General features: G+C 43.3%; 1 protein-coding gene and 1 long non-coding RNA gene across 5 annotated transcripts; both read right to left on the reverse strand.

Annotated features, from left to right (window-relative positions):
- Positions 1-2,316: 2,316 nt before the first annotated feature.
- LOC101903086 (zinc finger protein 549-like) lies at positions 2,317-36,524 on the reverse strand. Of its 4 annotated transcripts, XM_059877494.1 has the most exons (8): positions 36,329-36,473; positions 36,070-36,206; positions 35,205-35,242; positions 32,777-32,903; positions 31,407-31,477; positions 13,682-13,808; positions 11,383-11,477; positions 2,317-2,461 (listed from the first exon to the last, which is right to left on the reverse strand). In XM_059877494.1, the coding sequence occupies exons 3-7, from the start codon at positions 35,235-35,237 to the stop codon at positions 11,395-11,397; spliced, it is 441 nt and encodes a 146-aa protein (XP_059733477.1). In that variant the 5' UTR covers positions 35,238-35,242; positions 36,070-36,206; positions 36,329-36,473; the 3' UTR covers positions 2,317-2,461; positions 11,383-11,394. The 4 variants fall into 4 exon arrangements, with proteins under 4 accessions (XP_059733477.1, XP_024834506.2, XP_059733476.1 ...); XM_024978738.2 differs by lacking the exon at positions 36,070-36,206 and having other exon boundaries at positions 36,427-36,524; XM_059877493.1 differs by lacking the exon at positions 36,070-36,206 and having other exon boundaries at positions 36,329-36,497.
- A 4,168-nt stretch (positions 36,525-40,692) lies between these two features.
- On the reverse strand, positions 40,693-51,230 carry LOC112442200 (uncharacterized). The gene is made up of 3 exons (XR_003030212.2): positions 49,326-51,230; positions 48,601-48,651; positions 40,693-47,271 (listed from the first exon to the last, which is right to left on the reverse strand). It is a non-coding gene; the product is annotated as an uncharacterized lncRNA (long non-coding RNA).
- Positions 51,231-57,029: the final 5,799 nt, after the last annotated feature.

The following is a 57,029-nucleotide window of genomic DNA, read 5'->3' on the forward strand; positions in this document are numbered from 1 at the left end:
TTTGGCAAATGTAACCAGGATCTCATCTGGCCCAGAACTTCTGTATTAGCTTCCTAGTGCTGCTGTAACAGAGTACCATACACTGAACAATAGAAATTTATTATCTCCCAGGTCCGCAGGTGAGAAGTCTGAAATCACAGAGTTGGCAGGACCATGCTCTCTGATGGCTCTAGGGGAGAATCCTTCCTTATTTGTCTAGCTTCTGGCTGTCCCTGGTATTCCTTGGCTTGTAGATGTATTTACAGCTCCAGTCACCTGGCCATCTTCTGTGTGTCTTCACATCATTTTCTCTTTGTGAGCATATGTCTCTGTGTCCATTTTCCCCCTTTTCTGAGGACACCAGTCATATTGGATTAAGATCCAGTCTGACAACCTCCTTTTAGCTTAATTACCTCGATAAAAACAAGTAAGATCACATCCTGAGGTGCTGTATGTTAGTGCTTCAGCATATCTTTTAGAGGAGACATGATTAAACCTACTAGCAAGGGCAGCATTCAGTCCTGCTCTATTGGCTTCCCTCTAGGCTCTGTTCTTGATTTCATAACTGCAACCTCAGTCATAACTACACACAAATGTCTGATGTCCTCGATACTTTTCTCATCTGAGTTGCACAATCTGTCCCTTCATCACCGATGGTCACCAGGTTAAAAGCCCAGTATGTTCACAGAGGGGTGAATAAGCATCAGGCCAGGCCTTACTGTAGTCTTATTTCCATTCCTGCTAAACCCCAGCATCCAAAAATCCACTCTCCCTTGGGGGAAGGATGGTGGGAAGGGATAGTTAGGGAGTTTGGGATGGACATGTACATACTGCTATATTTAAAATGGATAATCAGCAGGGATTGACTATATAATAACACAGGGAACTCTGCTCTATGTTATGTGGCAGGCTGGATGGGAGGGGAGTTTGGGGGAGAATGGATACATGTATACGTATGGCTGAGTCCCTTTGTTTTCCGCCTGAAACTATCACAACATTGCTAATGGGCTATACTCCAATATAAAATAAAAAGTTAAAAAAATGAAATAAAATCTACGTCCCCCTGGAATATTCGGCCACCTGCCAGACCCTGATCTTCCTACAAACACCCCTCAAGGCCACTATATTTCCTCTACTGTCCTTGTGATGCCCACCATCCTCACACATTGGCCCAGGCAAGATAAAACAGACCTCGGGTCCCACTCTCTCCTTTTTTTCCTTGCATTTTTGTTGCCACCATGACCAGAAAATTTCACCTCCTAAATCTAACCCACAGTTCCACACTCATCCATACACCAGATGCGATGTTTCAGATGCTTATAACCTGCAAGCCTCCCCAGCACACCCTAATTGTGTGTCTAGTTCTGCCTATTCATAACCTCCACTCAAGGGGTCTCTGAAACACCAGACTCAACATTGCACTATTTGGCTCCTTTAAAATGTTATTCTTTTTTTTTTAATTGGAGTATAATTACTTTATAATGTTATGTTAGGTTCTGCTGTACAACAACATGAATCAGTCATATATTTACATATATTCCCTCTCTCTTGAGTCTTCCTCTCAACCCCTCTAAAACTTTTTATTCTTGAAAATAGATCATGAAGAAGGGTTTCATAACTATAGACAGGCCTATTGCCTAACAGATGATTCTGACGAGCCAAATGATTGAACACCTGAGAACATCACGTCAAACTGCCCTTAGGCCAAAGCTGAAGGGAACAGACATGATTTCAAGAAGGTGATGGCAGTTGACAAGACATTGTTCACCTCTAACTCTCAGGAATTTCACCCTGTTCCTGCCTCCCCTCTGGGTCTCAGAGAAGCCACACCCAGGTCCAAGTCTATGGGGTCGCACAGAGTCGGACATGACTGAAGCGACTTAGCAGCAGCAGCAGCAGCAGCAGCAGACTGGTGACTCAGTCACCAGGGACTGCCCTCATCAAGACTTAATCACTTCATCACCTGCACCTGCCATCCACAGGTGAGCACCAATTAAGTGTACGTCCAGGGAGAGAAAAAGGGATTGCTGAGCACCTAGTCAGTTTCTAGCACGATCAATCAATTTGGCCACCAGATTATCTGTTATATTATTTCTCCCACGTGCTCAACACTCTCAACCTTTTTATGTGACAATCCCAAAGCCCATTCAATCACTGCCTCCATCAATGATAGAATTTCTGTTCCCAACCTAACCTCAGACCTGGAGGCTTTCCTCCAGGTTCAGGGACACAATGAAAGGGACCTATTCAAATTGCTGACAAAATAACTGCTCATCTAACTTTCTAAACACATTGATAATGTCTTTGGAGTAAGAGTATAGAATAAACTACTTCACATCACAAATGAGAAATTTAATGTAGAATTAACCTTCATAAAACAAAATTATTTTTTGAGGATCTTCTATTTAATGATGATGAAAAGTGATCCCAGGTGAAAGATCTGTTATGATAGAAGAAATGAGGCTTCAAAAGAGAGATGCATCTGTGGATTTAAAAAAAAAGCTCATTATCTGTGTAAAACATGAATAATATTCCATTATGAAGTCAGAATGACAGCATTACCATGTGCAGCCTCAATAACATAAATATATACTCAACTGAAAACTAATATTAATATTTTATTTTTAATAACATGTACATACTGAGATGGGACAAACTGGTTGATGTTCTAAGTCTCTCAATATTGTGGAGGAGGGAGGTAAGGTATTTGAAACTCTTTGTTCTGTTTTGTTAAATAAGTGTTTGTTAGCTTAATACTAGGAATCACAATATACAATTCCAAACTAGAAGAAATAAAACTTGGACTGTAAATAAGTAATCAGTCAAAATTTTAAAAAATGACCACCTAAAGAACAGTGAGGCAAAGAAATTTGCATAATAAAAGAATATAGTTAAAGTAAAATACATTAACATTAAGTGAATATATGAGAGATGTTCAAATTAGCTGTCACTATGCTATCCAGTCCCATCACTTCATGGGAAATAGATGGGGAAACAGTGGAAACAGTGTCAGACTTGATTTTTCTGGGCTCCAAAATCACGGCAGATGGTGACTGCAGCCATGAAATTAAAAGACGCTTACTCCTTGGAAGGAAAGTTATGACCAATCTAGATAGCATATTCAAAAGCAGAGACATTACTTTGCCAACAAAGGTTCGTCTAGTCAAAGCTATGGTTTTTCCTGTGGTCATGTATGGATGTGACAATTGGACTGTGAAGAAGGCTGAGTGCCGAAGAATTGATGCTTTTGAACTGTGGTGTTGGAGAAGACTCTTGAGAGTCCCTTGGACTGCAAGGACATCCAACCAGTCCATTCTGAAGGAGATCAGCCCTGGGATTTCTTTGGAAGGAATGATGCTAAAGCTGAAACTCCAATACTTTGGCCACCTCATGCTAGGAGTTGACTCATTGGAAAAGACTCTGATGCTGGGAGGGATTGGGGGCAAGAGGGGAAGGGGACGACAGAGAATGAGATGGCTGGATGGCATCACTTACTCGATGGACGTGAGTCTGAGTGAACTCTGGGAGTTGGTGATGGACAGGGAGGCCTGGCATGCTTCGACTCATGGGGTCGCAAAGAGTCGGACACAACTGAGCGACTGATCTGATCTGATGTGATGCTTCCCGGGTGGCTTGGATGGTAAAGAATCTGCCTGCAATGCAGGAGACCCAGGTTCAATCCCTGGATTGGGAAGTCCCCTTGGAAAAGGGAATGGCTATCCACTCCAGTAATCTTGCCTGGAGAATTCCATGGACAAAGGAGCCTGTTGGGCTATAGCCCATGGGATTGCAAAGAGTCAGACACAACTGAGCGAATCTCACTCACTCATCTGGGCTTTACAAATTAGCAGTCAGTGATCTTTATTGAGACCAAAATACCTTTTATGAGGAATTCAATTTTCATTCAGATCAGATCAGATCAGTCACTCAGTCGTGTCCGACTCTTTGAGACCCCATGAATCCCAGCACGCCAGGCCTCCCTGTCCATCACCAGCTCCCAGAGTTCACTCAGACTCACATCCATCGAGTAAGTGATGCCATCCAGCCATCTCATCCTCTGTCGTCCCCTTCTCCTCCTGCCCCCAATCCCTCCCAGCATCAGAGTCTTTTCCAATGAATCAACTCTTCGCATGAGGTGGCCAAAGTATTGGAGTTTCAGCTTTAGCATCATTCATTCCAAAGAAATCCCAGGGCTGATCTCCTTCAGAATGCACTGGTTGGATCTCCTTGCAGTCCAAGGGACTCTCAAGAGTCTTCTCCAACACCACAGTTCAAAAGCATCAATTCTTCGGCACTCAGCCTTCTTCACAGTCCAACTCTTAGATCCATACATGACCACAGGAAAAACCATAGCCTTGACTAGACGAACCTTTGTTGGCAAAGTAATGTCTCTGATATGCTATCTAGGTTGGTCATAACTTTCCTAGCACAACTAATTCCATGCCATCCTCAGTCACCACCAGTGGAAAGGAGCCAGACATTGAGCAGGGATGTCCTAGGTTTTGCTGGTGGGGTGCCAAGATCTTATATTGAAGGTCATGAGGGTCACGACCAAGGCCTAAAGCCAGCTGAGATGTCCATGGGAAACTGTAGTACATATGCTTTTATTCAGAAAATCACTAGGTCAGCAGCATTCTCTGGTGGGGGAGATGGGGGTTGGAAAAGGTGTATGATCATAATCACAAAAATATCTGCCCTTTTAAAAACATGTTCATATATCAAACATACATACATGTACAGATGCTGTGTCCTTTAACCTACAAAGCAGTCTGGAGAGGTGAATCTGCCCAGTTTACAGAGAAGGAGATCAAGGCCCAGAGATCCTTGTGTTGCCTTTGGTAATATTTGGTAAGTGGCTGGGAATGTGCCCCATGGAGCTGCAGTTCTGCCCAACACCCACACGATCTCCTTCCCAGTATCATCTAATCTGGGCTGAGCCAGGGTCCCTCTGTGTCAGAGAAATGAGGCCATAGAAAAATGAACTGCCTGAGTAACCCTCATGGAGACAGGGAAGAATCTCACCTTTTCCAAGCCCCAGAAACGGCAGCCTTTGGCTCCAGCAGATTACTGTGTACTGATCAAAAAATATAAACACAAGAACAGGACACGCCCTGCAATCCCATGTATGCAGTGGCTTTTTCAGAGATGAGAAAAATCATCCCCTGGGGCTTACCCCCTTATCCCAATCATCCATACATCCTGTTAGCTCTGCTTCCTAACATGACCCCGGTCATAGTCTACCCTCCAGCTTAACACTAGAGTCCTGGGTCAGTCCACTGTCAACACACTCCTGGATTATATGGCAGCTTCGCCACATCCCCTGTCTCAGTTCTTGACTCTACCGAGTACATTCCTCACACATTAGTAGTTGTTGTTGTTTAGTCACTTAGTCATGTCTGACTCTTATATGAACCCGTGGACTGTAGCCTGCCAGGCTCTTCTATCCATGGGACTTCCACGTCAAGAATACTTGAGTCGATTGCCATTTCCTTCTCCAGGGGATCTTTCCAACCCAGGGATGGAACCTGTGTCTCCTGCATTGGCAGGCGGATTCTTTACTGCTGAGCCACCAGGGAAGCCCCTCACACTAGTTAGAGGGGGATTTAAAGACAAATCAGATTGTGTCTTTGTCCTAGTGAAACCCTCCCACAACCTCCGTAAGCAATTAGGATAAAATCTACACTTTTCACTTTGCCTTCAAAACTCTGTGCATCAATCTCTGCCTCCTACTCTAGCCTCATTGGCCCAGCCCTTGCAGCCTCAAGATCTTGGCCCATGCTATTTTCTTTCACAGGAATACTATTCCCTATCTTTTGGACCCAGCTTCAGTGCCTACTAAGAAGTCTGCATGAAACCATTCTTTAGTGTCTGCTTTCCTTATTGCACTTTACAATTTATTGACCCATGTTTACAGACAAGGATGCTAAGGCCTGGGGAGAAGAGACTTGTCCAAGTCTGGTGATGAGAATAACTTGGAAGTGCTAGCAGAGCAATCTATACACAGTATCCAGGCTCTTAGCCACCAGCAACTAGACTGCTCTTTCCTCTGTACATCTTCCTCCAAGACCCCAGTTTTGAGCCTACTCTTCTTTATGCCCTTGGAGGCCCTGGACAGGTTTCTATTGTAGCAGCAGAGTAGTTTTACAGTACCTGTTTTCATGTGTGTTTCCAATGCTATACAGTGAGTTTTCCTCTTGCTCAAGAGCCCAGTCTTAGTCACCCATGTGTATTTACTCCCATGTGATGTGTCAAGGACACAGTGTGTGGTAATGTGGATGAAAGATGACTCATGACTCTTGCTCATCATACCAGCAAGAACACACCAGAGTCCTTTGAAGACAGATGTGAAGACTGAATGAGAGAACTGAATAATGGAGGAACCAACTCCAGGATATCCTTCCTCTGATGGGCTGTACATCATTCCTGCTGAGGAAAATGAAGTCTCATGCTTTTGTGGGGGCCCTGTTACAGCATTCTTGCCTTGAGAACCCCATGAACAGTATGAAAAGGCAAAAAGATAGGACACTGAAAGATGATCTCCCCAGGTTGGTAGATACCCAATATGCTGCAGGAGATCAGTGGAGAAATAACTCTAGAAAGAATGAAGAGACGGAGGCAAAGCAAAAACAACACCCAGTTGTGGATGTGACTGGTGATGAACATAAAGTCCAATGCTGTAAAGAGCAATATTGCATAGGAACCTGGAATGTTACATCCATGAATCAAGGCAAACTGGAAGTGGTCAAACAGGAGATGGCAAGAGTGAACATAGGCATTTTAAGAATCAGTGAACTGGCCTCCTGGCTGCGCAGTAAAGAGAGCAAATTCCCTGAGACTAATGGCCTATATCTTTGAGCCCTCTGCAAGACCCAGCACAAGACAAGGCAGTCTAAAGCAAATATTTGTTAAATGGAGTACATCATGAGAAACGCTGGGCTGGATGAAGCACAAGCTGGAATCAAGACTGCCAGGAGAAATATCAATAACCTCAGATATGCAGATGACATCACCCTTATGGCAGAAAGTGAAGAGGAACTAAAAAGCCTCTTGATGAAAGTGAAAGAGGAGAGTGAAAAAGTTGGATTAAAGCTCAACAGAGTGAAAAACATTCATGGCATCTGGTCCCATCACTTCATGGGAAATAGATGGGGAAACAGTGGAAACAGTGGCTGACTTTATTTTGGGGAGCTCCAAAATCACTGCAGATGGTGACTGCAGCCATGAAATTAAAAGACGCTTACTCCTTGGAAGGAAAGTTATGACCAACTAGATAGCATATTCAAAAGCAGAGACATTATTTTGCCAACAAAGGTCCGTCTAGTCAAGGCTATGGTTTCTCCAGTGGTCATGTATGGATGCGAGAGTTGGACTGTGAAGAAAGCTGAGCACCGAAGAATTGATGCTTTTGAACTGTGGTGTTGGAGAAGACTCTTGAGAGTCCCTTGGACTACAAGGAGATCCAACCAGTCCATTCTGAAGGAGATCAGCCCTGGGATTTCTTTGGAAGGAATGATGCTGAAGCTGAAACTCTAGTACTTTGGCCACCTCATGAGAAGAGTTGACTCATTGGAAAAGACTGATGCTGGGAGGGATTGGGGGCAGGAGGAAAAGGGGACGACAGAGGATGAGATGGCTGGATGGCATCACCGACTCAATGGACGTGAGTTTGGCTGAACTCCGGGAGATGGTGATGGACAGGGAGGCCTGGCGTGCTGCGATTCATGGGGTCGCAAAGAGTCGGACACGACTGAACTGAACTGAACTGATAATAGTTAATTTAATGACTGCAGTACCCTATTTATAGATGTTCAGGGTATTTTCAGTCCTTTGGTATTACAAATGGTGCCATGATGAATAGACATTTTATATGTATACATATATACATCCATAGAATTAGCTGTAAGAATCACATGTGTAACTTTGCCAAAATTTCCCTCCATAGGTGTACCATTTTGCACTTACCATTCATATATGAGTTTATGTTTCACCACAACCTCACTCAGAAGTGTATATTATTAAAAATTTTCAAGTTTTTGAAAATTTGATAGGTTAGAAATGTTATCTCACTGTGGTTTTGATTTATATTTCTCTTACGGTGAGTGACGTTGAGCATCTTTTCATATGTTTAAGGGTCATTTTTGTCTTTTTCTGTGAGTTGTCTGTTTATATGCTTGGTTTTTTTCTGTTGGGTTATTCACCTTTCCTCAATTTCTACAAGCTTATTAAATTAAAGAGGTTAGACCTTTGTGAATGAAAAAAAAAAGAATCAGTGAACTAAGATGGACTGGAATGCGTGAATTTAACTCAGATAACCATTATATCTACTACTGTGGGCAGGAGTCCCTTAGAAGATATGGAGTAGCCATCACAGTCAACAAAAGAGTCCAAAATGTAGCACTTGGATGCAATCTAAAAACAACAGAATGATCTCTGTTTCTAAGGCAAACAATTTAATATCACCAGTAATGCTGAAGAAGCTGAAGTTGAATGGTTCTATGAAGACCTAAAAGACCTTCTAAAACTAACACCCAAAAAATATGTCCTTTTCCTTATACAGGACTGGAATGCAAAAGTAGGAAGTCAAGAAATACCTGGAGTAACAGGCAAATTTGGCCTTGGAGTACAGAATGAAACAGGGCAAAGGTTAATAGAATTTTGCCAAGGGAATGCACTGGTCATAGCAAACACCCTCTTCCAACAACACAAGAGAAAACTCTACACATGGACATCACCAGATGGTCAACACTGAAATCAGATTGATTATATTCTTTGCAGCCAAAGATAGAGAAGCTCTATACAGTCAGCAAAAGCAAGACTAGGAGCTGACTGTGGCTCAGATCATGAACTCCTTATTGCCAAATGCAGACTTAAATTGAAGAAAGTAGGGAAAACCACTAGATCATTCAGGTATGACCTAAATCAAATCCGTTATGATTATACAGTGGAAGTGACAAGTAGATTCAAGATCTGATAGAGTGCCTGAAGAACTATGGACAGAAGTTCATGACATTGTACAGGTTGCAGGGATCAAGACCATGCCCAAGAAAAAGAAATGTAAAAAGGCAAAATGGTTGTCTGAGGAGGCCTTACAAATAGCTATGAAAAGAAGAGAAGTTAAAGGCAAAGAAGAAAAGGAAAGATATACCCATTTGAATGCAGAGTTCCAAAGAATAGCAAGGAGAGATAAGAAAGCCTTCCTCGGTGATCAGTGCACAGAAATAGAGGAAAACAATAGAATGGGAAAGACTAGAGATCTCTTCAAGAAAATTAGAGATACCAAGGGAACTTTTCATGCAAAGATGGGCAAAATAAAGGACAGAAATGGTATGGACCTAACAGAAGCAGAAGACATTAAGAAGAGGTGGCAAGAATACACAGAAAACTATACAAAAAAGATCTTCATGACCCAGATGGTGTGATCATGATGGTGTGATCACACACCTAGAGCCAGACATCCTGGAATGCGAAGTCAAGTGGGCCTTAGGAAGCATCACTAATAACAAAGCTAGTGGAGGTGATAGAATTCCAGTTGAGCGATTTCAAATCCTGAAAGATGATGCTGTGAAAGTGCTGCACTCAATATGCCAGCACATTTGGAAAACTCAGCAGTGGCCACAGGACTGGAAAAGGTCAGTTTTCATTCCAATCCCAAAGGAAGGCAATGCCAAAGAATGCTCAAACTACTGCACAATTGCACTCATCTCACATGCTAGTAAAGTAAGGCTTAAAATTCTCTAAGCCAGGCTTCAACAGTAAGTGAACCATGAAATTCCAAATGTTCAAGCTGGATTTAGAAAAGACAGATTAACCTGAGATCAAATTGCCAACGTCTGCTGGATCATCAAAAAAGCAAGAGAGTTTCAGAAAAATATCTATTTCTGCTTTATTGACTATGCCAAAGTTTTCGACTGTGTGGATCACCACAAACTGTGGAATATTCTGAAAGAGGTGGAAATACCAGACCACCTGACTTGCCTTCTGAGAAATCTGTATGCAGGTCAAGAAGCAATAGGTAGAACTGTATGTGGAACAACAGACTGTTCCAAATTGGGAAAGGAGAGTGTCAAGGCTGTATACTGTCACCCTGCTTATTTAACTTATATGCAGAGTACATCATGAGAAATTTTGGGCTGGAAGAAGCACAAGCTGGAATCAAGATTGCCGGGAGAAATATCAATAACCTCAGATAGGCAGATGACACCACCCTTATGGCAGAAAGTGAAGAGGAACTAAAAAGCCTCTTGATGAAAGTGAAAGAGGAGAGGGAAAAAGTTGGCTTAAAGCTCAACATTCAGAAAATGAAGATCATGGCATCTGGTCCCATCACTTCATGGGAAATAGATGGGGAAACAGTGGAAACAGTGTTAGACTTTATTTTCCTGGGCTCCAAAATCACTGTGGATGGTGATTGCAGCCATGAAATTAAAAGACTCTTACTCCTTGGAAGGAAAGTTATGGTCAACCTAGATAGCATATTCAAAAGCAGAGACATTACTTTTTCAACAAAGGTCTGTCTAGTCAAGGCTACAGTTTTTCCAGTGGTCGTGTATGGATGTGAAAATTCAACTGTGAAGAAAGCTGAGCGCCAAAGAATTGATGCTTTTGAACTGTGGTGTTGGAGAAGACTCTTGAGAGTCCTTTGGACTGCAAGGAGATCCAACCAGTCCATTCTACAGGAAATCAGTCCTGGGTGTTCATTGGAAGGACTGATGCTAAAGCTGAAACTCCAATACTTTGACCACCTCATGCAAAGAGTTGACTCATTGGAAAAGACCCTGATGCTGGGAGGGATTGGGGGCAGGAGGAGAAGGGGATAACAGAGGATGAGATGGCTGGATGGCATCACCAACTCGATAGACATGAATTTGAGTGAACTCCAGGAGTTGGTGATGGACAGGGAGGCCTGGCATGCTGCGATTCATGGGGTCGCAAAGAGTCAGACATGACTTAGCGACTAAACTGAACTGAACATAGTCAAAGGCTTTGGCATAGTCAATAAAGCAGAAACAGATGTTTTTCTGGAACTGTCTTGCTTTTTCAATAATCCAACGGATGTTGGCAATTTGATCTATGGTTCCTCTGCCTTTTCTAAATCCAGCTTGAACATCTGGACGTTTATGGTTCATGTACTGTTGAAGCCTGGCTTGGAGAATTTTGAGCATTACTTTACTAGCGTGTGAGATGAGTGCAACTGTGTGGTAGTTTGAGCATTCTTTGGCATTGCCTTTCTTTGGGATTGGAATGAAAATACAACCTAGTCCTCCTCAAGTAATAAGAGTGTAATAATAAGTGTGTAACAGGTCACAGGACTCCATGGCCGCCAGGCCCCCAGGCAGGTCACAATAAGAGGCTTCCCAGTGACCCTCTATTGACCCCCTCACCTGCTGACCATTGGTCACTCACCTGAACAGGAACTTAGGAGAAGCCTCTCTTCACCACGCATAGATTTTGCTCATTCTCCAGCAGATGGGTCAGTTCTGGTTTGGGAACAGGATACCCTGATCATGGAAAAACAGGACAGCAGTGTTCGAGTAAATGTACAAAACTGTTAGTCTCTCAGTTGTGTCCAACTCTTTGTGAGCCCGTGGACTGTAGCCTGCCAGGTTCCTCTGTCTATGGAATTCTCCAGGCCAGAATACTGGAATAGGTTGCCATTCCCTTCTCCAGTGGAAAGGTACAAATGGTCCTCTCTATTCAGTATGATATTCAAGGATGAGAGCTTGGAATGAGCTTGCTCCCACACATGTAAAGAAACTGCTGACCTGGAAACCAAGAGTACAAACACCATCCTTGGACCAAAATGCTGCAGAGGGTAGTGATAGCTATCTACCTAACACCCATTCCCCTTGATCTCCATCCCACAGGAGCCAATTCAAGGGGCCCCTTCGCTTTACACACAGCCATAGGACCCCAGGAAGGTGACACCTTTTTCTTGGGAGTTATTTTCTCATTAACCTAAGTCAGTGTTCCAACCTCCCTGGGTATCAGAACCAATTGGGGATGCCTGGTTTTGATCATTAACCAAATGGAACCAAATCTCTGGGGAAGAAGCCTGGATGTGAATGTTTAAAAGCTCTCCAAGTGATTCAGGTACCTAGGGAGAACTGTAAAGCACTGTATAAGTCAACTGATGCCTGACTGTCTGACTGCTTTCAGTTTTATTTGGAAAATGTTGAAAGTTTTGCTATTCGGAAGTTATGATTTGTGATGGTGTAAAGTGAGGCAAAGGGACTCCGTATAAACCAGAAGACATTTGCATCAACAGTCTCAGGGCAGAAATTAATCCTTATACTATGAATCTCACAAAAAGCATGTTGAGTGAAAGACCCTGGACACAAAGCAATGCACACTGTGTGATTCCACTTATGTAATGATCCAGAACAGGTCAGTCCAACATCTTGGTGTGGAGGTCAGCAATGCCAAGTCTGACCCTAAAGAGTAGTGTCTTTGGTGGGAAACCAACTGAGAGACAGTGGGGAAAACCTGCTTTGGGGTGAAAAATACTCCACAACTTGATCTAGGTGGAAGTCATATGAGTGAGTATACAGAAAAATATATTAATACAATTGAGTTAGACACTGGAGATGATACATTTTCTTGAATATAATTATACCTCAAGTAAATAAACATATTCAAGTAATAATTCATGCTAAAAACTGTTACAGTTGTCTTTGGGTAGCAGCTTCCTGGAGGGGAGGAAATTGGGTTCAGAGTGAGCAAAAGGTACTATGAGAATTAAGTTAGTGGGGTAGAGAGCATCTTTTCAGGGACAGGGCCTGAGAAGTGTTGTGAATGCTCCGGGAGAATTAGTTGTGTCCACTATTAACAACTGCTTTTGTTAAAAAATTGACCCATATTTTGTTTATGTCAATTGACTTCTTCAGAAGGGGAATCTTGTATCACGTGTAAATGGCAAAACTAGTCTTTTTCATGAATAGGTAGCATCAAAATATAACAATGAAAACAAAATAATGTTATGAGTTCCATAACTTTTGTGTCCTGCCAGGAATTTTGAGTCGGGGGTTACTCCTTGTGTTAAAAGGAAAATTAGCCACAGTTAGAGGAGGCATCAAAGACTTCGCACTCAGAGATATTGTATAACATCTCTTATATGTGGAATCTAAAAAGAAATGATACAAATGAACTTACTTACAAAACAGAAGGAGACTCACAGTCTTAGAAAATGAACTTATGGTTGCCGTGGGGAAGGGATAGTTAGGGAGTTTGGGAAAGTCATGTACCTACTGCTATATTCAAAATGGATAACCAACAAGGACCTATTGTATAGCACATGGAACTCTACTCAATGTTATGTGCAGGCGTGGCTTGCCTGACTTGTGGACTCTTTGGAAATAGCCCCTTATCTCCAGCCCCTGCTTACTGAGTTATGGGGACACCTAACCCAACAAAGCTTGACCATTCAGTTTTGTTCCATTGAGAATCTGGAATAAGGGCCTCAGAGTGAGGCCGGCCTGGGCTAGGTATTGGAGTGAGGATGGGCTTGGTTTAGTCCTTTGTGGTGCCTGGCTAGACAAAAGGAGACCAGGAAAGAGGAGGTAGAACAGAAATGCAGCAGGAGTTATGGGTAGGAGGGAGGGAGGGTGGACTTCAGAGGCCTTGTCTACCAGTCAGGACTGAAGTGAGAGGGTAAAATGGGGAAAGAGGCTGTGGGTTCCAAACACAGGAGGGAGGTGGGCCTTACCCAGTGAGACCAGGAGTCCACAAGTCTCCAGCATCACCTCCCAAAACAGGGTCCTCTGTGCCAGATCCAATTGCCCCCACTCCTCCCAAGTGAAGGTCATGGCCAAATACTTGAAGAGCATCAGTATCTGGAAAGTCAAACACAGACAGCCACATTGACTTTGAAACTTTGGGATGAGATTAGAACCTATTTCTCGGTCACTGCTAAAGTTGCAGAGAGACTCAAGGCTTTAAACACCAAGCACACTAGTGAGCCAAGCTCTGCGCTGTGTTCAACGTGGAGGCAGAAGCTGCCTTTGGACGTAATGCAGATGCGTCAGAGAGAAAAGCCGTCCATGGGGGGAAGATGTTGGAGAACGACACAAGTTTCAGGCAAGTCCATAGGACTATAGGGGCAGACAGCAAATGCTCTGGCATGTCAGAGCATGGGAAAATAAGATAAAAATTCCAGCAGTAACGGTGGCAGCAGCTGAGCCTCACTGGTCCTCACTGTGTGTCAGCACCATGCTGACGGCTTCACGTGCTGTGTTAAAGTATCTAAGGTCCCAGGTCTGGACCCAGATTCCTAGGTTTTAAGTCCAGCCTCTAGAAACAAAAGTTTGCCGATACATGATCTTGGGGAAAGAACTTCATTTCTTTGAGCCTCAACTTACCCATAAATATAGTAATAGTTCCCACTTCACAAGGCTGTTGTGAGAATTAAAGAAAAAATATTGCAAATGTAAACACTGGAGTGAATGGCTTATGTAAGGACTCAATATGTGTGTTTGTGTGTGTGTTGAAGAGTATGGAAGTTTCTTTCTTCTTTTTTTTGTAATTAGTAATAATTATACTTCTTAGAACCATATCAGACTTACAGAAAAAGTCAGCAGATAATAGAAAATTCCCATATTTACCACCTCCCTCCCCAGTTTCCCCTATTATTGACATCTTACATTAGTTGGAACATTTGTTACAATTAATGAACCAATGTTGATATATTATTACTAACTAAAGTCCATAGTTCATTCTATCTTAGTATTTATCTAATGTCATTTTTCTGTTCTAGAACCCCATCCAAGACACCACACTGCATTAGTATCTCAGGCTCCTCTTGGTTGTGACAATTTCTCAGAAACTATGCTTGTTTTAGATGATCTTGAGAGTTTTGAGGAGTATTGGTCAGGTATGTTTTACGATGCCTCTCTACTGGAACTTAATTGTTTTTCTCATGATTGTGGGATTATTCTCATGGCCTTATGGATGGAGGGCGAAGATCGCAGAAGGATGCAAACTATCAACATGATTTATGACTGCCTGTTGAACTTGACTGATTACTTGGCTGAAGCAGTGTTTGTCAGGGTTCTCCACTGTAGTTACTGTTTTCCCTACTGTCCATACTGTACTCTCTAGGGAAGTTATATTCCCTCTCCTTTAGTGTGGAATATCTACCAAGATTTTTGAAATTCTTCAGCACTCAAGATTTGTCTTTTATTCCCCATTTATTAACTTATTCAATAATCTATTTATATAAATATATTAATATACCTTTGTACTTTGAGGTATAATTGTATGTATATTGTTGTTCATTGTTGTTTAGTTGCTAAATCATGTCCAACTCTTAGGAACCCCATGGATTGCAGCATGACAGGCTTCTCTGTCCTTCACTATCTCCTGGAGTTTGCTCAAACTTATGTCCATTAAGGCAGTGATGCCATCCAACCATCTCATACTCTGTCACCCCCTGCTCCTCCTGCTCTCAATCTTTCCCAGCATTGGGGTCTTTTCCAATGAATGGGCTCTTCAGATCAGGTGGCCAAAGTACTGGAGCTTCAGCATCAGTCCTTCCAATGAATATTCAGGGTTGATTTCCTTTAGAATTGACTAGTTTGATCTCCTTGCAGTCCAAGGGACTCTTAACAGTTTTCTCCAACACTGCAGTTTGAAAGCATCAATTCTTTGGCACTCAGCCTTCTTTACAGTCCAATTCTCAAATCCATGTATGACTACTGGAAAAACAATAGCTTTGACTATATGGGCCTTTGTCAGCAAGGTGATGCCTCTGCTTTTTATATACACTGTCTAGGTTTGTCATAGCTTTTCTTCCAAGGAGCAAGTGTCTTTAATTTAATGGCTGCAGTCACTGTCCACAGTGATTTTGGAGCCCAAGAAAATAAAGTCTGTCACTGTTTCCACTTTTCCCCCATCTATTTGCCATGAAGTGGTGGGACCAGATGCCATAATTTTAGGCTTTTGAATGTTGAGTTTTAAGCCAGATTTTTCACTCTCCTCTTTCACCCTCATCAAGAGGCTCTTTAGTTCCTCTTTGCTTTCTACCATTAGAGTGGTATCATATGCATATGTGAGGTTGTTGATATTTCTCCTGACAGTCTTGATTTTAGCCTGTGATTCATCCAGCCCAGCATTCCACATGATGTATTCTGCATATAAGTTAATAAGCATAGTGACAATATGCAGCCTTGACATACTCCCTTCCCAATTTAAAACCGGACTGAACCAGTCCATTGTTCCATGTCCGGTTCTAACTTTTGCTTCTTGACCTGCATACAGGTTTCTCAGGAGGCAGGTCAGGTGGTCTGGTAGTCCCATCTCTTTAAGAATTTTCTATAGTTTATTGTGATCTACACTGTCACAACAAACTGAATAAAGCAGAATTAAATGCTTTTCTGGAATTCTCTTGCTTTTTCTAAGATCCAACAGATGTTGGCAATTCGATCTCTGGTTCGTCTGCCTTTGCTAAATCCAGATTGTACATCTGGAAGTTCTTGGTTCATGTACTTCTGAAGCTTAGCTTGAAGGATTTTGAGCATTATCTTGCCAGCATGTGAGATAAGCACAAGTGTACAGTAGTCTGAACATTCTTTGGTATTTCCCTTCTTTGGGATTGGAATGAAAACTGACCTCTTCCAGTCCTAGGGCCACTGCTGAGTTTTCCAAGTTTGCTGACATATTGAGTGCAGCACTTTAACAGCATTATCTTTTATGATTTGAAATAGCTCAGCTGGAATTCCATCACCTCCACTAGCTTTGTTATTAGTGATGCTTCCTAAGGCCCACTTGACTTCACACTCCAGGATGTCTGGTTCTAGATGAGTGACCACACCATTGTGGTTATCCAGGTCATTAAGAAAGGCAAAGGAGAAAGAGAAAGATATACCCAACTGAATGCAGAGTTCCTGAGAACAGCAAGGAGAGATAAGAAAGCCTTCTTAAGTGAAAAATGCAAAGAAATAGAGGAAAATTTGATAAAATTATATATATATATATATATATATATATAATTGCTCAGATTGTTCCCTCTCTAGCTAATGGGAGCTCTTTCAGTTGGTTTCCTGTGTCTCTTTGATATGCTCCCATAATTATGGAGGTTTTTGGAGTACTTCCTTACTTTCTGGCACTACTAGGAGCTCCATGCATCTTGCCCCAGTCCTAGATTCAGCCATTTCTCCAAGAAGCCTTGATTCATTTTATTAGAGAATTGTATTAGAATCAAGATCTGGCTACTAGGTGTTCTAATTGTTACTGGGATGTCATTGCTTAGGCGCTCTCAGCTAACAAAACAACGAAATATGTGTACATACTAATCTGTATCTGTATACACCATCTATATCTATATTAAATTAAACACGAGTTCTTACTGATGTCTCCACTGTAATCCACTACCACACAGATCATGGATCATCCTAATCTCCTTCCTTTGTTCATCTGTAAATTCCTGCTTAAACAGTGACACTCCTGGCTCCTACCATTCAGCACCCATTTACTTAATAGCTCAATTCCAGTACATATATATATAGCAGTATTGGAAATGTTAACCTGTACTCCTGTGGGAACAACTCTATCATCTGAAGTGCGTATTTGCAGTTCATTTTGTCTTTACTCTTATAATCTCACTCATATCCACACTTACTTAGGTCAGCACCTTTCCCCCATTTCCTCCCATGAGGTTGTGTCATAATTCATAACATGGATTCTCTGATTGCACTCTGTATTATTTTCTGAGATCCCTCAATCTGCTAAATTGTTATTTTAGTTTGCACACATTAAGGTTTACTCTTTGTGCTGTACAGTTCTACAGGTTTTGACAAATATATGACAGTATAACAGAGAATAGATTCATAGCTATAAAAATCCCCTGTGCTTTATATATTCATCCCTCCCACCTTCCCCTCAACTCCCAGCAATCACTGACCTTACTGTATCTATAGTTCTGTCTTTTACCAAATGTCACAGAATTAGAATCATAAAGTTGTCTTTTCAGAACAGCTTCTTCCACTTAGCAACCTGCATATAGGAAAATATTACATGGGCTTCCCTGGAGACCCAGGTTCAATCCCTGGGTCCAGAAGATTATCTGGAGAAAGAAATGGCAAACCAATCCAGTATTCCTTCCTGGAAAATCCATGGATGGAGGAACCTGGTGGGCTGCAGTCCATGGGGTCACAATTTTACAAAAAGAACAGAATTTAATGAGTCCCCATGTACGCATCACTCAGTTTCAACATTTATCCTAATTTTGGCTACCCTTGTTTCATCTGTCATCTCCATTTTCACCCTGGTTGGAGCAGTTTAAGGAAAATTGTATGCATCTCTATAAGTAAGAACATTTAAAAATACAACCACAATACCATTATTATACCTAAAAAATAAAAAAGATTCCTAATAAATACTCAGTCCATACTTAAAATTGCCTGATTATATCAAGGATGGGAATATATGGTCAATTTGTTCAGTTCATCATCCAAACAAGTCCAAAAATTACATTTAATCATTATGCCTCTTAAATCTCTCTCAGGGAAAGAACACAAATCTTGTCATCATAAGAGACAATAGATGTTATTTAGAGTAAAAGTGTAGCAAAACAAGCTGAATTTTGTTTTGTTTTGTCCTGGTGTTGCATTATTAGTGCATCATATTCACTCAACACTACAATCTGTGCAGAAAATATGCAAATAGCTTGGCTTACAGAAGCCATGCTCAAAGTGTGGTCCTGAGCCAAAAGCATCAGCATAACACAGGAACTTGTTTGAAATGTAATTTCTTGGTTCCCACCCCAGGCCTATTGAAGCAGAAACTTTGGTGATGGAGCTCAGCAATCTCTGTGTTAGCAAGCTCTCCAGGTGGTTCTTTAAAAAATAGTAATAATAAGCTTCAGGTGTACAGCATTATAATCCAATATCTGTACAAACTGCAAAGTGATCACCACCACAAGTCCAGTTGCCATTAATGACCATACAGCTGACTCTCTTTAATCATTTTGCCCATTTCACATCCCCATTCCCCTGTGCTAACTACTAATCTTATTTCTGCATTTGACTTTTATTTTGTTCATTTGCTTGTTTTTAGAGTCCACATACAAGTGAAATCATACAGTGATATGATAAAGGGTTAACATCCAAAATATGTAAAGAATTCATACATGTCAACAACAGGAAAACAAACAACCCAATTAAAACATGGGCAGAGGATCTGAATATTCTTCTAAAAAGGACAAACAGATGGCCGACAGGCACATGAAAAGATGTACATCACTAATTATAAGGAAAACGTAAATTAAAAGCACAAGACATCATCTTACACTGTCGCTGCTGCTGCTGCTAAGTCGCTTCAGTCGTGTCCGACTCTGTGCAACCCCATAGACGGCAGCCCACCAGGCTCCCCCGTCCCTGGGATTCTCTAGGCAAGAACACTGAAGTGGGTTTCCATTTCCTTTTCCAATGCATGAAAGTGAAAAGTGAAAGTGAAGTCACTCAGTCATGTCCGACTCTTAGCGACCCCATGGACTGTAGCCTACCAGGCTCCTCCGTCCATGGGATTTTCCAGGCAAGAGTACTGGAGTAGGGTGCCATTGCCTTCTCCACTTACACTGTTAGAATGGCTATTATTGAAAAGACAAGAAATAACAAATGTTAAAAGAGGATGTGGAGAAAGGGAAATCCTTGTACACTGCTAGTGAGCCACTATGTAGCCACTATGGAAAACAGAAAAGGTTGTGGCCATGAGCTGTGAGCTATGCTGGGATTTGTGACCTCCAGAGGAGAGGATTTTGACCCCAGGCCAGAGACAAGGCTTGATCCTTGTGTAGCAAACTTTGTGTAGCAAAGTTTTATTAAAGTATAAAAGAGATAGAGAAAGCTTCTGATACAGACATCAGAAGGGGGCAGAAAAGATATCCCTTTGCTAGTTTTTAGCAAGACATTATATACCTGTTAGCAAGTTGCTAATCACATAAAAGAAATGCCTCAAGACTGAGAGAGTTGCACCACGCCCCTCTCCCACAACATGCATTTTGAGATAGAATGGCACAAGCAGAGTCATCTCCAGCCATAAAACAACTGACGTGAATCTTGCGTGAATCTTGAAGAAAGACAGATTTCCAAGCAAATACATAGTTTCATTAACATAACTTAAGAAAACATTTTGCTGAGCCATTATCAGCTCAAGGTTTACGAAAAAGGTTAGTCTTAGGCAGAACCGATCTGAAGAAAGGCAGATTCCAAAGCAAATACATAATTTCATTAACATAGCTTAAGAAAAAGATTTCTGTAAGAAAAACACATTGGTTTGTTGAGCCAGTAGCCCCTCAAGGTTAAGCTCAGGCAGAATCACATGTTGTCATGACAACACAGAATTAAAAGAAGCCTCCTTTAATTTTGTAGAGAGAAGAAAAAAAAAAAAAATCAGCCACTTGCAGTTTATTTCCTCATGCCGCTTGGGGACCTTTGGCCTTCCTACCTGACTGTTAATCCTCTCAATAGTATGTGGATTCCCCTTAAAAACAAAGGTACCATATAACCCAGCTGTTCCACTTTTGGGTATTTATGTGAAAAAAACAAAAACACTAATTTGAAAAGATAAATGCACCCATATATTCATGGCAGCATTATGGACAATAGCCAAGCCATGAAAACAACCTAAGTGTTCATCAATGGGTGAATGGATAAAGAATATAATGGAATACTACTCAGCCATAAAAAGAATCTGATCCTGTCATTTGCAACAACATGAATGGTATTATTATGCTAAGTGAAAAAAAACAGACAAATACCTCCATGTCTGCTGTGCCTTGATAACTCATTTAAAAAAAAAAAAAAAACCAAATTCCATTGTATGTATGTACTGCAGTTTTGTTTGTTCATTTTGCATGTGTGCATTATTATTGTTGTTATTTTAGTTCAGTCACATACAGAATGGCATCTTATTTGCTTTTGGCTTGGGGAAATTATGACTAAAGCCACAATAAACATTCACATGCAAGTTTTTGTGTGGACTTAAGTTTTCAACTCAGTACAGTAAATACATAGCGTGACTGCTGGGTTGTATGGCAAGACTATTGCAACATTTTAAGAAATTGCAAACTGTCTTGAAAAGTGGCTGCATCAGTCTGCTTGGGCTACCATATCAAAATACCGCAGACTGAGTGGCTTAAAGAACAAAAATTTATTTTCTCACAGCCCTGGGGGCTAGAAATTCAAGATCAGGATGTCAGAAAATTCAGTTTCTGTAAGCACTCTCTTCCTGGCTTCAGATGGCCACCTTCTTACCCTGTGCTCACATGGCCTTCCTCTGTGTGAGCACAGAAGGAGGGAGAGAGAGAGATGTGGTGTCACTTCCTCATCTAATGTGGACACCAGTCCTATGGGAATAGTGCTCTACTCTTCTATCTTCACTTAACTTTAATTATTTAGCTCCTTAAAGGCCCTATCTCCAAATACAGTCACATTGGGAGTTGGGGCTTCAACATATGAGTTGGGGAACCCATAAAATTGGCTATACCATTTTGCATTCCCAGTAGCAATGAATGAGAGTCCCTGTTGCTCTATGTACTTGCCAAACTTTGGTATTATCAGGTTTAAACCATGTATTCAGTCTAAAAGATGTGTGTGGGTACCTTATTAATATTTAGTTTGCAATTCCCTACTGACATATGATGCGCATCTTTTTATATGCTTGTTTGCTCTATCTATACCTTCTTTGTTCAGATCTTTGGCCCATTTTTCAACTGTGTTGTTTTCTTATAGTTGAGTTTAAATGTTCCTTACCTCACATAGTTTGAACCTCTGTTGCTAGTAAAATCCAGAGTAAGGATTATTTATATCTTCTTAGAGATTTGCCTCCATTATCATTATGTAATACCCCTCTAAAGAAAATTCCCTTGTTCTGAAGTCTGATTTAATACAGCAACTCCTGCTTTCTTTTGATTAGTGATAGCATGGTATATCTTTATCCCTTAACTTTTTATCTATCAGGGTCTTTATATTTACAGTGTGTTTTTTATAGATAGTATACAACTGGATCTTGTTTTTTTTAATCCAATCTTCAGTTTCTGAGTCTATAGTTGGTGTATTTAGGACATTCACATTTAATTATTGATATAGCTTGATTAAAAACATGTTTATAACTGTTTTGTTTGTTGTACTTTCTTTTTTATTTCCTCTTTCTTCTTTGATTTTAATTGAGCATTTTATATCATTCTATTTTCTCTCCTCTCTTAACATGTTGATGATATTTCTTTAAAAAAATTTTAGTGATTTCCTCAGAGTTTACAATATATATTTCCTTCTAATCTAAATCCATTCTTAAATTACACTATATTAGTTCATGGGTAGTGCAGGTACCTTGTAACAGAGTATTCTCAAATCCTCTATCTAATCCCTTATGACACTTCTAACATTTTCCCACTTACCTATGTGTTATAAATACCCAATACATTTTAAAAATTATTTTGAACAAAGTTATTAATGTGTTTTTTCTTTCTTAGACATTTCACTCCAGTCATTTCTTATATGCACAGTTTCCAGTGTAATTCTTATCCTATTCTTTTTTTTTTTTTCAGTTCTAACAGAATTTTAGTAATTTTTTGACTGAAAAATTTCACAAAGAACTAGAATTTATAAACAACTGCAGGAACAAGACATAATGAATTACAATAAACAGAAGTGAAATAATAATAGGTGCATTTGAAAAGAGGCAAAGAAATCTCTGGGAAAGAAAATATCATTACTCAGTCAGTCAGTTCAATTCAGTCACTCAGTCATGTCCGACTCTTTGCGACCCCATGAATCGCAGCACGCCAGGCCTCCCTGTCCATCACCAACTCCCGGAGTTCACTCAGACTCACGTCCATCGAGTCAGTGATGCCATCCAGCCATCTCATCCTCTGTCGTCCCCTTCTCCCCCTGCCCCCAATCCCTCCCAGCATCAGAGTCTTTTCCAATGAGTCAACTCTTCGTATGAGGTGGCCAAAATACTGGAGTTTCAGCTTTAGCATTATTCCTTCCAAAGAAATCCCAGGGCTGATCTCCTTCAGAATGGACTGGTTGGATCTCCTTGCAGTCCAAGGGACTCTCAAGAGTCTTCTCCAACACCACAGTTCAAAGCATCAATTCTTTGGCGCTCAGCCTTCTTCACAGTCCAACTCTCACATCCATACATGACCACTGGAAAAACCATAGCCTTGACTAGACGGACCTTTGTTGACAAAGTAATGTCTCTGCTTTTGAATATGCTATCTAGGTTGGTCATAACTTTTCTTCAAAGGAGTAAGCTTCTTTTAATTTCATGGCTGCAGTCACAATCTGCAGTGATTTGGGAGCCCCCAAAAATCAAGTCTGACACTGTTTCCACTGTTTCCCCATCTATTTCTCATGAAGTTACTGAGATGCAATAAACTGAATAAGTAGAAAAATGCCTAAGTTGGAAATAAGTAGATGAGTAAATTGGAAGATAGTAGAGGATGATTCCCCAAATGTAGGACAGATGAAGTTAAAATAAGAAAGGAACATTACAGAGACACAAAAAATCAGATTGAAAATATGTGACATGTGACTGTTGGGAGTGCTAGAAAAAGAGAATGGAAGTTGTTAGTTGACGTTTGAAAAATGATTCCCATGAATTATTTAGAATTGAAGGAAGACACAAATCTTCTATTTGAAAGTGAATGCCCAGTGTTGACCAGGAAAGATAGAAAGGTTGAGGGATGGATAGTTGGATGGATGGTTGAGTAGAAATAAGGAGATACATACATACATATGTAGATAAGCACAGAAACACAAAAAATGTATTGAGACTATAATGTTGAAGCTGCAGAATATATAAGAAGTAAATATTAAAAGAAATTCGATGAAGAAGACAATACCTGATTTATTTTTTAAATGCTTAGGAGCTGACATCTTCTTCAATAAGTGAAATCACCACACAATGAAAAAAGAATTCAAAATGCTCAAGGAAATTAACTGGAAAAAATATTCTTTTTCAAAGTGATGTCAATTGATTTAAGAGTAGAGGCAAGTAAATACTCAACCTCAAAGCTTAGCCCCAAAACTACCTGAATTTAAAAACTACTAACAAAAACACCAAAAACAGAGAGTGAACTCAATGTAAAGAAACAATACAGAAACCAATGTGGTAAGTGTAATGCACTGTTGAGTAGAATAATTAATAATAAGGAATTTTTTAAGTTTCAAAAGAAAGTATTAAAATTCCAGATAATAGTTACAAGGATAAAAGGGCAGTGTTCACTTGTTATTGAAATATGCTAACATCCTTTTGAAACTGTAATAGAGAAACAGAACTATTTTAGATATTAGAAATATTGGCTATTCGTATAATACATATAAGCATAATCAACTTAAAACATTGTGTCTAGTTTTCTAAAGATAAAACAAAGAAAAAATGGTACAAAAAGCACACATACCCACCTACACAAAGACATAGACACTCACATATACCATGTGATAGAAATAAATTCAATTAAAAAGCAATCATCGTTAAGTCAAACACATTAACTCAATCATGAAGCGATGGTGCCTAACAGGTTTGAAGAAAAAGAAAGCCATTTGGTATTTTCAAATCAACCAAAAATGAAGACATGAGAAACAAACAAGACAGGGTGAAATTAAAATAATGGCAGGAGATATTTAGGTAAGTTGTAATCACTCCTTGCACACAAACACACTCAGAAATTAGCTGGTATAACAATGCTAGATAAAAGAATTAAAAGCAAAAGCATTAATAAAAATAAGTAGTCTGTCTCCTGGTATTGAGAGATCCAAACCAATGTAATAATAGGGGAGGAAAATAAACCACTCTCTCCTCTTAAAATGTTTGCTCAAATGACACCTTCTCCAAGAAACTTAAAATTCATTCCTCTGTTTATATTGAAAACTACCCTCAGCTCAAACACTTCAAACCCTCCTTTCCTGCTTTATTTTTCAGCACTGTCATTTCTGAGATTTTTCCTTATGTTTATAGTTTGTTTTTTAGTTTATGAATAAAGATAAATTGCTAAAATTTTTAATGAAAAATCCTATTCTTTTTAAAATGGATTTTCTACAGTTCGAATGTGACATGCCTAGGTGTAGATTGTTTAGTATTTATCTTGCTACAGGGTTTCTGAGCTTCCTGGATCTGTGGTTTAGTGTACATCATTAATTTTGGAAAATTCTCAGCCCTTTATTTGAAGTATTTCTTCTGCTCCTCTCTCTTCTCCTTCTGGTATTTCCACTAGGTGTCATTTACATCTTTGATAATTGTTTCATAGCTCTTGGATGTTTCATTCTGCATTTTCATTCTTTACTCTTTTTGCAGTTCCATTTGGGAAATTTCTATTAACATATCTTCAAGCTCATTGATTCTTTCTTCAGCTATGCCCAGCCTACTGATGAGCCCATGAAAGGTATTGTTATCTGTTACGATGTTTTTTATTTGGGGCATTTCCTTTTGATTTTCAGCATTTCCATCTCTCTGATTATATTACCCATCTGTTTTTATATGTTGTCTGTGCTACTTTTATCAATCCTCCACAGTTCTGGGATAAACATCCAGCATCTTTTCCATATTACAACCTTAGCAAGTTATCCTGTGTCCTTACTCTGCTTAGCAGAGGCAATACTGAAGCCAGGTCTCTCTGGTCCATGGTCTGCGTGTGTAAATTCCATGACTCCTCAGAATAAGCATGTGAAGCATTTCAATTATCTGTTGTTCTCATATTTATTTCAGCCACCCCTAAGCATATTTCTAAGGACATGAGCAAAGGAGTAGAGCTGTCATCACATCCCTCACAGAAAAGGCATCTGAGGTGGGCTGACACCTGCCATGGGAGAACACACAACACACGTCGCATTCATGACCTCTCTGGTCTCCTCACCCCAGGGGAAGAGTTACTATTCCCATTTAGACCTGAGGAAGTGGAGGCCAAGTACAAAGAGGGGAACTTTTCAAGATCACAGGCCAGGAAAGGGGCACAGCCAGAATCTACACTGTGTTTTCCAGACTACTGCTTATGCTCTTCTCTGCAGCTCATCCCCAGCAGACTGTGTAGTCGGAGGATTCTGAGGAGGCCCATTTCTCTCTCTGGTACCCTGGGGATGAGGGGGTCCAGCAAAATGAGGGGGCTGAGGCAGTACAGAGGACAGGGGACTGGGAGAAATATGGGGAACACACGGGGCCAGGGGCATGGAGGACAGAGAGTGTGATTGCAGCTATGGTGCAGAAATGGACCTAATCTCAGGGATTAGATGAGGCTGCTCCTTACCTAGGATACAAGAGTGACACTCAGGTGTCAGCTGGCCATGCAGCCAATTGCATGCCCACTGCTCACCAGGCTTGGGTCCAAGTGGGTTGGAATGGAGGGAAGAGCATAATTTAGAGGGAGTGGGAAACCCAGAGTCCCAGGAGGGTCCCTGAGCTATGAACACATTTGCTTCTCTTCCCCAGGACCTGTTTGCTTCCCATCGAGGCTGGGACTCCCAGATTCCTTTCCTATTCAGATTATCTGCTGAGCCTCAGACCATTAACTAGTCATATTGCAACATCTCCAGCTAGGGCTCTCTAGCCCCTCTTCTATGAGTCTTTCTGAAAACTTTCTACCCTCACTTGAAAACTATTTCCATGAATGGTGTCACCACCTCCAGGGCATTCCTAACAGGGCCACTGATGTCACCCAAATGCATTCTTTGCTCTTACTGTCACACGCAATGATTCATTTCTAAAGTCCTATTGGTCATCCCCCAAATGCTAGTTCAGGGAACCTTACCCCACAGGTCTCAATACCCAGCAGTCACTTCTCATTATCACTGTTAACACTGTGGATGCTGGGAGAGACTCTGAAGGACTGAGAATTTTTGATGTGGCCCTGACATGTGTTGGTTCCTTCACCTACCTTGTTGTACGTGACTTTACCCCTTAGTGCTCATACTTATCCTTCTGGGTAGGATGCAAAATGCCCAACAATGACTTTTAATCTGTAAAAACTTCCTTGCCTCTATCCTAGAACCACCTTTGACCAATGATTCCCAAACTGGCTGAATGTAGACTGACCTCTCCAGGAAAACCTGTGACATCCCTGCCCTATTGTCCTGATCAGATTGCTACTTCCAGGCCTTCTCAGATGGCATTTCAAAGTAAAGGCTTCTGCTACCTGGTTCAAGCTATTCTCTTCCCACCATGTGTCCTATTATGCTCACATTCAGTCATCAACTATGGGTGAGTCTCTGGGTTGTGCCATGATGTGCACCATGGTTCCTTCTTTCTTTTTTAAAATTTTTTGCTGGACTAGGTCTTTGTTGCTGCTTGCAAGCTTTCACTAGTTGCAGTGAGTAGGGGCTATTCTTTGTGGTGGTGCACAGGCTCCTCGTTGCAATGACTTCTCTTGTTGTGGTGGACAGCCTCTAGGTGTAAGGGCTTCAGTAGTTGCAGCACCTGGGCTCAGTAGTTGTGGTGCATGGGCTTAGTTTCCCTGAGGCATGTGGAATTTTCCTGGACCAGGGATTGAACCCATGTCCCTGTCTTGGCAGCTGGATTCTTATCCACTGTACCACCAGGGAAGTCCTGGTTCCCTGTTATAACCCCCATCAGTGCATCATCAAATCTTCAGGGATGGAGGAAGTTTTGTTCTCTCCAAGCTAGGGGGTTCCTGTCTCATCAATCTATGGGAACAGTGTGATCACAGCATGTGGCATTCCTATCATATGCCTGTCTCTAGAGTCTCCATGGAGTATCTGTGTCATCATACTTGCTGTCATGTGTCAGTACTTCCATCCTGTCTCATAGGTCACTGGTACATTTTACATGTCAGTTGAATGTGTCTGATGTCTGTCACACATCTTTCCTCTACCAGTATGGTAATTGTGTCTGGGTCCTGTCTGTTTTGAAGAGTGTTAACATCCAGCACCTGTCATACAGTGTCCCAAGGATTCCAAGGTTGTACTCAGGCATATCACAAACCCATCACGCATGACCCCAAATATATGTGTATGACTTTTGGCTCTGCTGCAGTATCACACCTGGAAATGTGGTATGACGGTGTATTTTGCTAGCACACTGAAGCACAGTCTAGAAACACAAATATTTCAGGTACTAAATGTGCCAGACTTATGAAACATACCTATTAAAAGTAATATGGGTATGTTTTAGATACTGATTACACTTCATCACCTTAAAAACAAACATATTTTGGAAACAACTGAGAAAACTGAGTACTGATAACATATAAGATTTTAAAGTATTTTTATTTTGTGTGATCTAGCCCTTACATTTTAGAAATGCATCTTGTTGTGGTGCATAGGCTCTGTTGTGGTGCATGGGCTTCTCTTATTGTGGAGCACAGGTCTGGAGTGCAAGGGTTCAGTAGTTGTGGCACACTAGCTTCTCTAGTTGTGGTGCATGAACTCTCTAGTTGTGGTGTGCTGGCTTAGATTCCCTGCAGCGTGTGGAGTATTAGCTCCCCAACCAGGGATCAAACCTGCATCCCCTGCACTGGAATGTGGATTCTTAATCACTGGACCACCAGGGAAGTCCCTAGAGATGCATCCTGAAGAGATACGATTAAATGACATGATGTGTGTGCTTATAAATAACTCAGTAATAAGCATGGGTATAGATGACTCAAGCATGGCCATGAACAAGCAAATACATGAAAAGATGCTCAACATCACTCATTATCAGAGAAATGCAAATCAAAACCACAGTGAGGTACCATCTCATGCTGGTCAGAATGACTGCCATCCAAAAGTCTACAAACAATAAATGCTGGAGAGGGTGTGGAGAAAAGGGAACCCTCTTACACTGTTGGTGGGAATGCAAACTGGTACAGCCACTATGGAGAACAGTGTGCAGATTCCTTTAAAAACTGAAAATAGAACTGCCATATGACCCAGCAATCCCACTGGTGGGCATACACACTGAGGAAACCAGAATTGAAAGAGACACGTGTACACCAATGTTCATCGCAGCACTGTTTACAATAGCTAGGACATGGAAGTAACCTAGATGTCCATTGGCAGATGAATGGATAAGAAAGTTGTGGTACAAATATACAATGGAATATTACTCAGCTATAAAAAAGAACACATTTGAGTCAGTTCTAATGAGGTGTATGAAACTAGAGCCTATTATACACAGTGAAGTAAGTCAGAATGAGAAACACCAATACAGTATATTAACGCATATATATGTAATTTAGAAAGATGGTAATGACAACCCTATATGCAAGACAGCAAAAGAGACACAGATGTCAAGAACAGACTTTTGGACTCTGCGGGAGACAGTGAGGGTGGGATGATTTGGGAGAACAGCATTGAAACATGTATATTACCATATGCGAAACAGATGACCAGTCCAAGTTTGATGCATGAAACAGGGCACTCAAAGCCGGTGCACTGGGAGGTGGGAGGGGGGTTCAGGTCGGGGGGGAACACAGGTACATCTATGGCTGGTTCATGTCAATATATGGCCAAAACCACCACAATATTGTAAAGTAACTAGCCTCCAATTAAAATTAATTAATTTAAAAAAAGAATGGCCATGAAATGATAAATAATGGAAGACTGAGGAATAGTTCATGGAGCTTCATAACAGTTCTCTCCAGTTATATGTACATGTGTGTATGTGTGTGTGTGTGTGTGTGTGTGTGTGTGTGTATGAAAAATATCTATTACAAAAGGAAGATTATGTCCTTGCAATAATAATTTTATGTTAATAAGATAGATTAAAAAGAGTAGGAGGAAATATTTTGGTTTCAGGAGTGTAAGCATATATCAAAAACATCAAATTGTACAGTCTTTGTGCAGTTTATTTTAAGTGAATCATACCTCAATAAAGCTGTTAAAAAACCAAAGGCACTAAATACTCAAAACTTGTCTTTCCAAGTCATTTTACTATTATGTATGCTCTTGGATTTACTTATGAAAATTCTATCAGTATGGTGGAAAAAAAATACAATGATGAGCTACTGTGCATCTCTTCTTATTCCACGTTCAGTGACATCATTTTGGCATCTTGAAACTGGCCACTGTGGGGACCTGCCAGGTGTAAAGGTAAGATGGCTTCTACAACAGAAACATGCAAAAACATATCTGGTAAGAGCCTTGGATAGGTCAGAAAGCACAAGAAAGCTTGCCACAAATTTGTAACTTATGGAGAATCTCCTCATTGTGGACGTTCGTATATAAAAGGTTCAACATTAGGCAGATGTCTTCATCACAAAGGCTCTCCTCCAGTGTTGTTATATTGAGCAAATAGACTGCACCGTCCCTCTATGTCTATGGTGACTCTCTGTGTGAATTTCCTGCTTTTCAATGAGGTTAAACTATCACCTGAAGGCTTTCCTATGTTCACTACACTCATAAGGTCTCTCTGTAGTGTGGACTTTGCTGGTGTTGAATGAGGTTAGATCTTTGGATGAAGACTTTCTTAATTCACTGTACTCATAAGGCCTATATGACTGAATATTTGGTGCTGAATCAGAGAAGACCTTTGACTGAAGACTTTCCCACATTCATGGCACTTGTAACACCTTTCCCCCTTGCTATTTTCTCCCCCTTGGATTTTCTCTTGCTAAATAAGGATAGACTTTTGGCCTAAAGTTTTCTCTTCAGGAAAGCTTTCAGTGATAAATCAGAGCAGACCTTGAACTCAAAGTTTCTCTACTTCATGAGGCTTTTTCCTAGTGTACAGTCTCCAGTGCTAAATAAGGTGGGTGCTTCAGCTAAAGAATTCCCCACATTCTCTACACTGATAAGATCTTCCTCTAATGTGAACTATCCAATATTTAATGAGGTTGAAGCTTTCCTAGAGGCTCTCCCATACCCACTGCATTCAGAAGGTCTTTCTCCAGGATGAAATCTCTGATGTTCAAGAAAGCTAGATAAAGAATTTCCCATATTCACTGCATTAATAAGGTCTTTCTTCAGTGTAAATTCATTGGTGAGAACAGGTCTGTATTTGCAGCTGAAGATTTTACCACATTTGTGGAAAGTTTAAGTACTTTTTCCTTTTTGTGGAGTCTCTAGTATTTGTGGTTGAAGGCTTCCCTACATCCGTCACACTTCTAATGAATTTTCCTACTATGAATGGTCACCCCACACTCGGTGCTGCTGCATGGCTTCTTCTGTCGTAAGCAGACTGGTGCTACAGGAAGCTTGAACTGACCAGGAAGCACTTCCCAACTTTGTTTCAGGTAAAGGAATTCTTTGGTATATGGAGTTTGTAGCTCTTCACAAACAAGGCCCTGCCACATCCCTTCTGAAAATTTTTCTCTACTGTGCTGCTTCTGGTGAAGGTTTATACTAAAAGAATGGTTTCCCACATGCCCCATAAGTAAACGGCTTTTGCTTGGGATGTGTGCTCCTTTTCTCAGCCAAGTGCAAAATGTCTTTTAAGACAGAGACACATATCTCACAGGAGTGGGCTTCATAGGGAAAGGGACCTGCTTTGGGAGTCCTCACCTGTGACATTCCTTCTACAGAACCACTCTGCCCAGAAGGTGCCTCCTCGTCTTCCCCGCCATGCCAATAACCTGGAAACAAAGAAATACAGCTGAAGGACAGCTGACTCTGGTGGGAAGGAGCAACCTCCATTACAAAAGTGCATCCGACACACTAATGACTGAGTGCACATGCGTCCACAGGATTGTTGTCAGGAGGAGGGAGTTGGGTTCAGGTTGAGGAAGCAGCTGCTGTGCAGCAGTGGTCCTCTAAAGGTCACAGCATGGGGGACATAAAGGACACAGTGAAGAACCAAGTGCAGGAGAAAGGGTAGGGTACAGCATAAAGAGGAGATGCAGGTCTACAGCTTACTCGGAATGGTTTCTAGCACTTCCCTGCTGATGACACAGGAGAGCTATGCAGAAGGATGTGTCTGGGCCCAAGAAAATCCAAAGGCATCAGAGTAGTTCTTGTCCAAAGACTATTTAGAGATATGTGCACATCTCACAACACAATATGTGTGGGGCAGTGATGGAGAACACTGTGAGAAAAGCAGTGGAGAAGAATGGGTGGAATCCATTGTGAGAATTAGGATTCACCCTGACAGACAGTCAGTGTAGGAATGACAAGTTAGCAAAGTGTCAAGAATGGAGGAGGAAAGGTAGAAATAAAGTGTGGCCACTGGTACTGGCACCAAAATGTAGAGGAAACAGAACAGAATCATGGTATGAACTGAACACACAGTCCTGAGAGCATGCCCCCTCACTTGCTACTCAATACTGCCAGGGACCCTCTGAGCCTATTTTGTGGTGCTGGAGTCATGCCCACCCTGAGAAGCATCCATAGGTCTCCCCTGACCCCCCATGTAAATATAGTGCCTGGATGATACAAGCTCTAAGGAAAAGACTGGACAGGTGAGTGGCCAGCACTGGCCTAGAGCAACTCAGAGCGACAGACATAGGGAAGAAAACTCAACATTATCAAAATCAACCTCGGAGGAGGATCTTGCAAGAATAGCCTATGGGCCACGTAAGTGGTGACCATATCCGTGACTACAATTCCTAGCATAGGCAGAAACGAGGATACATAAGCTAGAGGAAGGGAGTAGAACCTAGGGCAGAGGTGACACCTGGCCAGAGAAAGGTAAAGCAAGGTGGGATCCAAAGGCTAACCGAGAGACTTCTGACTCCTTCCCTGAAAGGCTTTGGGGCAGCAGGTACTGGGACTGAGTGAGAAAAAGACAGGACACTGCAGACAGCTGAGTCCTAGCAACCAGAGCACCTAGCCAGGGAACTGGGGAAGGAAGCAGTGCCTGTAGTCCTGATGTGAGAAAGATTTGATCTGTCCATGGGGAAAAGGAAAATATACTGGGGCAGGTATGAGGGTCTTACCTAGAGAGGCCATAAGTGCAAAGTTCTCCAGCATCACATCGCAGTATAGGAGTTTCTGGGCCTCATCAAGGAGAGCCCATTCCTCCGAGGAAAAGTACACTGCCACATCCTCAAAGGTTATGCTGCCCTGCCATGATGAGGAGAGAGGAAATCATGAACAGCTTCTCGGTCAAGGATCCCCAATCCAGATCCCCCCATATGTATTCATGCTCATACTTCTCCCCAGCTCCACAACTCAGATAAGTTATCAGACCCTGGTGCCATTTGTGTCTGTTCCCTCCTAGTGGTCCCATTAGTTACTGTGTCTAGCCCTCAGCAACATTAGGCAGGTGGGCACAAGGATGCCGTTAAGATCCAGGCCTCCCATGCAGGGCTCCACCTGTCCTGCCAGGCAATTCCTGGGAAGTCTCCAAGATGGTGCCTCCCAAGCACAACCAAACTTGGGCCCACCTTTCATCCTTCAGTCCCTATTACCCAGACACTGGTGACATCACTTCATACTTCTTCATGTGCATATCATACTTTAGACTGTACCTCTCTTCTATCTCCAGACCCTACTGCCACCACCAGCACCTCTCTGTCCCATCCTGTAAACCTTTCCCTGGTTTCCCCATGTGTTACTTACCTCATGGTGTCAAGATTATGCAAATGCAAACAGGATTCAGCACTACTCCAGACCCTCATTGGCTCCCACTGCCAGGGGCAGCCTTGAATCCTGCTATCCCATCCTCACTTCCTGGCTTATTGCTTGTGTCACCCTCAGCCATTCAGAGCCACATGCATTCAGATCCCACTGGTCCTCTTCCACTTCCGTGTGGCACTTACTGTCCCCTTGTTAGTCACAATCCCCTTCTCTCAACCTAACACTCATTCAAAGCCCAACCTCATGGCTCTCCTCCTACAGCTTAGTGACTCAATGAAACAACCACATTTTCCCCTAACTGAATCCACCAGCCTGACTGAAACACTCCAGGGTCACCCAAAATCCTAGTAAGTCCATAGACCTGAGCATATGAATCAGCCTCAGCCTTAGCGTCATGTTTCCTCAGTTATATCTAGGCTTCTACATCGTTTCAATGTCTACTCTTCCCTTGGAAGCCTTGGCCACCTGCCAGACCATCCTCTTCCCAAGCCCCCTTTCATGGCCAGTTCTCTCCCTCAACAGTGCTTGTGATTGCACGTTACCCTAACCAGGTACGCAAACAAGAGACCCAGTCCTAGGGCACCACCTTCCCTTTCCTGGCCTGCTAATAGCATTACCACCATAACCTCCTCTCAAATGTGACCCACGTCTCCACCTCATCTTGGATACACAGAGTAACCACCACCATTTTGATGTCTCCACCTTGAATCATTCCCCAGAGTTTCAGATATTTATGTCCAACTGCCAGTTTAATACCTTCAAGCAGTATTTTCTGAAACATCTCAGATTCTTAACATGGCTTGCCTCCCACCAAAAAATAAAACAAAAAACTCCTGATATTCCCATTGAAAATTACTGCCAGCTTTCTTTTTCTTCCTTCCAAAACCTCAGAGTAATCCCCAACTCCTACCTTTTTCTCTCTCATCTTTAACATTAGAACATCCAGTCAGTCATACATTAAAGGGGCTTCCCTGGTTGCTCAGAGAATAAAGAATCTGCCTGCAATGCAGGAGACCTGGCTTCAGTCTCTGGGTCAGGAAGATGCCCTGGAGAAGGGAATGGCTACTCACTTCAGTATTCTTGCCTGAAGAATTCTATGGACAGAGGAGCCTGGGGGGTGGGGTGGGGTGGCTATATGGTCCATGGGGTCGAAGAGTCGAACACAAATGAGTGACTAACACATCCCTCTCACTCACTCACTCATATACTAAAAAAAAAAAAAACAGATCCAGAATCCAACCACTTCTCCTACTTTCATGGCCACCAGACTGTCCAGTTACCACCAATACTCATCTGGACTACTATAGTAACATCATCCCTGGTCTTCCTGCCTCCTCCCTCACTCCCCTAAATCTGTTCTTCACTCTGCAGTCTGACAGAGCCTTCTAAGACCTGAGTCACATAACCTCCTTGTTCCTATATCATTGCTCCTATCCTCTCCAGGAAAACATTCAACTTCTCAGGCTGCCATTTCAGGTCTGAATGTTTCTTTCCTGATCACCAGAGGAAAGAGAAATGTGGTTCTTTGAACACTCCCAGCTCAACGTTACCTTCAAGAATTTGGACATACTGCTACTTGTGCCTGGAATAACCTGCCCCACCTCATTCCCTTGGTTGCCAGACATAGAAACTATTTCACATAAACAATGACCTAGGGCTTGGGGTTTCTCAAGAGTCCCCAGGCCAAAGGGCTAGAGAGTGACAGTCTGCACCCTAGAGCATCACAGTCTCAGAGAACCTGTGTGTTTTGTGTGAGGAATTTGGGACTGGTGAGATCCCACTCACCTCGCTAGGGTCCTTAAGCACTTCTGTGGCCATGGAACCTGTGGGAAGAGGGAGGCTGTGAGAAGCAAATCACCATGGAAGGGCTCATGGGCTCAAACCTCCATTGTACCCTTGCCTAGTTCTGGGGCCAAGTGACCTGGGCTTACCGTTAACTTCTTTTCTAAAATTCTATTTATTTTTGGCTGTGCTGGGTCTTCCTGCTGTGTGGACTTTTCTCTAGTTGCAGAGAGCAGGGGCTACTCTTCACTGCAGAGCAAGGGTTTCTCATTGTGGTGGCTTCTCTTGTTGCAGAACAGGGGCTCCAAAGCACAGGCTCAAAAAGTTGCAGCAAATGGGCTTAGTTGCTCTGAGGCATGTGGTAACTTCCTGGATCAGGGATTGAACCTGTGGTCTCCTGCATTGGCAGGTGGATTGTTTACCACTGAGCCACCGGGAAAGCCTTATTGTTAACTTCTGTATCCTAGTCTTCAGTAATACCTCTTACCAGCTGTGTGACTTTGGAGAAGGGCTCAACCTTCAGATGACTCACTGTCCTCATCACCCCTTTTCCAGTTGGGAGAAAACTTTAAAAACTCTAACTCAAACTGTGTTCCTTCTCTGTTCACAACCCTCCATGGTTCCAAGCACCATTAGAACCCAAGTACACCTCCTCCACCTGCCATTCCAAGGTCCACTCCCCAGTCACACTCTGTTCTGTACAGACAGGACATGAAGCCCAGGTTTCCCCAATAGTCCTGGACCAGAAGCTCCTCCAGGTTTTTGCATACGCAATCTCTCTGCTTGTAACACTCCCACATCTCATCACACTGACTTTCGGAAATGGGCCCTCCCTTCTCACACCCCTGCAGGTGCTGGACCCTCTGACCTAGGCTGTGGTAATTCGACCGTGCTCCCCATATGTGGGGCTTTAGGATTCAAAAGTGGGAGTGGTTCAAGTGAGGGCCTGAAGATCTCAGCACCAACTCATGCCAGGTCCATCAGTGAGGCCTCTGTGATCTGAGCCTGTGGGTGAACAGGGACGGTTATGACAGGTGACCAGTGTGAGAACTCCAACATCACCCCTTCCAGCCCAGCCCTAACGTGAGGTCCTCCCAGGTGGCCCCCACTCCAAGCCTTAGATTCACCTCTGTGCATTGAGGACAACAGTTTTTCTCGACCTTTCAGTATCTGGTTGCCTCAGACCCGACTCAGCGATCAGGAGCTATAGAGCTGGTGAACCTACCCCAAGCCAGCCAAAACGACCGCCACAAAGAGAGAGCGGAAGTCCCGCCCCTATCTTTTGCCAAACATGGCTCTCCCCTCTCCCGCGCCTTCATTGGGTCAGCACTGTCGCTGTTCAGCGCAGAGCACTCTGGGTAATATAGTCACCTCTCCGCACGCAGCGAAGACCGTGTGTCCCATCCATTCCAGGCGGTGGAAAAGGCGCTTTGCTTTGTCTCAAAAGAAAGGCACATGGATTTGTGAGCAGTGTTGTCTGCAGTCGATCACCAAAGTGTTGATAAAGATTATTTCACAGTTCATCGAGGTCAGCATACTCTTAGAGGCTAAGCGTTTTTTCCGATGCTCCAAAGATTGCAAATCCAAATGATCATTCCATGGTGTCACTGAGACTCAGAGTGCTTCCACACGTAGCTGGAAGCTAATAAACTTAACTTGTTGCTCTTCAAATGCATGTAGCCTAAAGTGTTCATCAGTTCTGTGCATTTCAGTATGTTCTGTCAGGAACTAAAGGGAAAAAAGCCAGATCAAGTCAAATGCAAGGGGATGTTTGGAGGCCCTTCAAAGAAGTAGCCACACTGAGGATGGTATTTCCAAAAGTGATTCTTTTTCATTCTTGAAAATATTGTAAAGAGAACATGTAGAGTTACCAGAACAGTGAAAGTGAACAGGGATCTATAGTGTTATGTTTATTCACTGATCTAACAAATGTTCACTGAAGATGTATTGTAGGTGCATGGGAGACATCATGAAACAATTGAGACAAAAACTCTTGCCTTCAACGGAGCTTATATTATATTCAAGGAAGACAGACAGACAACAGGAAAGAAGTACTTGAGGACTTCCCTGGGGATCCAGTGGTTAAGAATCCACTTTCCAATGTGGTGGACATGGGTTTGATTCCTGGTTGGGGAACTAAGATCCCACATGCCTCAGGCCCACACACTCTGCAACCCATGTGCCACAACTAGAGAAACCTGAGCTCTGCTAAGATTGCACATGCTGCAACTAAGACCAGACACAGCTAACAAATACATAATTTTTTTTAAAAGACAGAGAAGAAATACTAAATTATATAAGTAGAATGTAGTAGGCAGAATGGAGAGGAGTGTTTATGTGCTGAGAAGTAGGGAGGTAGTCTGTAACATTACCACAAGGAGGAGCAGGACTGAAGCCACCAGCATGGCCACACCCCTCTCCCACCTGCTCCACCTGCTAGTTTTTAAGAATAGGACCTTTTGACACCAACGGGGATTTTTTTAATTTGGTTTTTAACAACTCAGGGTTTTGTTTTTATGCAGATTTGTGCAGTAAGGGAGATCTCCTTAGTAAGAAGATAACTGAGTAAACACTTGAAGGTGAGGAATGAGTCCTGTTGGGTTTATTGTTTCAGGCAGTTCCAGGCAGAAGAAACAAATGTTTTGGGGGCTTCAGTGGGTGGAGCCTGGTGGGGGTTTGTGGTTACCTGCATCCTAGGGCTTCCTCACTGGATTCCTTAGCAGTGGAGGGACTAGGACCTCCAGAGGGACATTTCTCTGTTTTGCTCACTGCTGAGACCTCCAGGGATGTCAGTGAGAACACTGGGATCTACCCTGTGGAGTCTGCAAACTTCCAGCCCTGTTGTCTGGGGCATGAGGCAGCATTGCCTTTCCTAGAACACTGCTTCTCTGAGTTTGATCTGTGAACCAGCAGCAAGAGCATCACATGATAACACTTTTTTTTTACGGATTTTTAAAATTATTATTTTATTTATTTAATAGTTTTGGGCTGTGCTGGATCTTCACTGCTTCTTGAGTTTTTCCTCTAGTTGTGGAGAGCAGGGGCTACTCCTTATTGAAGTGCACAGGCTTCTCATTGAGGTGGCTTCTTTTGTTGCTTCAAACAGGCACTAGGACACTCAGGCTTCAGTAGTTGTGATTCCCTGGGCTCTAGAGCACAAGCTCAGTAGTTGTGATGGAGGAGCTTACTTGCTCTGAGGCTTGTTGGATCTTCCCAGACCAGGGATCAAACCTGTGTCTCCTGCACTGGCAGGCAGATTCTTTACCACTAAGCCACCAGGGAAGTCCCACATGAGAATACTTAAGGAAGTGCAAACTCTCAGTTATTTGAACCTAGACCTACTGAATCAGACATTCTAGGGTTAAAGTCCAAAAATCTGCCTTAAAGGGGCTTTGGGTAATTTCATGCAAGTTTAACAACATTGTGTCCTTCTGCTGTGATTCCTATGAATGAGAATCATGCGGTTTTTGTTTGTTTTTTGCTACTAACAGGAATCACTTCTAAAGGCACAGGAGTTTTGAACTGAGGTTGCAAAATGCGTTTGTGAATGTTATTTTTCCTAATACTTTAACATATAAAATGTCAACCCTATACACATTTCTAAAATACAAAGTGAAAAGTCTGATAATTTTAGCTTCTGGAGCAATGTTTGCAAGTTTCTATTGTCCTTTTAGAACGGAGTCTTCACATGTAAGTCTTGCTCTATGCATGTGTATGTACGTTCAGGTACATTCCTATACACATTGTTTTTCTTAGTAAAAATAAAGTTATACTTTGAATGCTGATTTGCAGTTCCCGTTTCTCCATTTATCTTGGTCAACCTAAAGCTACCTCTATTTAACTCCCCAAATCTCCTTACGGACACCTTGTGCGCCACAAGCCGCCTCCTCCTTTTAAAAGCTGCCTCGTGTCATTACCAGTATGCACCATGGCTGCCCAGAAGCGGTGAGGTTAGCCGTGGTTGGGGTTTTGCGACGGTGGCTTAAATCCGCTGGACCGCTCTGCCAAAGCCATGAAACAGGAGGTCCTGTGAATGGCGGGTGTTCTCCGACCTCCAAGGGGTGGGGAACGCGGTTTGAGAGAGTCGGGGAGGCCGGTTGGGACGCCTTTCGGGTCTCAGCGCTCAGATGGATCCGGGTCTGGCCTACTGGTTTCGTGTTCCGTTGCGGTCCCCATCTCCACGTCCAGGAGCCTGGCAGGGACGTCGCATCACCTCACTGCGGCTGCGCCCTGCGGTCCTGGCCAGGTTTCCGAGGTTGTGCGGACAGGTGTGAGGGCGAAGGGGCCGCTCGATACGCGCTCGTGGGCGCCCTCTACTGGCAGGGACTGGCCAGGCTGTCACAGGTCCCCCGGGAAGGTCTTCCGCCGCTCTGACCTGACCCTGCTTGGGCCTGGGCGTCGGAAGTCCCTTTCTAATACTTTTCTGCTTTTCTCTGGAGTCTTAGATCGAAATTCACTGCTAGAACCTGTTGGAAAAGTCACGAGGCGGGATGGCTGTCTCTGGCCGGCTGGCCGCTCCTCGGTCGCCTCCTGGCAGCCGCTGGTCAAGGTCGGGATTCGGTCTAGGAGCTAGCCTGGAGCATTTGGCCTGTTAAGGGAGATGTGGAGACTCAACCTCTGGAGCCAAAGGTCAAGATTTAGTCTCAGGACGCAGCTCTTGAGGGAGTGCTGGGAGCTCAGCTATGGAGACTAGCACTGGGCGAGTTAGGCCTGGTGCCCAGAGGAGCCAGGGACTTGGGATGGCGCCCTATCCTGGGAGGGCACCCTTGAGAGGGCTCAGCGCCCTCTCAGGGGCCTGTCGGTACCCCTACTAGCAGGTTATCCACAAGAACTGATAGGAAAAGTTGAGAACAACCTTAAAGTCTTCTGTGGGTCTGATGTGCCTGCGGCTAGTCACTCAGAACCCTTCTACCAGCAACTGTCAGCTGCTGGCCCTCTGGAGAAAGGGCATGCATGCTAAGGCACAGTGTTACTTCTAAGTGGTCTCTCTGGGGTCTCCATGGAATGCTCAGGGTGTTCAGAGAGGAGGTCTGTCCCCACTGGCTGGTCAGGATTCAAATGAATTGCACACTGTAGGTCTCTGCAATCTCCATTCAGCACTCAGCCCCCAGAAACTGTTCTCACCAGATCTTATACAACCTTTTGTTTTTTAATCAATATTTCATTCACACAACTATTTTTCTCCCTGTTTTCATTGCATTAAGTCAGGTATTTTTTAAGCTGCATTAAAATTTACATCTTTTATTTGTTTTCATAGAGTGGTTGCATTTAAGAACCACATTTATATTCATACCAATCTTTCCCTTAAAGTCTTCTACATATGAATGAGTTCTATTCCAAGAGCTCATTCATAAGTCTAATTTGTTCATAAATCCAACAAAGTTAGCCTACGTACTTAACTAACACAATCGGCTAGATAGTACTATACTGTAATAGGTTTATAATACTTTTCACACAAATATGTACATAAAAAATAAACAAGCACAAAAAATAAAGGAAACATTTTTAATCTTACAGTACCTTGAGAAGTACAGTAGTTTCTGTACAACAGTTGGCATAAGGGGCTGGCATGCACATTCGCGTCTTTGAAAGTTTGCAACTTGAAGGGACTTACTGTCTGTGCATTAGTTTGCTAGAGCTGCTATGATAAAGTACCACAGATTGGGTGGTTTAACCAACACAAATTTATTTTCTCACAGTTCTGGAGCCTGGAAGTCCAATATTAAGCTATTGGCAGATTGGCCTCTCTCCTTGGCTTGCTGTGTCCTCAACATGGTTGTCCTTCAGTCTGTGTTGTCTGTGTCCCAATCTCCTCTTCTTATAAGGACGCCAGTCATATTGGATTAGGGCCCACCCATATGACCTCATTTTACCTTAATTATCTCTTTAAAAGCCCTATCTCCAAACATATCTCCAAACATTCTGAGACACTAGGGGTTAAAGCTTCAACATATGAATTTTGGAGAAACACAGTTTCACCCATAACCTAGGGAAATGTGACATGCACATAGGAAATTTTAAAATATTTAGATTTTAATGAATCTTTCTGAAGTTGACACCTATGTAACTAACTAGCACTAAAGGCAATATAAAAGAATATCAGCAGTACCCATTGTCCTGACTGGGCTTCCCAGGTGATTCAGTGGGTAAAGAATCTGCCTGCAATGCAGGAGAAGCAAGAGTTGTGGGTTCGATCCCCAGGTCAGGAAGATCCCCTGGAGGAGGGCATGGCAACCCACTCCAATATTCTTGCCCGGAGAATCCCATGGACAAAGGAGCCTGGTGGGCTGCAGTCCACAGGGTCACAAAGAGTTGGACACAACTAAAGCAACTGAGCTTCACTGTCCTGAGTGGTCCATCCAAGTCACCATGGGGTCCTCCCCCAACACCAAGAGGAAGCCAATATCCTAATCTTAAAAGTCAGTATTATCTGACTTTTGAATAGTTTTTCCTACAGTTTATGAGTCCCCAAAATAGAATTTGGTTGTAGCTGTTTTTGATCATTGTATGACTGGAATCATGTATTATGTCCTCTGTTTGGCCCTATATCTTCTTCAAAATAAATGCTTGTAAGCTTTGTCCATGTTATTCCATGTATCTGTGTATTATCCATTTTCACTGCTGTTGAGCAAGCAAATAACTATCCATTCTACTGCTGATGCACCTTTGTATTGCTTTCAGTTACCAGTAATCATAATGATGCTACTGTGAAAGTTTCTGTCCATGAATTCTGATGCATATAAAAATGTATTTTTATAGCATTTTACAAACTCTCCAGTTTACAAAGTGTATTTTTATAGCTGTTTATATCTTCATAAGGAAGATATAAATATCTTAAATATTTATGAACTTAATAGCAGAGCTTCAAAATATAATAAGGCAAGAACTGGCCAAACCAAAGGATGATGTACAAATTACAACCATAATTGGAGATGCTAACATTTCTTTCTCATGAACAGTTATAACAAGTGGACAATTTGCTCTTGGAGTAAGATTTCCATTGAGCACTAAAGGATTATTGAAATTTCCAACACAAGGGGGCTCCAGGACTGGCCTCGTGCTAACAGTGTTGAATAAAGATCTGTTCTGCTGCTTCTCCAAAAAAAAAAACAAGTGGACAAAAAAAAAGTACAAAAATTTTATCTTGACTTAATGGCTTATATAAACAATTCATCAACATTACCTGAACATACATTCTTTTTCAAGTAAAGATAGAATGTTCACAAAGGTGGGTGAAAAAATAAGTCAGCAAATTTCAAAAGACAGAATACATACAGTGGAATGAAAGTAGAAACCAAAAGCTAACATATCCAGAAAATCCTTTATAAATCAAGCAAGATATGCTTTTACATAACCAATGGGTCAAAGAAATAACAAGGAAAATTAGGAAATTAGAAATGAATGATAATTTAAAACAGCATATCAAAATTTGTGGAGTGTGGCTAGAGCAGTGCTTAAGGGAATGTTGCAGCTTTTTTTTTTTGGCCACCCATGCAGCCTGTGGGATCTCAGTTCCCCAAAACAGGGAACCTGCACCCCCTGCATTGGAAATGCAGAGTCTTAACTGCTGGACCACCAGAGAAGTCCTGGGAATGTTGAAACTTTAAGTATTTATATTAAAAATAAGATCTAAAAACAATTATTTAATTTTCCATTTTAAAAACAGAAAATCAAGTTAAATCCAAAGTAGAAATAAAGAAATAACAAATATAAAAGTAGAAGAAAACCTAGAGAAAATTAACAAGCAAAAGCTGGATTTTTTTGAAGATTAATAAAATTTATAAATATTTACTAAAATTGATCAAGATATAAAAAGAAAATTCAAATTACCAACATCAAGGAAGAAAAGGGGGGGCATAGCTACCGATCTAGAGGATGAAAAGCATAACAAGTGATTATTCTTCCAGGAAGAAACTTACAGGTCCAGATAATTTTCCTGGTGAATGTCATCAAATATATAAGGAAGATATTTTACCAGTGTTACATAAACTCTCAGAAAATAGGGAAAGGGGCAGCTTTTCCTAACTCAATGAGGTTAGCATTAGACTAATACTAAAACACAGTAACAAAACATACAGATTAATGTACATTATGAACATAGATATAAAAAGTCTTTTAACATTTTTGGAAATCAAATGTAACCAAAAATGAAAAGATGATCTACCATGGCCAAATGAAATTTGTAGCAGGAATGCAAGGTTAGTTTAGTATTTAAAATCAGTGTAATTTACCATCTTAAGAGAATAAAGGAGAAAAGCCAAGTGAATATCTCAAATATGTGTAAAGTGACTGACAAAGTTTAACATCCCTTGCAAAAAAAAAACAAAAAAAAATTCTCTCAGGAAAGTAGCAATTGGAAGGATTTCCTTTGTCCCAGAGCAAAGCAGGGCCGTGGAGTTATCACAAATTTCAAGAGATTATGCCTTGAAACATAAAACTTTTAAACTGCTGTGCATCTTGTCCTTGCATGTGAGAGAAGATCGCTCACAGATAACTATGTGGTTGGCCAAAGGACTCAAACAGAAGACAAGGTCTGATGGGATTATGCTGACAATTGTTGATCTCTGTCCTACATCTGAGAAGAGCAGAGAAGAGGTGGCCAGTGGGTGTCTTATGAGTTGAACCAATTCAGACCTCCTACTGTGCATTGCATGTGCTCATCAGAGGTGTGCCATGGTGCTGAGTCCCCTGAAGACTATAAAAATGGTCACTCATGATGCCTACATGAAGATGAGGCACCACCGTCTCTCTGGAATCAGACAGAGTTCAAATCCTGGCTTCTCTGCTACCATGCGTGTGACCTGAGGAAGGTTCTAAGGGTTAAATGCTGTTTTAATTTGTAAACTGTACAAAAAGAATTGAGAACCTGACTACCTGGAAAGGATGTTGTGGGGTGTAGCATCTGGTCAGGTCAGGTCTGGGTGCTATAGCCCCAGCTCAGAAAACTCCCCAGCTGGGGATGCTAGGGACTTGTAGCTTTCCAGGGTGACCATGGAGGTGGCACATCTAGAGAGGTCCGAGAAAGGGGTGATATCTGGTAGCCCTGAGCTACTAGCATGAGACTGGGAGGGTGTGGAGGTAAACTGTGTGGTTAGTGGTGGCCAACTGAAAGGTAGAGACTGGAGTTTATTGCACCCCATGCTGCTTGGTCACTCCTTCCCCAACTTAGCACGTGCCCTGCTGCAGCCATCCTGGGCCACCTGGGTGCTGCAGTATCCGCAGGAAACAGAGCCCACCCCTGTCTTGTCCATCACTGTATCTCTTACACTGACCTCAAGTAAGCCAGGCCCCACTTTTGCAAGATCCAGGTTGCTCCAGCACTTGGCTCTACACAGGCTCTGCCTTCCTATGATTCACAGAGAAAAGGCCAGCAAACCCAGAGGCAGTGACTACTGTCCCAGGTCAAGTGCTGAGGAGGCTGAAGACCCCATGCCCTGGTGGTCCCCGTTCTACTGGCATCAAGCATCAGCAGTCCTGAGCAGTTCCCACTTAGCACAGAGGGCATCTGGTCCCAAACAACTGCAACCAGGAATGGGAATCTCAAAGGGACAAGGGAAGGGCCACTGGGTCCTGCCCTTTGCCCTCTGGCACCTTTTCCCCGTCCTCTGCTGGCATGACCCCACTCAGTTACCCATTTCAATGCTGTGTCACAGCATCAAGGCAAACAATGCATGGTTTGGCTTGGTAGGGCAAGTATCTAGCAGGCAGCTCCAAACTGAGTCCTGCACCCCCAGGATCAGACAGCAAGCACAGTGCTTTCCAAGGGTAACGTTCTTAGCATGGTTCTGCCCTCCCCCTTGCCAACTCCTGTTCCAGACTAGCTGTCACCCAGTTGACCATGTTCCTCCCTCACTCCACTAGCCAGCCACTCATTGCTTCATCACTTCCTCTGCTGGAGTCAGCCAGTCTTCAGACTCAGCCTGCTCTGGGATTGTATAACCAACAAGGACACAGCTCTCCTCTTCCAGGCTTTTATCTCCTGGTTGCCCCCAGGATCTAGTGTCAGCTCCCTCCCATTTGACCAGGCCCAACCCAGTGTGGAACAGGTTCTAGCCTCTACCAGTCTACCTGCATTTCCGCCAGGACCCCTGTCCCCAACTTTGAACCTTTCCTTTAGCTCAGGAGTCACCTCGTTCACATCTGAAGTCCCTGACAGGCTACAGCAGGGAGTCCCTCTCCCCATTGGCTCTGACTTTACTAGCCTATCCATCACTGCTTTTGCAGTTGCTCTTTCAGTAGACAAGGAGTCAGCCAACTGGGCATCCAAGCCCACCTTTGACTCTGATTAAATTGGTATGGCTACAATGCCCCCTTTCCAGGCTCCTCCTGACAGACTGCCCCCTGAACAGTTTTGATATCACTTCCCCTTTAGGAAACATAGAAATCCCATTACAAGTTCAAAACTTAACCTCTACTGCAGCCCAGGTACCCCATGGGGACTTAACTCAGTTTTTGCATATATGACATCCCTATGTTCCATCTTTGGCATCACTGTCAACACCTAGCCAGCCTTTGCTGGTACATCTGGTGTTTTTCCCCATTTGCCCACCTGCTACTTCTTGCCCCAAGCCATCAGCAGGATGCCCAGCACCAGGCACAGCTCACCTTTAGTTAACACCACTCCAGACTCAAATCTATTCATGGCACATACAGCTCCTTCAGGTAATGACAGCTCAGGGGTCATTGTGTTTGCCCCAGGCCCCAGCTCCATGTCTGAAGCACTCAGCTTTAGGACAGAGCTGAGCACCACCACTCTTGTTGGGGGAAGGCTTAGGACCTGAACAACAGGGTTTTGCCAGCCTATAGCACCTCTGTTCCAATTAGAGAGGCCAGCACTACTAAAAGCAAAACTTTCCTGGGAGACACTTTTCTTTTTTGCCTAAAGTCAGACCACCTGGGACTCACCCAGCCAAAGCACCCCTGTTCTTGTTAGAGGAGATAGCATCACTGAGAAGGAGCATGTATCAGCCTCCTTCCTGCATTCAAATCACCCAGAAACCATGCAGCCAAAGTACATCAGTTGCAGTGGGTGGGGTCAGCACCTTGCCTGTATTTGGAGGCCCTACATTTCCCTACAATGAGAACACAGGCGTTGCAACGGAAGAGGCCAGAACAGTAACTGTGATGCAGTCAGCCTTCTCTTGCTGTGTCTGGTCAGAGTGCTTCAGACCCATAGGGCCAGAGCAAACCTGTTACTCCTGGAGAAGCCTGCATCACTGAGAGGAAACACGTACCCAGAGGTACTTTTCTTCATGCCTTCTGTCAGATACCTCAGGGCCAATGGCCACGAAATATCCATTGCAATGTGAGGGGCTGGTGCCACATCTGTAGCTGAAGAAACCACTGTCCATGAATACAGTCAGAGCATCTGGGGTGCATGAGTCCAGGGTATAGGTGGTGCAATGGGAGGAGACAGCACCACACCTGCATTTGGACACACTTCTAGTTCCATCATCATTCAGAGCTGTGGCGGCATGTGGGGGGAGAGGGTGGTATACTCCTGACCAGAGCATATCTGTTGCAATCAGATGGGACAACATCATACACCTTCAGAAAGACACCTCTAGTCTTGCCCTCAGTCAGAATACCAGGGGTCTATCCAGCCAGGGTACTCTCTTTGACTTTGTAGGAGCTGAAATCACTGAGAAGATACCAGTTTCAGGCATTTTTTTCACCTACCTTTGACCAGATCAAATGTGCCTCTTTGGTGGATCCAGCAAGCAGTCGTCTTGCCTATGGGGCATCTTAATCACCTACCCAGGGATCTCTGGGAACAGAAGTGTGGTGGACAAAGCCATTTCTTCTCGTGCAAGAACTAGGATCTCAGCAACTAGGAAGTGAAAGTTTCCTCTAGAATGGCAGGTGAACTCTGTTCCCCATAAATGGATCTTGCTTTGCCGGGAACAGTCTCAGTCCTTCTAGTTATGTCAAACAAACATAACCTATTCTGTGTTCTCCGAGAACCAGCTAGAGGCCAGACATCTCAGGGTGATGTCTGTGTCTATATCAAAGGTTTGTGGATCCAGGTGTACTTGTTACAAATCAGCACACTGGCTTGAGAAGTTCCACTCTAGAAAGAAGAGACAGATATGTATGTATCAACTATGCAATACTGGTTTCAACTGTTAGCCTGGAAGACTTAAGCTCTAGGTCAGTTTTCCTCTAGTCTTGGAACTGACAGGACAGCCATTGCTACTTACAACTGTCCCCCTTTCCTCTTACCCACTGGCTTCAATGGGTTGTTATCTTTCTTTCCCAGATATAATGTTATACATAAATTGTTCTTGTTAATTGGTTCTCAGCTCAGGTGTTTTTGCTCTTTTTTTTTAAAAATTGGACTATAATTGCTTTACAAGGTTGTGTTGGTTTCTGCTGTACAACAATGTGTGAATCAGTTATATGTATTCATATATATCCGGGCTTCCCTGGTGGCTCAGATGGTAAAGAAACTGCCTGCAATGATCCTGCGCTACACCCCATAGCTACCTGATGTGTGTCTCCTGTCCAAGTACCTGGGAGAAGATCACTCACAGAGTCGGCTGCATGTCTTAATTAGGAAAAAAAAAAATGCCTGAAGGTACTATGCTGACAGCTGTTGGCCTCTGCAAATGTGAAGGTAAGAAAGAAAAATAAAAGGCATGGAGATTAAAGCATGAGTGAAACTAGCTTCATTCATAGTAAACATTGTTGGGTATGTAGAAAATCCTAAGAAATCCATAAAGAAACTACAAAAGTGAGGTGATTTTAGCAAGGTCTCAGTATACAAGATCATATACATGTCTGGCTCAGACAATAAAGAATCTGCCTGCAATGCGGGAGACTGGGGTTCCATCCCTGGGTTGGGAAGATCCCCCTGGAGAAGGGCATGGCAACCCACTCCAGTATTCTGGCCTGGAGAATCCCCATGGACGGAGGAGCCTGGTGGGCTACAGTCCATGGGGTCGCAGAGTCAGACACGACTGAGTGGCTAAACAACAACCGTGGAAGAGCTATAGACAGAAAACTATGAAACAGTGGTTGCAAACTTTTTCTTAAAAGTCCAGATAGTAAATATTATAGGCTTCATGGATCACATGTTCTCTGTCACATAATCTCCTCTCTGTGTGTATTAAAACTCTTTAAAATTTTGACACGATCCTTAGCTCTTATCAAAGCAGGCTATGTGTTGAATTGGCCCAACGGCCTTGGTGTGAGCCCCTAGTACAAAATGTTGCTGAGAGGAAAGAAAAAAGACCTAAATATATGGAGACATATACCATCCTTGTGCCCTGGAAAACTTAATATTGGTAAGTTTCCAATTTTGACAAAGACTCTGAAACCTAGTCTATGGAATTATTGTAAGAAATATTGGTGCCCTTGGGACATAAGGGTTTTTAAGACAAGTAGATCCTGTACCTACCTAATGTGCATCTCCTGGAAGAAGATAACTCCCAGACAGCTGCATGATTTCCTGCAAGAGTCAATTAGAAGAAATAATTTGCCATGGGGAGGCACTGACAATTAGTAGTCCCTCACTACATCATCTGAGGAGACTGAGGCCCAGTGTAGCCAATGGTTCACTCACAAGTTGAACCAAATCTGACCTCCTAGTGGGCAGTGCATGTACTTGTTACAGGTGAATCATAGTGCTAAGCATCCAAAGGACTACTTAAAAAATAATATATGGATATCCCCAGCAGTCCAGTGGTTACGACTCTGCCTTCCAATGCAGGGTGTACAGGTTCAATCCCTGGTCAGCGAATTAAGATCCCACATGCCTCACAGTCCAACCAAAAATAAATAAGTCTCAGAAAAGTATTTTAAAAAGTGAAAAGTAATACATGACATGTACATGACAAGGAGGCACCCTAGTCTGATGGTTGGTATTATGGTCTATAGAATTAGTCAGCTTGTGTGAAGTCCTACCAGGGTTACTGCCATCTATGTGAGCTGAAGAAAGTTCTAGGATTTAAATAGTGTTATCCAATTTGTAAAAATAAGAGACCCTGCCCTCCAGGGAGGGCTGGTGTGGAGTGTGGCATCCCGGCAGGTCAGAATACCTGGTTGCTACCTCAGAAACCATCCCAGCCCAGCTGGTGCTACTCTAGGCTGGCACCTTTCCAGGGTGGCCACATAGGTGCTCACCTTCAGGGTTTGGAGAGGCACTGCAGAGGTTCCTAGGGCTTCCCTGGTGGGGAAAGACTGTAAAGAATCCACAGGAGACTCAGGTTCGATCCCTGGGTGGGGAAGACTCCCGGAGAAGGAAATGGCTACCCACTCAAGTATTCTTGCCTGGAGAATTCCATGGAAAGGAGCCTGGCTGGCTACTGGTCCACAGGGTGGCAGAGTCAGACATGACTGAGTGACTAACATACATATACATACAGAGGTTCCTAGAGGTTGGTGTCCTGAGCCCCAAGCTACCTGCATGTGGGTGGGGGGCAAGCTTGGGGGCGGTGTGTGGGACGTTGACATAAACTGGGGTTTTCTGTGGCGGTCGACTGCAATGAGGAGGCTGGGGATCGGGGGCTCTCGCCCGGTGCTGCTCTGTCCAGTGTCTCTCAACGCCTCAGCACTTGCTCTGCGGCAGCCTCCCCTGCCCCCTGCTTTCATCAGTCACCCGGGAGACAACGCGGCCCTTTCCCCCTCCCAATCCGGGCACCTATACCTAGCCCTCCCGGTGAGCCTGGTCCCCGACTCCAGGAGGGTCTGGGCGGCTCCAGGACTCTAGCTCGGAGCTGACACTGCCCTCCAGCTACCCGGAGGGAAAGAGCTGGAAGATCCAGAGGCAGTGATGCGCCTGGCCAGTCGCTGAGGCTGCGAACCCCGGGCCCCGGGTAGGTGGGCAAACCCAGTTCTGCTGGCGTCGGAGCATCCACAGTCCTGAACAGTCCCTATATAGCGCCGGGGTACATCTAGTACCAGAGACCTGCAAGCACGTACTGGAACTCTGACGCGACGGAGAGTCCCGTTGGGGCCGTTGGCCTCGCCGTTTGCCCTTTGTCATCTTTTCTGCGAGCCCATGGCTCGTGTGCGCTCGGCTCGCGCGCGCGCTCTACTCGCGCGCCGCTGTCACGCTTTCCAGTGGTATCTCATAAGCATTGGGCGCGTGCCTGGCCGCGGAGGGGTCTGAAGCTAGGAAACCTCTCGCAGTTCTTTATTCCACTCCAAGGATTTGCCGGCAGCCACAGTGCTCTTCAGGGCAACTTCTTTAGCCAGCCTCGCTCCCCGCCTCCGCTCACTGCTCACCGGTGTTTCGCATCTGGCCTGGATCAACCCCCACCCACACCGCGTCCCTGTCTCTCACCTCGGCTCTGCTTGCAGATTCCTCTATGGCAATTTCAGGTCTTCACCTCTTGGTGTTTCATCGCCCCTAGGAGGCCGTGTCCGATTCCACAGCCTCAGTGCTCCTCCCTGGGGCCCTTTTCTCCGGGTCCGGACTCTCGGAAGAAGCAGCCGCTGTCCACTTGCACCACCCACATGTTCAGTCACACGGGAGGGATAAAGATCCTTCCAGAAAGGCGCAAATCCTCTCCTGTTTGCCACCTGAGCAGGTGAAGTCTTTGCAATCCAGTTACCCTTCCAGACCTTGTCCAAATGAGACTGACCTGAGATCCCAGGGATAGGGGAGGAAAGGGGTGTATAAGGAGGAGAATGAAAAATGACAGAGAAGCTTGGTGAGAGAAGCGTCCCCGCCCCAAAGCAGGAGGAGTACCATCAGCATCTAAGTCCTTGGAGACTGGAGACTATTTCTCTCTGGTAGAGTCCTGCACCCCTTAAGAGAAACCTCCATTTCCAGTGCCCAGAAGACACTGAGTAAGAGAGCCCATCACCAAAGGTCATGCCATCCCTAGCTCTTATAGCCCTGCTGGAGGCTTCACCTCTCCTTTAGAGGACTGATCTTGAGACAGGCTAGGACCTGGGACTCTTTGCTGAAATGCTTGAACTTAGACACAGCTCTCTTCAAGCAGCAAAATACAAAGAAACAGTATGGGACTAAAAACAACTTCATGCATGCACCTTTGGGACAAATTCGCGGCAAAAGACAAAAAGAGTGCCTAGAAAATTCACCACTTTTGAAGAGCCTGGAACAGAAGCAGGGAGTCGGTAGCAAAAGCAGGGTACTTCCAGTGAAACTGAAAGTGTTAGTTGCTCAGTCGTGTCCTTCGCGACCCCATGGACTGCAGCCTGCCACACTCCTCTGTCCGTGGAATTCTCTAGGCAAGAATACTGGAGTGGGTAGCCATTCCCTTCTCCAGGGAATCTTCCCCACCCAAGGATTGAACCCAGGTCCCCTGCACCCCGTATAAGGAACAAATTCAGGGAGCAAGCAAGCAAGGGGACCTGCTGTTTGTTCTCACTCCACTCTGCTACAGTGGTAGCCCCGGTAGAGCCTTGCCTGAATTACTTGTCTGGCCTCTAGTCAATTTCTATTGGTTGAAGAAGGCCAAGAACCCTAGTCAGTAACAGTCTTGAACGTAGCAGGGTTGTTTGGCCTGCTCTCAGCTTCCCAGGTGGCTTAGTGGTAAAGAATCTGCCTGCAACCCAGGATACTCAGGAGATGCTTTTTCAATTCCTGTGTCGGGAAGATTCCCTGAAGAAAGGAATGGCAACCCACTTCAGTATTCTTGCTGGAATAATCCCATGGAAAGAGGAGCCTGGTGGGCTACAGTTCATGGGGTTGTAAAGAGTCGGACACAACTGAGCACACATGCATCCTGCTCATGCTGCTAAACAGATATTTTAAAAAGTTTGGTGAAGGCCACCCAGCTCTCCCACCTCCCTGAAGTCAGAAGAAGACACAGGGAGTAAAGCTTCCAGATGCTTTGTTAAGAAGGAACTTTTCTCCCACATCTGCCAGTCGTTAGCTCTGTAAACAAAAATCCCCATGCCTCTATTGCTGTCACTGCTACTGTTTTGTTTTTTTGGTGATGGTGGTGCTATCCAAGCCCCTCATTCTCTGTTGCCCCCTTCACCTCCTGCCCTTAATCTTTCCCAGCATCAGGGTCTTTTCCAGTGAGTTGGCTCTTCCCATCAGGTGGCTAAAGTATCAGGAGCTTCAGCTTTAGCATCAGTCCTTCCAATGAATATTCAGGATTGATTTCCTTTAGGATTGACTGCTTTGATCTCCTTGCTGTTCAAGGGACTCTGAAGAGTCTTCTCCAGCACCGTATTTCAACAGCATCAATTCTTCCACACTCAGCCTTCTTAAAGGTCTAACTCTGACATCTATACATGACTACCATAGCTTTGACTAGACAGACATTTGTCAGCAAAGTGATATCTCTTCTTTTTAATACACTGTCTAGGTTTGTCATAGCTTTTCTTCCAAGAAGCAAGTGTCTTTTAATTTCATGGCTGCAGTCACCTTCCACAGAGATTTTGGAGCCCAAGAACACAACATCTGTCACTGCTTCCACTTTTTCCCCTTCTATTTGCCATGAAGTGATGGGACCAGATGCCATGATCTTGGTTTTTTGAATGCTGAGTTTTAAGCCAGCTTTTTCACTCTCCTCTTACACCCTCATCAAGAGGCTCTTTAGTTCTCTTTACTTTCTGCCTTTAGAGTGGTATCATCTGAATATCTGAGGTTGTTTATAGTTCTGCCAGCCATCTTGATTCCAGCTTGTGATTCATCCAACCTCGTATTTGGCATGATGTACTCTGTATATATAAGTTAAATAGGCAAGGTGACAACACACAGCCTTGACACACTCCCTTCCCAATTTTGAGCTAGTCTGTTGTTCCATGTCCAGTTCTAACTGTTGCTTCTTGACCTGCATACAGGTTTCTTAGGAGGCAGATAAGGTGGTCTGGTATTCCCAGCACTTTAAGAATTTTCCACAGTTTGTTGTGATCCACACAGTTGGAAATTTTTAAACACTCATGAACAACCTCCAGATCAAAGGGGAAATTCCTAAATTGAATTTTTTGTGCAAACCAAACACAAAATAATCACAAAAACAAGGTTACAAGAAAGCTCTAAAGTTGTCGTGTTAATTATTTAGTTATTATTGTGGGCCTCCCAACTTTCCTTTCTATAATCTGCTTTGTGATGCCAGGGCTGGGACTCCTCACAGACTCCTGTGGCAGTTGGTCCCTCCTCCCAGGAAAATGGATAAACAAACTCTGGTATATCCATACAATGAGTCACCAGAACAAAATAAAATGGAATGAATGATGGACTTAGGTAAGAACTTAGATTGATCTAAAAATCATTATACTGACCCAAAAGAGAGGAACACAGAAGGCTACCCTAAGGAATGCTTCCATTTGTATGAAATGGAAATGGAAAAACTAACTATAATGTCAAAAATCAGATCAAGCTAGATATGTGGAGGGACTGACAGCAAAAGAGCAAAAGAGAATTTTTAAGAAGATTAAACATTACTAGATTTTTATCTTAAATACCCTGTTATTTACCCCAGTGAATATATTTGGCAAAACTTACCATACTCTATATTTAAAATAACTACATTTTATTTTACATACATTTTACCTCGAAGACTTAACTGGAAAAAATTGAAGCAAGAGTAAGAAGTATCATCCTAAAGTCATTGTTTTATGAGTAGATTTTTACTACACAGATGAAATCGACCATTGTTGTGGCAGAGAAGGCTAAATTTTCTTCATAACTGTTACAAAAGTTTTCAAACATTAAAAAATTATTGAGCAATGAAGTTAATAATGTTAATGTAGAGGTGTAGTAGAGAATAGGAAGATGGAAAGCAGGGGAAAACAAGGTAAGAAAGAAGCAAATCAGCAAGCAATCTTGAGTGGATGAAAGACTTGGTGAACGACTATACAGGCAAGAGCCACAGGCTCTTTTAAGAGCCATGCCAACATCCTCTAATAAAAACTTCATGGGCCATGAGACCCGAAACTCCTAGGACCCATGTCTAGACTTCAGGAATCTGATCTCAGCCAGGTCAATCAGACACACACACACACACACCCCTCCCCTATCAGCAGGCAGGTCAGCACAGAGAAAGAGCAGTTCAGCCCTTGGGGAGGATCACTCATGGGTGGGCTATCCTGGCTCCTCATGGCTGGCAGTTCCCCAATCTGCTCACTGCTGTGTCTCTGGATTCAGTCAACCCCTCCCACCCTAGTTCTTCAAAAATTGCTCCAATATAAGTTAGTTTTAGCTGCTCTAGATTTCCACATGAATGGGAACATGCAGTGTGGACTCATGTAAGGCTTCTTCCATTTCAGTTCAGTTCAGTCACTCAGTCTTGTCCGACTCTTTGAGACCCCATGAATCGCAGCATGCCAGGCCTCCCTGTCCATCACCAACTCCCGGAGTTCACTCAGACTCACATCCATCGAGTTGGTGATGCCATCCAGCCATCTCATCCTCTGTCGTCTCCCTCTCCTCCTGCCTCCAATCCCTCCCAGCATCAGAGTCTTTTCCAGTGAGTCAACTCTTCGCATGAGGTGGCCAAAGTATTGGAGTTTCAGCTTTAGCATCATTCCTTCCAAAGAAATCCCAGGGCTGATCTCATTCAGAATGGACTGGTTGGATCTCCCTGCAGTCCAAGGGACTCTCAAGAGTCTTCTCCAACACCACAGTTCAAAAGCATCCATTCTTCGGCGCTCAGTGTTCTTCACAGTCCAACTCTCACATCCATATGTGACCACTGGAAAAACCATAGCCTTGACTAGACAGACCTTTGTTGGCAAAGTAATGTCTCTGCTTTTCAACATGCTATATGGTCATAACTCTTCTTCCAAGGAGTAAGCGTCTTTTAATTTCATGACTGCAGTCACCATCTGCAGTGATTTTGGAGCCCAAAAAAATAAAGTCTGACACTGTTTCCACTGTTTCCCCATCTATTTCCCATGAAGTGATGGGACCAGATGCCATGATCTTCCATTTAGTAAACTGTTATTTTGATTCATCCCTGTTGTTTGTTGCCTGTTATCAGGAGTTCTTTCCTTGATAGTTGAGCAGTATGAATTCTTTGTGATTTGCTTTTCTATCCTCTTGTGGGTTGGCACCAGACGTATTTCCAGATTTTATTAAAAATTAAGCTCTTTGCAAAAGTGCAAGCATTTTTGTGTACACACTTTTTCATTTCTTTTGGTTAAATTATTAGATGTGAAATTATGGTGTCAAAATAGATGTATGTTTAGTTTCATGAGAAACTGCATGACTTTTTTTTCAAAGTGGTTGTACCACTTTATATTCTGATTAGAAGTGAGAAGGGTTTCAGCTGCTTCACACCCCTGAGCACATTTGGAGGTATTCAACTTGTTACCTTTATCCTTTCTGATGGTTGTGTAATGGTATCTCTCACTGTGGTTTAATTTTAATTTTCCTGATGACTAATGGTGTTGAGCAATTTTTTAAAGGGTTTATTGAATATTTGTGAATCACCTTTTGGAAAGAGATTGTTCAAATGGTTTGTCCATTTTATAGCAAGTGGTTTGTCTTATTATTATTATTTTAAATTATTATCCTTAAGGGAAAAGAGATTCAGCAGGACAAGTAAAATGAGAGTTAGGGTTTAGGCATCTCATTTCATGATCAGTATTTTGTGTGAAGACAGGTACAGGGGCAGACAGGTGGAAGCCTGGCAGTTGGGACAGTAGGTCAGTGTCTCATAATAAGGCAATAGCTAGAATCTGTGAGGTGAAAATGACCAATGGCAGGAGTGTCTGCAGTTGCCACTGAAAGGAAGAGAGAACAGGCAGGCTGGGTGGCAGTACAGTCTGCAGTGGCCTCAGATTTATCTCCAGACACCATGTGGTTCTACTGGAGCTCAGCTTTCTCCTAAAAGCCTAGGGCCTCACCAATTAGTATGCAGGGAACCTGGGAGGGAGAGAGAGCACTCCTTCTTCCAAAGACAGTGGCAGTGGCAGCAGCAGGGGTTGGGAATTTTTGTGTACAGAGCCTAAAACTGGCAGCTATGAGTAGAGAGGTTTTTTTGGATGGAGCATCTGGAAGCTTTCTTCCCTGTATCTTCTCTGACTTAAGAGAGCCTGGACATCTGGGTGTAAAGCCTTCATCAAGCTCTTTCTTTGCTGACCTCTTTGGCAGCAGGGGCAGGATGAGAGTGGGCCAGACAGTCCTGCTGCACCCAGATCAGTCCTCCAAAGACAGATAAAGTCTTCAGCAGGGCTGTAAGAGCTGGAGATGGCCTCTGGTGATGGACCCATAGACGGTGTTTCCACTTTTTTTTTCTTATATGGCTGCATCTGGTCTTAGTTGAGGCATGCAGGATCCTCCTTACATCATGCAGGATCTTTCATTTTGGAGCCTGGGCTCAGCAGTTGCAGCATGCTGCTGAGTTTGCCTCATGACATGTTGGTTCTCAGTTCTCTGACCAGGGATCAAACTCGCAGCCTCTGCATTGCAAGGTGGATTCTTAACCACTAGATGAGCAGGGAAGTCCCTGTCTTCACTTTCTTACTCAACTTGTCTTCCAGGCTCTGGGTATAGAGGTTTCCTTTAGGAAGCCCAGGACTCTACCAGAAGCAGGTGAAGACCCTCTTGGTCTCCAGGGCCCTGCATGGTGCTGGTACACTCCCACTGCTTTGAGCCAGGGCGGGAGCCCTTCTCTGATCATCTGTGCTATGCTATTTTGTGTCCTCCTCCGCCCTTCCTTTTGTAGGGCGTTCAGTTCAGTTACCTTCAGGCAGAGATCTAGGGCTGACTGGATGGCCCAGGCTTCACAGAGGCCTGCTCAAGAGCTATTTTGCACCCTGCAGGAGGAGTCTTCAGTGTTCCTGAGTGGAGGAACATCTTGGAAGAGCAAGCAGACAGTGATAGCTTCTGAGACCAGAAGAACAGACACACACACACCACACTTAGGTACGGATCCACAGAGAGGAGCACTGAGCCTG

This window comes from Bos taurus, chromosome 18, assembly GCF_002263795.3.
Source record: "Bos taurus isolate L1 Dominette 01449 registration number 42190680 breed Hereford chromosome 18, ARS-UCD2.0, whole genome shotgun sequence".
NCBI classification, from domain to species: Eukaryota; Metazoa; Chordata; class Mammalia; order Artiodactyla; family Bovidae; genus Bos; species Bos taurus.

What these genes read in the sequence shown, in the direction of transcription:
- LOC101903086 (XM_024978738.2), bottom strand. Translation starts at nt 36,520, where the DNA reads ATGAAGGCGCGGGAGAGGGGAGAGCCATGTTTGGCAAAAGATAGGGGC. An exon ending in TGCACTTATGGCCTCTCTAG is followed by an intron (nt 31,478 to 32,776) that starts GTAAGACCCTCA and finishes CTTTGTTTCCAG; the next exon opens with GTTATTGGCATGGCGGGGAA. An exon ending in TGGACTCCTGGTCTCACTGG is followed by an intron (nt 11,478 to 13,681) that starts GTAAGGCCCACC and finishes TTCCATGATCAG; the next exon opens with GGTATCCTGTTCCCAAACCA.